The sequence below is a fragment of the Macaca fascicularis genome, chromosome 16 (genome assembly GCF_037993035.2).
Source record: "Macaca fascicularis isolate 582-1 chromosome 16, T2T-MFA8v1.1".
Taxonomy (NCBI): Eukaryota; Metazoa; Chordata; class Mammalia; order Primates; family Cercopithecidae; genus Macaca; species Macaca fascicularis.
This window is the reverse complement of record NC_088390.1, coordinates 80,514,155-80,575,102: the sequence shown is the minus strand read 5'-3', so window position 1 is coordinate 80,575,102 and position 60,948 is coordinate 80,514,155. Positions and strand designations below refer to the sequence as shown.

At 49.9% G+C, this 60,948-nt stretch overlaps 1 protein-coding gene and 2 long non-coding RNA genes across 7 annotated transcripts; 2 read left to right on the top strand and 1 right to left on the bottom strand.

The window, feature by feature from the left end:
* Positions 1-285: 285 nt before the first annotated feature.
* Positions 286-6,369, bottom strand: RPL38 (ribosomal protein L38). Of its 5 annotated transcripts, none has more exons than XM_005584834.3 (5): positions 6,277-6,369; positions 6,090-6,130; positions 5,859-5,919; positions 816-938; positions 286-357 (listed from the first exon to the last, which is right to left on the bottom strand). In XM_005584834.3, the coding sequence occupies exons 2-5, from the start codon at positions 6,090-6,092 to the stop codon at positions 332-334; spliced, it is 213 nt and encodes a 70-aa protein (XP_005584891.1). In that variant the 5' UTR covers positions 6,093-6,130; positions 6,277-6,369; the 3' UTR covers positions 286-331. The 5 variants fall into 5 exon arrangements, with proteins under 5 accessions (XP_005584891.1, XP_005584890.1, XP_005584887.1 ...); XM_005584833.4 differs by having other exon boundaries at positions 6,302-6,369; XM_005584830.4 differs by having other exon boundaries at positions 6,311-6,369.
* On the top strand, positions 4,991-5,230 carry LOC135967763 (uncharacterized). Its single transcript, XR_010581988.1, has 2 exons — positions 4,991-5,104; positions 5,182-5,230. It is a non-coding gene; the product is annotated as an uncharacterized lncRNA (long non-coding RNA).
* Positions 6,370-10,114: 3,745 nt separating the features above from the next.
* On the top strand, positions 10,115-28,632 carry LOC135967762 (uncharacterized). The gene is made up of 3 exons (XR_010581987.2): positions 10,115-10,217; positions 11,124-11,265; positions 25,852-28,632. It is a non-coding gene; the product is annotated as an uncharacterized lncRNA (long non-coding RNA).
* Positions 28,633-60,948: the final 32,316 nt, after the last annotated feature.

The window sequence follows — 60,948 nt, the reverse complement described above, 5'->3', positions numbered from 1 at the left end:
CCTGTCTCTACTAAAAACACAAAAATCAGCCTGGCGTGGTGATGCATGCCTACAATCCCAGCTACTTGGGAGGCTGAGGCAGGAGAATCGCTTGAACCCAGGAGGCGGAGGTGGTAGTGAGCTGAGATCGTGCCACTGTGCTCCAGCCTGGGCGGCAGAGCAAGACTCCGTCTCAAAAAAAGATCAGGATGCAGGGAGGCAGCAACAGGACCCGTGTCCTGTTCCCACCGGAAGCTACTACCAGGTAGCATATTTTCCTTTCCCATCCTCAAAGACGAAAGACACTTAGGATTTTTAGTATTTTAATACACTTCAAATCAGTGTGTCTGGTTCATTTCAGTTCCTTCACTGCCAAACCTAGAGGAAAAGAGACAAAAGTAAGCCATCCAGAAGACACATCTAAGTTGCTGCTCCTTGTCTAGATTTTGTACTTAAGCTAAAGAGAGCACACAAGGTTCAGAAATTAGATCCACCAGGGAAGTTTTGGTTTAGTGTCTGATAAAACGACTTGGTCTATTATATTCAATCTGTTCCCTGTAAAAAATGGGGATTATCGGTACCAGCACCAGCCTCGAAGGACATGAACAGCACTAAATGAGCTCTAACCTCTCTTCTGGCTAAGGAAAGGATTTCTGCTACTGTATATAATCTGAGAATCACAACTATTCCTCACACTCCCAAGAGCAAGAGCAGATTGTTAAGACCATAAAATGGGCTCTGAAATCTGGGAGGGATTCAAAACAAGATACAAGACGGCCACACACAGCAACCTCCCAAACCCCACCCGCCCCTGAAGTGACTTCAGGCTCACTCACCAGGGGGCAGGGACTGCTTCAGTTTCTCTGCCTTCTCTTTGTCAGTGATGACCAGGGTGTAAAGGTATCTGCTGCATCGAACTTTAAACTTCACATTGTCCTTATTTTTCTTGATCTTGACAGCTACCGGAGACCAGAATCAGGAATTAAATTGTATCACAAAAAACAAATGTGACACAGTCCACATGCAAATATACTCAAGCAGTCAGCAGCACGCAAGGGACAGTCAGCACCCACCTCCAGCACTGCCCCTCTGCACAAACAGAAAACACTATTACCCATTCCTGCAACTTCGAACTTTTATTGGGTACACTGAACACAGCATTGTAGAACATCCTCTATCAACCTTACTATCTTTCTTATCTCTACTTTTTTTTTTTTTGAGACAGAGTCTCGCTCTGTTGCCAGGCTGGAGTGCAATGGCGCAATCTGGCTCCCTGCAACTTCCGCCTCCCAGGTTCAAGCAATTCTCCTGCTTCAGCCTCCTGGAGTAGCTGGGATTACAGGGGTGCGCCACCACACCCAGCCAATTTTTTGCATTTTTAGTAGAGATGAGGCTTCACCATGTTGGCCAGGATGGTCTTGATCTCTTGACCTCGTGATCCGCCAGCCTTGGCCTCCCAAAATGCTGGGATTACAGGCATGAGCCACCACGCCCGGCCTATTATCTTTTTTAAAAAGGATGGAAGCATCGATAAAGGAGATGGGCCGTCTGCTGGGACTGAGCGCTTTTCAACACTCCACTCCTGGAAATCACGTCTCCGCATCTGAGATGACGTTCTGGGCCAGGAAGACAGAGCTTGTGCTTCAGGATGCCTCCAGCCACTGCACACAATGCGCACCGAGGCCTTTCCTTGAATTTATGTGGAATCCATTTTCTGGGTTCTTTCCCGCTGCCAAGTTCTATCTCAGGATCACAGCTCAGACCAGAAACAGCTCTAACATGTACCTCAAGTTCAGCTGCGTGGGGTCTGAATTGTGCACCACTCCGGTTATGTACTAGCAGCGTCAATGCATTGCCATCTGGCTGCTGTGAGACAACCCCTTCCAGGGAGTAGTTACCACTCCACGTACTCGCCAAATGCCATGTTCTAACCACTTTAAAAACTGCCCAGACACTCCCAGGAATTGTTGTAATAGCAGTGATGTGCCCATCAAGAAAAAGGTGGCTGAGGGCCGAACACAGGCTCTAACGCACCAATGCAAGGACGTGGACAGATGCAGCACAAGACAATCTTGTCCTCGCAATTCTGCAACTCCATTTCTTTCCTTCTTTTTTTTTTTTTTGAGACGGAGTCTCGCTCTGTCGCTCAGGCTGGAGTGCAGTGGCGTGATCTTGGCTCACCGCAAGCTCCGCCTCCCGGGTTCACACCATTCTCCTGCCTCAGACTCCCGAGAAGCTGGGACTACAGGCGCCCACCACCGCACCTGGCTAATTTTTTTGTATTTTCAGTAGAGATGGGGTTTCACCGTGTTCACCAGGATGGTCTCGATCTCCTGACCTCGTGATCTGCCCGCCTCGGCCTCCCAAAGTGCTGGGATTACAGGTGTGAGACACCGTGCCCAGCTGCAACTCCATTTCTGCCAGTAACTGCTATGGGAATGGGCACATCAGAGGAAGCAGCACTGTGACTCAGAGCCTGCTAAGGCATGAGGTGCCTGGGTTCTTGTTCTTAATACATCCAGGCACCTGGGTATCTATCCAAACTAACCCATTTCAGTGTAACACTGACCCTAGCAACTGAACTAAGCTGAACACCACTTGCACAACATCTGGAGCTCTTCAAAATGGTTACTCAGTTGGGCGCAGCGGCTCACGCCTGTAATCCCAGCACTTTGGGAGGCCGGGGGAGGCAGATCATCTGAGGTCGGGAGTTCGAGACCAGCCTGACCAACACTGTGAAACTCCGTCGTCTCCTAAAAAATAGAAAAATTAGCCGGGTGCCTGTAATCTCAGCTACTGGGGAGGCTGAGGCAGGAGAATCACTTGAACATGGGAGGCAGAGATTGCAGCGAGCCATGATCCCGCCATAGCACTCCAATTCCATTTCTAGATACATACCCTGAAGAACAGACAGCAACCACAGAAGAAATATTTGCACACCCATGTTCAGAGCATTATTCACAATAGCGAAAATGTAGAAGCAACCCAATGTCCATCAATAGACGGATAAACAAACGTGGCCTCCCACAATGGAAAACTCGGTCTGGGTGTGGTGGCTCACGCCTGTAATCCCAGCACTTTGGGAGGCCGAGGCGGGCGGATCATGAGGTCAGGAGATCAAGGCCATCCTGGCTAACTCAGTGAAACCCTGTCTCTACTTAAAAAAAAAAAAAAAAAAAAAAAAAAAAAATTAGCCGGGCATGGTGGTGGGCACCTGTAGTCCCAGCTACTCAGGAGGCGGAGGCAGGAGAATGGTGTTAACCCGGGAGGCGGAGCCTGAGGTGAGCCAAAATTGCACCACTGCACTCCAGCCTGGGCGACAGAGTGAGACTCCACCTCAAAAAAAAGAAAAAGAAGGCAATGCTGACACATGCTAGAGAACTCTGAAGAGAAAGAAGCCACAAAAGGTCAAATATGCAATAGCAGACTCCACTTGTATGGGGTATCCAGAGCAGTCACATTCAGGGATAAACTGGAAGCTGGTTGCCAGGGACTGGGAAGAATTGGGAGCTGGTGTTTAACAGAGGGAGTTTCAGTTTGGGAAGATAAAAGTTCTGGAGATGGGTGGTGATGGTGGCAGCTTCCCAACAATGTGAATTTACTGAATGCCACTGAACTGTACAATTATGCTTTGTGGTCCAGCCAGGAGTGCAGCAGCATAATCACGGCCCACTGCAGCCTCAATCTCCTGGGTTCAAGCAATCGCTACCTCAGCCTCCTGAGTAGCTAAGACCACAGGCACATGCCTGGCTAACTTTTTTCTTTTGTAAAGACAGGGTCTCACTATGATGCCCAGGCTAGTCTCATCCATCTGCCTCAGCCTCCCAAAGTGCTGGGATTACAGATGGGAACCACCATACCCAGTGTAAATGGTGAATTTTATGCTACGCCTATTACACATTAAAAATTAATATAACAATTTCAAAAGTTTTTTCAACAGCTACTGACACTTTACTATCTCCAGGGGACTGTGACCCCTACCTTTAAAGCTGCATCATCTAAAATCCAGGTTCCCAATTTTTTGTGAGAGACAGTCTCGCTCTGTCACCCAGGATGGAGTGCAGTGGGACGATCTCAGCTCACTGCAACCTCCACCTCCCAGGTCCAACTGATTCTCCTGCCTCAGCCTCCTGAGTAGCTGGGACTGCAGGCGTGTGCCACCATGACCGGTTAATTTTTAAATTTTTGGTAGAAATGGGGTTTTGCCATGTTGCCCAGATTGGTCTTGAACTCTTGGTTCAAACGATCTGCCCGCTTTGGCCTCCCAAAGTGCTGGAATTATAGGCATGAGCCATCACGCCTGGACCACCACCGTTTTTAAACACAAGCAAAGGGTGGTGTCATGTTTAACTTGCTCAGAAGGGTAAGTTATCTACTGGTAGAGTTGGGCTTTGAACTAGGCAGCGACCCCATATGGCCTGAAATAAAACTGACCTGATAACCTCATCTCTTTATACGAAACACTGGCAAACAGACATCATTCCCACCAGATGCTATCTGTTCCCACAGGTGGTCACCACCTCAAAGGTGACAGCCTGTTGTTTTGGGTAATGGGGACACAAATATGACTCCCATCCCTGCCTACCCCCAACTCACTGAAAGGCTCTCCCTGTACACCAACCACCATCTGGCACCATCACTGGCACGGAGCATTAGCTGGTGTCTTCGCCCACCTTAACAGGCCTGTCCCATGCAACCCCACTTCCACATGTGACCTGATTCTCTTTCATACAGCTGAAAAAATATGACTCTGGGTTAAAGTAACAACATAACTCAAGACCTATCAAACACAAAAACACAAGCCCCCAAATCTTCAAGTATCACAAAGGGTAACACAACTACCTCTCTCACACTTGGTGTAAAACTGTAAGTGGGTAGCAGAGATTGGCACCTATCCATCGAAAATCTGTTTAAGGATTTTCATGAATCACCTTCTTTCCCCTGTATGTACAAGCTGGGAGACAGACTCACCACAGTCCAACTTAACCTTTGTGACTTTACAATGGTGGGAATGCGATGTGCATTCAGTAGAAGCCCTGCTTCAAACTTTGATCTTGGCTGGGCGCAGTGGCTCACGCCTGTAAGCCCAGCACTCTGGGAGGTGGAGGCAGGTGGATCACCTGAGGTTAGGAGTTTGAGACCAGCCTGGCCAACGTGGTAAGCCCAGCACTCTGGGAGGTGGAGGCAGGTGGATCACCTGAGGTTAGGAGTTCGAGACCAGCCTGGCCAACGTGGTTAAACACCGTCACTACTAAAAACACAAAAATTAGCTAGGCGCGGTGGCGCGTGCCTGTAATCCCAGCTACACTGAGGCAGGGGAATCGCTTGAACGTGGGAGGCGGCAACTGCAGTGAGCCAAGATCGCACCACTGCAATCCAGCCTGGGCCACAGAGCCATATTGTCTCAAAAAAAAAAAAAAAAAAAAAAAAATTTTTTAAATCTTTTTCTGGGCTAGATAAGTATGACACTTTCTGACACTGGCCATCGACCACAGGATCACGATATAAACGACTATATTGCACAGTGTGCCGTGCTCAACACATTACATGCAAATATCCAGCACTTCATTACAAAATGGGTTTTGTGTTAAGATTTTGCACAACTGCAGAAATTTGGTGTATTATACAAAAGAAAACTGAACTCCGGGCAGCCTCTGAGATGCTCGCAATTAGCTAAGATGGTCCTAGAATTCCAGGGCCTCAACGTGCCCCACACAGGTCTTTCTCATGGGAAATACGATGAAACCACTGGTCCCAGAGGGCCAGGCACACGCCCAGACAGCCTAACCCGCCTCCTGCCAGCCATTCCGGGGAAGACGCTACCGGAGCGGTGGCAGGGTAGGCACCGGTCATCTTGAACCTTCGGAGCAACCACTTACATTTGGCATCCTTTCGTCGGGCTGTGAGCAGAAAGTCCTTGATTTCCTCAATTTTCCGAGGCTGCAACACAAAGGAAGCGGGTAAACAGACAGCAAAGAGACACGTCTTCCGGTGACGGTCCAGTCCACCAGCTCCTCCCGGCCTCCGGAGGCCCTGGGGAGGCTCTCTCGCCCTCGCCCCGGATCCCACGAACCCACACCGGGAAGGCGCCAGGCAGGGACCGTACTCACCATGGCGACAAGGCGCGCAGGGAGCTGGCGCGGACCGGGACCTGCAGGAAACAGTCCTTGGCGTTAACACGGCGCGGGGGATGGCAGTCAACCCCGCTTTCCCGCCCTCCCCCGAAATATCGCCCCCATCGCACTCCCTTTTCCTCCCCGACACCCTCCACGTGGACCTGGGGTCCCCAGATTTCACCTGGCCGTGGATTGCCCCAGATTACCCTTCTCACCCGCGTACCACTCTAGAGACACTCACAGCCAGCAGCGACCTAGTAAAAGAACGAAAAAGAACGAGACTTCCGTTTCCGGGCAGTTAAACCCTCCCAACGGAGGAAACTGGATACGGTGCCTGCCGAGGGTCAAGACTCATGTAGGCGTTGGCACTTCCAATTTCAGCAGCCCTGCCCCCTCGTGGTCGAGGTCAACAGTGCAGCTCCAAGAATGGAATGGACCATCCTGGCTGCCGCCCTCCCTCCGACTCCCTCCTCCCACTGCTCCCCATCTCTTCCTTCTATGACCCCCGCCTCTTCCCCATCCACACTTCCTGTCTTCCCTCGCAACCTCCCAACCCTAGCCTGGCTTTGCTGGGTTTTAGTTCAGATTCAGTTCGAAGAGCTAACGCTTATTCTCCACGGCTTTCACTGGACCTGTGCACGGGACATCTGCACAGAGAATTCTTCATTTAATGGCAGAGACCGTCGTGTGCACCTTGTAGAACCTCTTGTTCTGGCGCCTCACGTTTTCTTCTTCCAGTCTCCTTTTTGGGACCTGAACCTGTCATGACCAGGGCCCTGGGATCTTCTTTCCGTAAGAGGGAGCGTTCCTGCCTGCTGCTTCCAGTTCCTTTAGGAATTGGTGTACAATGAAAGCAAGTTAAGGCCGGGCGCGGTGGCTCACGCCTATAACCCCAGCATTAGGGGAGGCCGAGGCCGGTGGATCGCTTGAGGCCAGGAGTTCGAGACCAGCCTGGGCAACCTAGTAAGGCCCCCCCCACACCCATCTCTAGCAAAAATAATAATAATACTTCCAACAGCTGTGGCAGGGCTGCCCCTGGCTAAGTGTCTCACCTCTAGGGCTGATGGTGCAGCAGTGGGAGTTCTCCTGCTGTTGCCAGCTCTCACCACCGCCCCAGAGGGGAGAGGTGGACTCAGGACTTGAACCCCTGCTGGGCAGATTCCCCAGTCCAGGCACCAGCCACTTCTTGGGGAGGCTTGGGCAGTTTGGGGAGGGCAGCCTTCCTTTCTCCCCCATAACATCCTTCAGGTTAGGCTCTTAGCAACGTGTGGTTATCGATTTTATTTTTATCCTCCACTTTTATTTTATTTCCAACCTCTCTACAAATGTCTACATTTTATTATATTTGTTTCCCCCAAATTTAATAACCACATGGCAGAATGTAATTGCTTCGTGCTTATTATTACAGAGCAGCCCTCCTGAAGAGAAAGAGCACTTTGCCGCGAGCTTTACTTAGAACTTATTTAACTTACGTTCCTTTCTTCCTCCCTCCTGCCCTTCCATTAACAAGCTCAGGCTGAGCACCTTCCTGGGGGTGCTGGAGATATAGGAACCAATAGACCTTGCTGCAGAGAGATCACAAAATACTGTAATAGCACTGAAGAGTCTTTTAAAGAAACTGAACGTTGTCTCTGCAACTGTAAATGTGTCAGGATTCCAGCAGTGGGAAAAGTTAATTGGCAAAAGCCTAATTTTAGATGCCTAAAGGTTGGATCCCATCTGAGAATCATGAGTGCTTCAGCTCTGACCTGAGGACTTTCCTGTACCTTAGAGCCTGGCTTTGCCAGCCCCTCCCATCTTAGGCGATGCCTTTCTGGTCTTTTCTACCCCACTGCTCCTCCACAAGCAACCACCCATTCAGCCAAGCCGAGGGGCCTCTTCATGTGCGGGGCACTTTCCGCCCTCCAGGTATTCGCTCTGGTGTCCACTCTGATGCCAAATGCTACTGGTCCTTCCGAGCTCAGCTCCCGCCTCCCCTTTTTCAGGCAGGATCCTTCACCCCTGACTTATGTCGCTTGCCACTCATACAGTGGTTCCTCGCAATCACTTCTCCGTAGGCTACATGGAGGTGTTTCACTTTTCATACATGTGTACCACTCTTTTTATTTTTATTTTTTATTTATTTTTTTTTTTTTGAGACAGAGCCTTGCTCTGTCGCCCAGGCTGGAGTGCAGTGGCCGGATCTCAGCTCACTGCAAGCTCCGCCTCTCGGGTTCTCGCCATTCTCCTGCCTCAGCCTCCCGAGTAGCTGGGACTACAGGCGCCCGCCACCTCGCCCAGCTAGTTTTTTGTATTTTTTAGTAGAGACGGGGTTTCACCGTGTTAGCCAGGATGGTCTCTATCTCCTGACCTCGTGATCCGCCCATCTCAGCCTCCCAAAGTGCTGGGATTACAGGCTAGAGCCACCGCACCCGGCCTATTTTTAATTTTTTAAAACTTTTTTAGAGACACGGTCTCCCTAGGTTGCCCAGGCTGGCCTTTAACTCTTGGGCTCAAGGGATCCTCCTGCCTCGAGCTCCCAAAGTGCTAGGATGACAGGTGTGAGCCACTATGCCCCACCTTACCACTTTTCCTTGAAGGCAAGGACAGTGCTCAGTATTCTGTCGATAACTCTCTAAGTGCAGTCCCCATCTGTACAGTAAGAGCTGAATGCTAACACTGCAGGATGATCCGGCTGGATGCGGCATCTGAGATCACTCACTATATGGAGGGGTGGATGGAGGGAGGAATTCAGGGAGAGCTAGAAGGAGGCATTGATGTGCCCGAAGCAGTGCCTGGCATGTAGTAGGTCCAAAAACTATTTGTTGAATGAATGACTGGTGCTTCTCACCTCACTGCAGGCCCGACAGGACAAGGACAGGGATAGAAGGAGGAGCTGCACCTCCCTTTTGGCGGCGATCCCAGGGAGACAGATGTTCGCCCTCTTGAGTTGTATAATTTAAGGGACCATAGATGTGTAGTAGCAAAACACAATGGCACATTTGTTCAAGTACCAAAGACCTCCAGCTCCCCAAGGGGGACAAATAGCAAAATAAGCCACAGCCACTAAAAGTGAGGCAAGGCGCCAAGAGGGCACACTTCCCTGCTGCATGGGAGGATGAGCCTCAAATGTCCTGGAGTGGTCGGGGACTGTCAGAGACCAAGGCTGGCAGAGCCCTGGCCCTGAGCGCCACAGCCTGAGACCCTGAGAGGATGCTGCCCCGGACATGAGCCTCCCTGGTGAATGCCATACACACACGAAATGAAACTCTCCAAGGCCCAGGGGGGATCCTGCAGGAGAGGAAAGCCCCGGACTCGAGGACAGGAGGGTCAGGCTGCCTGTTATGGTCGTTCTGGCCATTGGTGGGCTGGAATGTCCAACGCTGGCGGCTGCAGGACGGTGAGGGCTATTCCCATTGTCAAGAGGTGGAAGGGAGGGTCTGAAGCAGGGTGCTGCAGCGTGATTGGAAGCTGGAGAGGCACGGAGGGCATGTCTGGAGCTGCAGGGTACAGTCTAACACTTTCCCCTCCTTCTCTTCCCTCACTCTGCTGGCTCTGGGTAGAGAGGGCCTCAGAAGGCACATGGCCTCCCCTCCTCCCTCCAGCAGCCCCGCCCCGGCCACTCCTGAAGGCCGAATGGTTTAGAGTTTTCTCTTCAGTTTTCAGGGACACATTGGAAAGAGGACCAGGATCGGTCAAAAAAACCCCAATGCCCCAGCTTGCAGGTGGGCGGAGGGCTGGCATGGCACATGGCTGAGAAAACCTCCCAGCCTCCAGGATTTTCTCCCATTCAGTCCATTCTGTTCACGTGGTGAACATCGATTGAGCTCCTACTCTAAGGCAGCCACTGGGCTGGGCCTGGGAATAAGCAGAATGCGGTTCCAGCTCCAAACACTCATGACTGCTGGGATCCCATAACAAGCTGTGGAGGATGCCCAGAGGCTAGGGGTCTAATTCCTCCTGAGGGAGTCCTGGAAGGCTTCGTGGAGGAGGGGACACAGTGTGCTGCCTCCGGGAGGGGTGCGCAGCAGCTTGCCATTAGAAGGACTTGCAGACAGAAGGAGGGAGGGAGCTGACGTCAGCCCAGGGTCGGGAGAATGCGAGGTGTTTATGAGAATTGGTGGGAAATTCAGTGTGGCAGAGGTAAGGAGGGTCTGGGGCCGGGGGTCGGGAAGAAGAGGCTGGAGGGGGTGTTGGGCTGGAGTCCAGGGACTTCAAGAGTTCCCCTTAAAGCCTCACGGATGCCCGCTGTGGTCATCGTCACCGAAGGGCCCATCCCTGGGGTCCATAGCACCTCCTTCAATGCCTAGCGGTGATCTTCCGAGCCTTGGTTTCCTGGTTTCTAATGCTCTGTGTGTGTGCGTGCACGTGTGTGCATGTGTTGGGGGTAGGGGGTGTGCTGTCGCCTCTCTCCCGCCTCTCAGGGTTGCAGCGAAGCTTCCAACCCGCACCTCTCAGGCAAGGCCCGCCCTGGGTGCTGTGTCCACCGGCGGCCGCACGGGGGCGCTGAGGCCGCGGCTGGAAACGGAGTAGTCCCTTCCGTGCGACTCCTGGGAGCTCAGGCGGAGAGAAATGTACATAAATTACCGGGAATATTTATATGCGATTTCATACCTGGTGGAGGGCTTTCATATCCACCATCTCATTTAATCTCCAGGAGGCCCCCAAGAGGCCCCTGCCTTTGGCTGCCAGCAGGGCTGGCCTTTAAACCATCTCGGAAGGGAGTTATTAAACCTTAAAGGTTGTCAGCAGGCGGGGACTCTGGTCCCTGGCACTGAACTCATTTCCCTGGGAAAGGATGGGGAGGTGGTGGAAGGTGAGTTGGTGCTTTATTTATTTATTTATTTATTTATTTATTTATTTATTTTTGAGACAGAGTCCTGCTCTCTTGCCCAGGCTGGAGTGCAGAGGTGCAATCGCTGCTCATGGTAGCCTCAACCTCTCAGGCTCAAGTGGTCCTCCCGCCTCAGCCTCCCAAGCAGCTGGGACCACAGGCATGTGGTTATATTCTTTTTTTCTTTTCTTTCTTTCTTTTCTTTTCTTTTGTAGAAATGGGGTCTCCCTATGTTGCCCAGGCTAGTCTCAAACTCCTGGCCTCCAACGATCCTCCTGCCTTGGCCTCCAAAGTACTGGGATTACAGGTGTGCACTACTGTACCCGGCCCACTGCTGTTTTTTGGAAAGTGAAGATGGTGAGTTTAAAGGGATGCTGGTTACTTACTGTCCCCCTGGACCCCAAAGAGTCCGTGAGTCCCTGAGAGGTAGACAGGTTTAACATTCTCCCCACTGCTGAGCTAGAAGCCACCAGGCAAGGCGGGGCGGACTGGAACAGGGGTTCTCATGCCCCACGTGGTTGACCTTTGTAGATGGAGTTACTTTCACTTTCTGTTTAGGGGCTGGGACTGTTCTGAGCTTTGCAAGCATCCCAGGCTGGTACTCGGTTAATGCTAGAACCTCACAACTGTGAGAAACAAAAATGTCTCTAGACATTGCCAAATGTCCCCGGGGGAAAGCAGGGCAGTGCCCCTTGTGCTTGAGAGCCGCTTGACTAGGAGGCCAAAACCACGAGGACATTCTTTGTCATAATGGGTATCTGTCTTCTGTACCTATGGCCAGGTAACTCATGGGCTCAGGCTACTGTCTTATTTGCACCTAGCCTAGGGTTTCAAAGCTTTTCTGTGGATGCTGTAAGGAGGACCGCCCTGGGTGCTGCCTCTGCCTGGGCTCTACGGGGGGCAAGGTGGGGTGCAGTCGGCTCTAGTTACCAGGAGCATCGTGGCAGCCCCATTGGCCAGGACCCTCGTCCCCACTCTGGGAGGCACAGCACTGATGTCAGCCCAGAGCGGGTGGGAACACCTTTTCCAGTGGGAAGCCTCGGGATGGGGTGGGGAGCTGGGGTGGGAGAAGGAAGGAGAGGCATGGGGCCTGTCTTTAAGGTACCTCTAGGTTCCTAAGTGGTAAAGATGCAGAAATAAGATCCTGCCCCTGTTCCCACCTCAAGGGACACACAGACTAGTAAGGGACCCAGTGACGAGGTTGGGCCCTAGGTGTAGGAAGTGTTTGGAATTGTGGGACCAGATGGAGGCCATGGGGGTCTGATATAGGCTGGGGAAGGGCTGGGCCAGGAAAGTCCTCTAGGAGTAACATTGATGGTGATTCACAGAGAGGAGCAGAATATTGCTTTGTCCTGAAAACCCACCCAACACAACCAGAGGAGCCTGCTAGAGCGTGCAAACCCTCGTAGCAAGTAAGTTCCAGGGTGACAAGAATGAAAGAACCATCAGATTGAGTGGCATCAAATCAGGTGGTCTTCCTGGAGGAGGCAGTGTGATGGGGTAGGAGGAAAACTGTTCCTGGAGGCAGGCAGTCTTAGATTCAAAATCAGTGTCTGGCTGGGAGAATGTCAATGAGTCTCCTGAGAGCTCTGAGCCTCAGTTTCTGTTGAGTATTAATTCCTGCTGGGATTCAGGCCGCTGTGGCCAGTTGTGTGCAGCTTGCACAACTGTCTGCGGCTGCCCTGCTTATGAGAAAACAGAAGGCACCAAGAACAGAAAAATGCTTAGCCCAGCACCCGGCTCTGTGGCTGCTAATTGAATGTAAGTCCTAGGCAAGAGTTGCCAATGGATTTGGAGGAAAAAACCTGCAACCTGCAACCTAGAGGAGGTGTGGGCTGGAGTGGCGAGCAGCCCCGCTTGCCCAGACCTGTGAGGCAGGGTAGGGCCACTCCGAAAGCCCCGCACCATCTCCTGCATGGGGGGCAGAGTCAGTTTTGACAGAAGACACCTCCGCCCCACTTTTCCCCACTGGCCCCTTTCACTTCAAGAGCTGCTTCCTGCGTGTCCAGTCTGCTAGCGCAGAAAGGACAGATGAGGCCGTATTCACCAACAGTGAGGAGAATAACACCGAGGCAGAGGAGAATGCGTTTTCAGTGTGAGGGACAAGCACCCCTCCTATAGATCAACATGTGCCAGGGTGAGGGGACATCAGAGTGAGAAAAAAGGGCACAGACCCTTCAAAGAGGGCCGGCCTATCAGCTCGTATATATCTTGCATTATGCGGAGGGAGAGAGGAAATCAATAGAGCTGTCAGCTGCTTCATGCATTCAGCCTCACAGACGTCCCCTCCTCAGGATGCTCCAGACGGATGCTTCAAATTAAAAACCGGGGGGGGGGGGTGCGCTGGGGGTGCTGGGAGACAAACACCCTGACAGGCCAGAGGAAAAGGAGGGAAGCCATTGAAGATCTGGGGAAATTAAAGTCCATAAATCACGAGCGTCCCGGGCGTGAATGACATGAGCGTCTTAGCAGTAGTGCTGGACGGGTTGTAGGTCCTTCTGCCAGGCAGAGTCCCCCAGGGGGAGGCTGGTGACCCAGTGGGCGGGCTTCTCTCCTCCAGGCTTGGACTCCCTGCAGGAGGGAGGGGAGGGCGGGGCAGACCTCTGGCCTTGCTGGTGTTAGTGCCGGGATGGAGGGCGTGGGTGTGGGCTGGACTGGGGCATGGCATGGCGGCATAGGGTGAAATGGAGGTGATCTCATAACCGGATTGTGTGGGGGGAGTGTCCTTTGGGTGGGCGTACGTGGATGGGTTGCAGCATCTCGACGGAAGCACAACGCTTTGCTCCCTGGTAACTGCTCCTGGGAAGCTCTGGCATCTGAAGGCTGAAGCTGCGTCCATGACTGTTTCCCTGGGCCGCAGGAGTCGACCCCATGGAGAGCGCCGCAGCCTGCACTTTGTCAGCCCTGCCTGCCTCTCCTCTGCACCCCCGCTGCTTCCTGTCTGTCTGCTCCTTCCGCTCTCCCTGTCTGTGAGCCCGTCCTGCCTGCTGGGCACCTGCTCTTCCCTCTGCCACAGAGGCTCCTGCCCTCTGTCCCTCTCATTTTGCAGTGGAGCCCGCAGGTGCTGCTTTGTTCCCTTATTTCTCTTTTCTTTTCTTTTCTTTCTTTCTTTCCTTTTTTTTTTTTTTTTTGAGCTGAAGTTTCAGTCTCATTGCCCAGGCTGGAGTGCAATGGCGTGATCTCGGTCACTGCAACCGCTGCCTCCCGGGTTCAAGCGATTCTCCTGCCACAGCCTCCTAATTAGCTGGGATTAGAGGCACACACCACCACACCCAGATAATTTTGTATTTTTAATAGAGATGGGGTTTTGCCACGTTGGCCAGGCTGGTCTGGAACTCTTGACCTCGGGTGATCTGTCCCCCTCAGCTTTTCAAAGTGCTGGGATTACAGGCATGAGCCAATGCGCCTGACTCCTACTTTGCTCCCTCTTTCCAGCCGTGGGCCAGCGGCCCTTGTGAGGAGGCCTGAGTGGTCGTGGGTCCCCTCTGTGTCCTGCCCAGGGATGGCCAGCCTGGCTTGGGGTGTGAGAGAGCTGGTGCAGAGGCTCGGGAGAGAAATGTTCGAGGGGTAGAAGGACTGAGTAACTGTCCCTGACCCCCTGAGATAACTTTGTGTCACCCTCACCCTGGGCTCATCTGTCCATGGGGGCCCAACAGAGAAGAAAACCAGAGAAGAAACAACCGGGAGAGAAGGGGCTGCCTTCCCCAAATGCTGTTTGCCCCCCACTTGAGGGATCCTTTGAGGTCTTAACAGGAAGCAGAGGCACAGTCAGACTGTGTGCTTTGAGGGTAATTTTCATAAAAGGTCTGTTTGCAAGCGTGGGCAGGTGCAGGACACCAGAGAGGAGAGTGTGGAGCTCCAGCGAGTGTCAACGGGGACTGTTACTACCATGGGGGAGGGGAGGGGTCACCAGACCCAAGACAGCTCTGCTGCGAGGAGGGACCTGCCTGATGGGGCTGGGGCTTTCAGCCGAGCAACGCCCTCAGCCCGTGGCCGCCTCTCAGGGGAATGAAGCATCGAGCTCACAATCTTCCCTTCCTTCTCTCAGTGTCCTGCCTGGGCACCCCATTGGCTGAGCCCAACAGGTTCAAGGCGGTCTTCCTTGGGCACAGAGCAAGATATCCAACCCACCCCCTCCCCAGCACAGTGCAAGGAGCCCATCAAAGGTGGCGTCGGGATGGCTTTGTGAGAGATCTTCTCTCCCCTTTCTGGTCACAAGGCAGAGAAGTCCCCCAGGTCTTGGGCTGGCACTCTTCCATCCTGTCCCACTAGCTCTCAGGAGCCCTTCTCTCCCTCATCCCCTAAATCCTGGCCATGCCTTTAGCTGAGATTGGAGGCACACTCTAGCTAGCCTGCACAACACACAGATGAGCCCAGACACACCTCTCCAGTGCACAGTCCAGACACACCTCTCCAGTGCACAGCTGAGCCCAGACACTCCTCTCCAGTGCACAGCTGAGCCCAGACACTCCTCTCCAGTGCACAGCTGAGCCCAGACACTCCTCTCCAGTGCACAGCTGAGCCCAGACACACCTCTCCAGTGCACAGCTGAGCCCAGATACACCTCTCCAGTGCACAGCTGAGCCCAGACACTCCTCTCCAGTGCACAGCTGAGCCCAGACACTCCTCTCCAGTGCACAGCTGAGCCCAGACACACCTCTCCAGTGCACAGCTGAGCCCAGACACACCTCTCCAGTGCACAGCTGAGCCCAGACATACTTTCCAGTGCACAGGTGAGCTCGCATGCACGCACAGTTACATGCCCGCCAAGGCATCTGGAGAAACAGATAGGCCTGAGGTTGCTTGGTGGTGTTACACTGCCTAGGACAAGTTCTACCAATTCAACTGGTGACCATGTTTCCAAAAGCAATTACCAGAGTGCTGCAATGCCTCCCCAGGTGAGGAGATTAAAGACACGGCTCCTGGCTAGAAGCAGGGACTCGAGGGGTCCGTGTGCTGCATACATCAGAGACAAGCCTGCGGGTACCTGCCTGTGAGCACACACGTGCTTAGAGCAGCCAGACCCGGGAGGGATGTGGGGGAAGGAGACACACCAGGAACGCACCAGCAGAGGCCAGCAGCCCCTCAGCACAGGTGGGGCCTAGGTCACTGTGTTCCGTCTTTCTTCTGTTTTCTTCTCTGGTGTGTGCAAGCAACAATAACAAAACAATCTGTGCGAATCTAGACTCGATGCTAGGGGATGGGGAGGAGATGTACCTGCTTGTTAAAAAGGGAGGAAGTGGCTGCCATTGGCCTAAGTGGTAAGAAACCACCTCTTCCTGAAAGCTCACCAGCAGCTGCGTGTTCCCATGTCACAGGAATCGCAACATCTTTGGAAAAAGAGGGATGGAGGTAGAAGTGACCCTAACCCCTAACCAGTCTCCTGCCTGGCTGAGTCTTGGGGAGGAAGGGTTTCTGCAGAGGGCATGGCTGCTCTCCACAGTCTGGGCCTCCAAGCCATGGCTCTATCCCTAACTCCCACCTGCTGTCAGGAGCACTTTGGAGGGGGGCCTGGGCTGTTCCCGTCACTCAGTCATCTTTCCCCTTCCCTGTAGCCTGTGGCTTCTGGAAATACAGCCTCAGGGGTGGAGGGAGGAGAAGGGGTGGAGGTGGAAGGGCAGGCCGGACGCCACTGCATCATGCGCCTGGTCCTATCCACCTCTTTCTTTTTTTTCTGAGATGGAGTCTCGGTCTGTCACCCAGGCTGGAGTGCAGTGGCACAATCTCAGCTCACTGCAACATCCACTTCCCGGGTTCCTTCTGCCTCAGCCTCCTGAGTAGCTGGGATGACAGGCACCTGCCACCATGCCTGGCTAATTTTTGTATTTTTAGTAGGGACATGGTTTCACCATGTGGACCAGGCTGGTCTCTAACTCCTGACCTCAAGTGATCTGCCTGCCTTGACCTCCCAAAGTGTTGAGATTACAGGCATGAGTCACCGCGCCCGGCCCACTTCCTTCTTACCTTTCTGTTCACAACCTCCCTGTCAGCCCTTGCCTGACAGGCTGATCTGCTATTAATGGAGCAAGACAGCTGCAGTTGGCTTGTTAATTACAGCAGCTGAAGTCCTCAGCCCAGGCTGCTTTGGAGGGCAGAGGAGGCGTGGCTGCAGTTGGTTGTCAACATGGCCTTCCCCTCGCATTTAATGCCCTGAGAACAGAGGTCTGGCTGGGTTGGCAGAGGGTCAGTGTGTGTGGCTGGCTGGAGTCACATCCGATCTGGGGAGGAAGCCTGCTGGTGGAGCAGAGAGGAACCCTGTCCCGTGGTTTCAGCATAGAACAGGGAACAATAACTTCTGCTGTGTCAAGTGTCTACTATGAGCCAGGAGCCACACCAGCTGCTCCATGAAGATCATCTATAATCCTCACCATGGCTCTAAGTTAGGCAAAATTGCAACCCTTACTTTATAGATGAGGGCTCTGAGGCACAGAGAGGTTAAGTGACTCACCCAAGGTCACACAGCTAGTAACTGGAGGGCAAGGAAGCCTCATGACTCAAGTGTGCAGCGTTACCTTATTGAATGCCTCAAAGCCTTTGCCTCCTTCTCCAGGGATGAGCTGGGTCACGTGCTGCTCGGAGTAGGACCCAAACTGTGAGGTGACTCATTTATTCTACAAGTATTTACTAAGCACCTTCTCTTCACTAGGAGATGATCTTCTCTTAGAGATGAAGAAACATGTTCCCTGTCCTGGTGGAGTTTGCCCTCCAGCCTGGGAGATGGGCTGTTTTCCCAGCTCCGCGCCTTGCCTGATGGCCTCCGATGATTTGACTATCCTGGGACAATCCTGGGGTTGGGACTGAGACTCAGAGACTCTCTGGTTTGTGGTTGATTGGCCTGAGATTTCATGTGAACCAGGGGCAAAGGGCGCTTATTTGGGGGAAGCCACAATGGGTGTTGTAGGCAGAATCCAGAGAGTAGGTGACCCTAGAAAAAGAGCAGCTGTGGCCGGGTGCAGTGGCTCACGCCTGTAATCCCAGCACTTTGGGAGGCCGAGGTGGGAGGATCACCTGAGGCCAGGAGTTCAAGACCAGCCTGGCCAATGTGGCGAAACCCTGTCTCTACTAAAAATACAAAAATTAGCCGGGCGTGGAGGTGTGTGCCTGTAATCCCAGCTACTTGGGAAGCTGAGGCAGGAGAATCGCTTGAACCCAGCCTGAGCGACAGAGTGAGACTCTGTCTCAATAATAATAATAATAATAATAATAATAATAATAATAGCAGCTGCTTGAGTGCAGGGTCTGTGCCATTCTCTCCATTCTTCTTTGTCCCTGTGAGACCAGGTGTACTTTCTGCCCCTGGGTATTGTGAACTTTCCTGCCCCCTAACTTCCCTTTCCACATATTTCTGCTTTTTCCTTTAGCTCCCTTTCCAGGCATGGTGGTGCTCACCTGTGGTCCCCAAAATTGAAAGTGAATGAGAAGTCCTGGTTAAGGTGGAAGAGAAGACAGGAAGTCCTGCCTAGGACATAAGACCCCTTTCACTGTGGGAACACCAAATGGGGAGCTAGACGCCTCCCTGGGGCCTGAACAAATGACTGGGCTTTCACCAGGCAGGGAAGAGGGACTGGGAAGGCATTCCAGGAAGGAGTGGAACTTGGCAGAGGGAAGAGCGTTAACGGTTGAGGGGGCTATGCAAGGGCATGACGTGCTCAGAGGCCTGCAGACGGGTGTGCTGGCACATGTCTAAAATCCAGATTTCTTTCTTTTTCTTTTTTTGTGACGGAGTCTCGTTCTTGTCGCCCAGGCTGGAGTGCAGTGGTGCGAATTTGGCTCACAGCAACTTCCGCCTCCTGGGTTCAAGCAATTCTCCTGCCTCAGTCTCCTGAGTAGCTGGGATTACAGGTACCTGCCACCATGCCTGGCTAAGTTTTTGTACTTTTAGTAGAGACGGGGTTTCTCCATGTTGGCCAGGCTGGTCTGGAACTCCTGACCTCAAGTGATCCACCCGCCTAGGCCTCCCAAAGTGCAGGTGTGAGCCACTGTGCGTGGCCTAAAATCCAGATTTCTGACCGCCCCCTCCCCCCCCAAAAAGCCAGAAAACCTTAACTGGTGGCATTTGCTGATTCCTGTGGTGTAAATACTCTCACCATGGCAGATTTCAAGCTGCCAATTGCCTTGCAAAACTTTTGAGTATGTAAAAAGCAGCTCTCACGAGCTGGATGCTGGTATGAGCCAGTTCTGGCATGCCACAGCATCAGGTCATCCGTCATTGCCAAAATGCAGAGGCAGGTGGAGAGGATAGGAGAAGAGGCTGGAGAGGTGGACTGAGAGAGGATTGGGAAGGGCTTGAACGTCACATTTGGGAGTTTGAGCTTTAATATGAAGCAGCAAATGCCTAAACCCTGATTGGGTGGCTATGGGTATATGTGTGAGCCAACAGCTGTCCTGCTGTTTGTTTTTCTATTGTGCCCTGGCTGTCCTTTAAGCTGGTCCTCTGAATAACCCCAAGGGGCCTGTGTGGGCTTGGTAGTAGACCTGGAGAGGGGTGCACAGAATGTGACGCGCATTGTTTTCTAATAGGGAGGTAGAAGGAGAGTTCTTGCTCACCCCAGCCAGCTGCATTGTGAGGCCATCCCTCATCTTAATGGGCTCATCCAAATCTCGTTTGCTAATGAGGAATTTAATGGTCACAGACTGACAAGCGAGGAGAAACGGGAAGGTCGTTATGAAAATGAAGTCTGTAGCTAAATACCACCTCACTTCCATCCCACCAGCCCACCCCTGTGTGCCAGCCTAGATTGGGTAGGTTGGTGGGAGAAACGGACTGGCTTGATCTCAGCTTGAAACCGGGCTCCAGGCTGGGCCTGTGGGTCAGCACCACGGACAGGGCCAGCACTGTTCTTCAAAGTCCTGTGGGTTGGAATGCCTTTTCCTCTCTGCTCCCAGCCAGTTTGTTTGACCAGGACTCAGATGGGGTGTCACCTCCCCCTGCAAACCTTGCACACAGCCCCAGGTGGGTGAGGGCCACAGTGTTTGCATGACTTCTGCACATTATCATAGTGCCTATGCCATAGTGCTAAAATGATACATTCCCTTGGCTGTTTTCCCTGCTAGCTTCTGAGTAACTTGAGTGCAGGGTCTGTGTCATTCTCTCCATAACTGGAATGCTGACCAGATACTGTGAAAGACAGAGGAAGAGAATTTCTGAGACTAAATGAATGAACTAGTGAACAAATGAGTAGGTAGAGTAGTGAAGGAAAGAATGCATGAATAATGGGTTTAATGTAACAATTAATAGCAATGGAACCATAGACCAGGCTATCAAAAGGGAGGGTAAGGATCTGGATTCAAAAGAAACATCCCATCCCTTAGATTGCATACACAAGCCAGGCAGAGGGAAGTTAGAACAGAGATTTCCAGAAATTTCCACATCCACTCCTCCATCCTCCCATCGCACAGGGCTGTTCATAATAAAACTACATATCCCAGCACTCTTTGCAGTCATTTGTGACCATGTGACTAACTTATGACCAATGGGGTGTAAGAAGATGTGTAAAGGGAGCTGGCATCTGTTCTCTGTTGCTATAAAGGAATATCTGAAACTGGGTAATTTGTAAAGAAAACAAATTTATTTCTTACAGTTCTGGAGGCTGAAAGGTCCAAGGCCAAGGGATTGCATCTGGTGAGGGCCTTCTTGCTCATTTGGATTCTATGTAGAGTCCCGAGGCAGCACAGGGCATCACAGGGTGAGAGGACAAGAACACACCAAACTAACTTTTGTAACAGCCCTCTTGTGATAACTAACCCATTCCCAGGATAACTCAATAACCCATGAATTTATCCCTCGTGACTCAATCACCTCTTAAAGACCCCACCTCTTAATACTGTTCCACAGGGGATTAAGTTTTAACATGAGTTTTGGCATGAGTTTCAGAGGGGACAAACATTCAAACCATAGCACATGTCCTTCTCTGTCCCTTTCTCCTTCCTGTTGGCTGGATGGTGGGAGTGATGGCTGGAGCTGAAGCAGCTGTCTTAGATTTGGAAGCCAGGCAACAACATGATAAAAGTGTGGGTCCTTTGAGGACAGTGGGCTCCTCCCCTCATCCACACTGGAAGAGCTCAGTTGCATCTCACCTTGTGCTCTGTATCCTGAGAAGAAGAAAGGTAACAGGTCAAGGCTGCTGGGTCAGGGCAGCCAGGAATCCTGGCTAGTGTTTGGGACACAGAAGAGCCAGTAGACCAGTGGGAGCAAACCTGGTCTGCAGGGAAGAGCCCTGGACAGAAAGTCAGAGGATTATGTCATATTCTTGGTTGTTTTCTTCATTTCTTCTCCCATTTGGGAAGACTCTCAATCAAGGCTGGCTGCTGGATTGTTTACTGGGGTCAGTTCAGCAAGCTGGGACTGTGGAGGCCTGTCGGGGTGAGGATGGCTCAGGAAGGGATGTCTTTTCAAGGCCTCGCTCTGGGAATCTGGGAAGAAGAAGCTGGAGAGAGAGAGCTCTGATGGAGGGTGAGTTAGGCAGAATTGTAAGATGAGCCCCAAGGGCTTACACACCGTTGTATGATTCCCTCCCCTTGTGTGTGGGTGAGACATGTAACTTGCTTCTAGTTAATAGAATATGGCAAAGATGACTGGGCACAGTGGCTCATGCCTGTAATCCCAGCACTTTGAGAGGCTGAGGCAGGAGGATTGCTTGAGTCCAGGAGTTTGAAACAAGCCTGGGCAACATAGTGAAACCTTGTCTCTACTAAAAACAAAAGAAAATTAGCCAGGCATGATGTCACACACACCTGTGGTTCCAGCTACTCAGGAGGCTGAGGTGGCAGGATTGCTTGAGCCTGGGAGGTCGAAGTGGAGGCTGCACGACAGAATAAGACCTCATCTCTAAAAAGAATATGGCAAAGTTGAAGAGGTTTTGCAGATGTCATTAAGGTCTCTAAACAGTTAACTTTAAGTTGATCAAAAGGGAGATTATCTTGGATGGGCCTGGACTAATCAGGTGAGCATTTTATTTTATTTTATTATTCGAGACAGAGTCTCTCTCTGTTGCTCAAGCTGGAGTGCAGTGGTGTGATCTCAGCTCACTACCACCTCCACCTCCCAGGTTCAAGCGATTCTTATACCTCAGCCTCCCAAGTAGCTGGGATCACAGACGTGTACCACCATGCCTGGCTAATTTTGTACTTTTAATAGAGATGCAGTTTTGCCATGTTGGCCAGGCTGGTCTGGAACTCCTGACCTCAAGTGATCCGCCCTCCTTGGCCTCCCAAACTGCTGGGATTACAGACGTGCACCACTGCCCCCAGCCCATGAGCCACTGCACCCAGCTCAGCAAGCACTTTTAAAGAAGACCTGGACATCAGAGCCTCTCTCCTCCTGGTTTTGAAGAAGCAAGCTGCCGCGAGTCTACAGCTGTAAGGAAATGAATTCTGCCAGCGACTCCATGTGCTTGAAAGAGGACCCCGAACGTCAGATGAGACCCAGTCCCAGGAGACACATTGAGTGCTGCCTTTCAGGACCCTGAACAGAGGACCCAGTTGAACCATCACCAGGCTCCTGACCCACAGAAACTGTGAGACAATAAACGTGTGTTGTCTTAAGCTCCTAAGTGCGTGGTCATTTGTTACACCGCAATAAAAGGTGTGAAAGAAGGTCAGATGTGCCCTGACTGCGGCGCTTTGGTTCAGCCCTACCGCCTGCCTCTCTGAAGCGGGGAGGTGGGGCTGGGATCACAGCTCAGGGTGATGTGACAATGAGAAAGAAAATTAAAATCCAAGATGGAGCGATTCAAAACTGTAATCTCGGCAAACAGTGGCACTTAGATTTCCCATTATTGATCCCCTCCGCGGATATTCTCCAATCTCGTAATTACAGGAGGACTTTTTCCATTTAGGCTGAAATGCTTCCCCTCCCCCCATGCCCCTCCTTTATTTCTTTAAACTTGCAATAACACGCAATAGATTGTACGCAGCTGTGGAGCCTAAATAAACAGAGCTAATCATTTTAATTGAAATCCGATCTCAGCAACAGGAAGGCCCTTCTGTTGTGATATTCTCCCCCTTATCTCTCTGGAGCAGGGAGCAAGTCCTGCTCCTGGCTTGGGCCACTCAGGGGCACACACACACACACACACACACACACACACATGCACGCACACACACGCATGCACACACTTTTCTCCACCTCTGCCTTCGCATCTGTTCATCCTCCAGGGCTTGGTTCAGACATCGCCTCCCTGTCTCTCCTCTTTGCTCCCAGTCCTAGGGCTGACCACCTGCAACCTCCTAGGTCCCCACTGGTGGCTGGGAGATGCTGCCCAGTGCTGGAGCTGGGGGTCAGGCAGGCCCTCCCAAACACAACCTCTTCATCCCCCTGCCTCCAGGCACAGGGTAGGCCAGTCTCTGCCAGGATCCTCCTGACAGCTCACATACGTCATTTATTCACCAAGTTGTTGGCCACTGGTAGTTCTCTTCAGCTAATCTGGGGTTCTCAGACAGAGAAGGGCAATTTGTCCCCCTCCCCAGGAACATTGGGAGACATTTTTAGTTGTTACAACTTGGGAGGAGAATTTCCACTAGCATCTAGTGGGTAGAGGCTGGGGTGCTGCCAAATGTCCTACAGTGCAGAGGAAAGCCCCATAACAAAGAACAATCTGGCCTGAAATGTCAATAGTGTGGAGACTGAGAAACCTCAAGCTAACCTACATTCTTCTTCTTCTTTCTCTCCTCCTCCTCCTCCTCCTTCTTTTTTGAGATGGAGTTTTGCTCTTGTCGCCCAGGCTAGAGTGCAATGGCACGATCTCGGCTCACTGCAACCTCCACCTCCAGGGCTCAAGCAATTCTCCTGCCTCAGCCTCCCGAGTAGCTTGGATTACAGGTGCTGGTCACCAGCTAATTTTTGTAGTTTTTAGTAGAGACTGGGTTTCACCATGTTGGTCAGGATGATCTCAACCTCCTGACCTCAGGTTTTCCGCCCGCCTCAGCCTCCCAAAGTGCTGGGATTACAGGTGGGAGCCACAGTGCCTGGCCCCTGAGTTCTTCTTGAACTCATTTAATTTCGTAGAATGGAAAGATTAATAGCCACAGGTGGAAGGAACCAATAAACTAGGATGATGACACGCACGGCACACACATGCGTGCACACACACATGCACACACGCGCACACATATGCACACGCATGTGCACACATGCACACATATGCACGTGCACGCACATACTCACACGCACACACACGTATGCACACATACACACATGCACACGCACACACACCCCTTTCTCCACCTCTGCCTTCACGTCTGTTCATCCTCCAGGACTTGGTTCAGACATCACCTCCTCCTGGAGTCTTCTCCAAGCTGTGGGTTGTGTGACATGTCCGTCCTCTGTGCCCTCTGAGTCCCCCATGCATGTGATTCCCTCAGCATTGACCATCCCCTGTGATATTACCGAGTTTTCCTGCAAAACTGACATGATGACAAAGGTCAGGGCAGTGGTCACCTTGGGGGTGGGGAGTGGCTGGGAAGGACTTTTGGGCTTCTTGGGGGCTGTTCTGTTCTATTTCTTGCTCTGGGAACTGGTTTGCTGTAAGGTTCAGTTTGTGAAAATTTGCCTTGCTAAATAAACACTATCATCTGTGCATTTTAGGTACGTGTTTTATAATTCAATAAAAACTTTAAAATTTTTTTCTTGTAACCTCATCCAGGTAGAGACCCAATAATGACCCAATAATTAAACCTGAAGCACTGACACACGACACACATTCCTGCCTTGGCTACCCTGAACCCAGGCACCCCCGGGCCGCTGTCCTCCTGGCTTGGGCCAGGTGTGGGCTCACCTGTGTCTCTTCCTTCTTCCTCCCTCGGCTTCCTCCAAGAGATGCCCTTGGCCACAGCTTCCAGAGCTGGTCCCTCTGTTCAGAGCCCCTCCCTACCTCCTGGCCAGGAGCATGCTAAAGAGAGATCGTCCCATTGAAGTAATTACCGCCGCAGGCACCAGGGAGACATTTACCACTCACTAAAAAACATTTTCCGTAGCACACCCATTAAACCCTGGCATTTACCCAGGAACTACAAATCTCAGCCCAAGGGAGACGCTGCCACTTCGTAACCCAGGAACCAGGGGAGCCACCAGCCTTACACAGCTTTTGCTTCTCATCACTTTCATTTTTTTGAAATGGAGTCTCGCTCTGTCGCCCAGGCTGGATTGCGGTGGCACAATCTTGGCTCACTGCAACCTCTGCCTCCCAGGTTCAAGCAATTCTCATTCCTCGGCCTCCCAAGTAGCTGGGATTACGGACGTGCACCTCTGCGCCTGGTTACTTTTTGTATTTTTAGTAGAGATAGGGTTTCGCCATGTTGGCCAGGCTGGTCTTGAACACCTGACCTCAGGTGATCCACCCGCCTTGGCCTCCCAAAGTGCTGGGATTACAGGCATGAGCCACTGCACCTGGCCTTTCTCATCACTTTTTTTTTTTCGAGTTTTTAGCAGGAAAAGATGACTCCTTGGCTGACTGCCTCTGGCCAGTGACAAGGCCAAGATTCTTTAGTTTCTAGGAAATCCTATTGCCTGTTGTTATGGGGACATTGAGGCTTGCATTCATTCATTCATTCATTCATTCATTCATTCATTCATTCATTCATTCAGCCAACACTCATGGAGTACTCACTAGGCTGGGTGCTGGGGTACCAAAATGAAAAACTCAGTTCTAGTATGTGGAGTCCCGAGAAGTAAGCAACAAGGAAGAATGGGTCTGGGGTGGTGGGGCGGGGATGTGGGGATGGGGTGGAGGGGTGGGGAGAACAATTGTTCTAATAACAGACAACCTGCTGACACGACTACCTCACTCTGCACGTAGCCCCAGAAACACGACCCTATGAAACTGCCCTGCAGCCCCTGCCCCTTTGCAGACAGCCCCTTCTCTGCTGTGCTGCCCATTGGACCCTTGCAATGTTTCTTAATGTATCTTTGCACCTTCTCTAATAAATCTGCCTTTCTTTACCTAGGACTGTCTTGTTACATTCTTTTACTGCCTGCAAGGCCAGCCCTAGCCGGTCATACCCACAACGTAGCAGACAGCCTGCAAGACTCCAAGGTACCGGATCCACCTGTGTCCCCATGTGAAGTGAGAGGCCACAGGAACCCCGCTTCTCTTGTCTGGTACTCTCCACGACTCGGAAAACTTGGCCTTGACTGTTGGAACCCAGGATCAACATCCGAGCCTAAAGCAAGCATGTAGAAGGACATGAGAAGGCCATCTTCTTGGGACGTAGGGATGATGAGATTGCTCGGTGGGGGTGGTCCACCTGGTGCTAGAGAAAGTGGCCATGGTATTGGTGTCCAAGGAGCACGACCAGACCGCAGGACTGCAGAGGACCACTTGGGTCCTGAGGGAGGGGACCTGTTGCTCTGGCCCTCCCCAGCGCTGTTTACTTCCTTGTTTCTTCCCATCCCTGTGTTTTTCCCATAGGCCCCTCCCTGGGACTGAAGTTTCTAGACAGAGTGATTGCGAGTCCTTGTTTGCCCAGGACAGCTCTGGTTTATGCCTGGTGTCCTGGCATAATCATTAACAGCTCCCTCTTTCACTCTAAAAAATGTCCTGGCTTGGACTTTAAATTACATAGTCACTCTATGACACAGTCGCCCTGTGTCTTGGATGCTTCTCTTCTAGGAAGAGCCTCTGCCCTAAAGGAGGCTCTAACAGTGGAGGAGAGAGACGCCAATCAGATCGTTACCAAGCAAACAGGGGAGTAAACGGTTGAGCTTTGTAACTGGGAGGCCTTTGAGGAGGCACCTAATCCAGATCCGGGGTCTTAAGAGGGCTTCCTAGAGGGGGTGATTCGGCTGCCAACTGGAAATAAGAGGGATTAGGCTGGACGTGGTGGCTCAAGCCTGTAATCCCAGCACTTTGGGAGGCTGAGGTGGGTAGATCGCTTGAGCTCAGGAGTTCAAGACCACTCTGGGCAATACGGTGAAACCCCGTCTCTACTAAAATACAAAAAATTAGCTGGACGTGGTGGCGCGCACCTGTAGTCCCAGCTACTCTGGAGGCTGAGGCAGGAGAATCGCTTGAGACCCGGAGGCAGAGGTTGCAGTGAGCCGAGATTGCGCCACTGCACTGCAGCTTGGGCGACAGAGTGAGACTTCATCTCAAAAAAAAAAAAAAAAAAAAAAAAGAGGGATTGATCAGTCCAAGGTGGGGCAGGAAGGGAGTCCTGGGGACAGAATGGGCACACAGTGTGGCTGGTGTGAAATGAGGCTGGAGAGGCCGGTGTTGGGTGGGGCTTGCACCCCACACCAAGGGGCTGCCCTTCATGCTGGAGGCAGTGGAGAGGATGCAGATGGTCCAGGCTGCTCAAAGCATGGCCCAAGGGCTGGTGCCAGTCTAAGAACTGTGTGTTACGCATCATTGACCAAGCAAGTTTAGAAACTGAGAGGAAATAGAAATGGTCATAGCAATTTGACAAGGTAATTTTACGCCCGTTGATTTAATAATAAAAATTAGCCTTGCGTTTTGTATGTTATTTCGAATTTTATTTTTTCTAATAATTAATATTCATCTTATTTTTGCAAACACAGTGATGGTAACACCACTTTGGCAGTTCCTTAAACAGTTAAACCTGGAATCCTACTCCCAGGGGTATACTCAAGAGAATTGAAAACGTATGATCACACCAAAACTTGTACGTAAATATTTGTTATAACATCACTAACAATTGCCAAAAAGTGGAAACAGCTCAAATGTACATCAACTGATGAATGGATAAACAAAATGTGGTATATCTTGGCTGGGCACAGTGGCTCACACCTGGAATCCCAGCACTTTGGGATTTGAGGCCAGGAGCTCAAGACCAGCCTGGCCAACATGGTGAAACCCCGTCTATACTAAAAATACAAAAATTGGCCGGGCGTAGTGGCACACACCTGTAATCCCAGCTACTCAGGAGGCCGAGGCAGGAGAATCACTTGAAACTGGGAGGTGGAGGTTGCAGTGAGCTGAGATTGTACCACTGCACTCCAGCCTGGGTGACAGAGCGAAACTCCATCTCAAAACAACAACAAAAACAACACAAACCATCCCCCCGCCCCCTAGAAAAATTCCAAAGTGGTATATCTATAGGACGGATTTGTTTGTTTGTTTGTTTTTGAGACAGAGTTTCACTCTTGTTGCCCAGGTTAGAGTACGGCGTGCGATCTTGGCTCACTGCAACCTCTGCCTCTGGGGTTCAAGCAATTATCCTGCCTCAGCCTCCTGAGTAGCTGGGATTATAGGTGTGCACCACCACATCCAGCTAATTTTTTGTATTTTTAGTAGAGATGGGGTTTCATCAGGCTGGTCTCCAACTCCTGACCTCAGGAGTTCCTCCGCATGCCTCGGCCTCCCAAAGTGCTGGGATTACAGGTGTGAACCACCATGCCCGGCTTATAGGATGGAATATTAATCAACTACAAAACGGAATGAAGTTCTGATCCATGCTATGACATGGATGAAGCTTGAAAACATTATGCCAAGTGAAAGAAGCCACGTATTGCATGTTTCCATTTATATGAAATGTATAGAATAGGCAAATCCACAGAAACAGAAAATAGATTAGTGATTGCCAGGGCCAGGGGAAGGAGGAAATGAGGAGTAAGTATTAAGGGGTATGGATTTCTTTCTGGGCTGATGAAAATGTTGCGGAATTAGGTGGTGGTGATGGCTGTGCAATGTTCTGAAATACATTGAAAACCACGGAACTGCACATCTTAAAAGAGTGAACTTTATAGTATGTGAATTACATCTTAATAAAAATATTTTAACGTATTGATCTGTCACAGACTGGTGATTAAAAAAACCCCACAGGTCCCGCACCTCGGGTAGCTGTAGAAGGACTGAATTAGCTCATCTGTTCTGTGCAAAGCTGTGTGCCAGCCAAGGGGAGGAGTGACCAGGCTCCCTGGGTGAGAAAGTCAGGCGGCCCAGGGCTCAGGTCCTGATTCCTGAGCTAGGGAAATAACCAGCACTAGGGAAATCAGCCAAGTGTCTGTTATGTTCTGAGATGGAGCGGTTCTAGGCAGAGGTCAGCTCATGAGAAACAGGCATTGGGGGAATGTTGTGATGATTCTAGAAGTCTGTATCTCAAAATAAAGCTTTTGTTGTTGTTGTTGTTGAGGTGGAGTTTCGCTCTGTTGCCCAGGCTGCAGCGCAGTGGTGCGATCTCGGCTCACTGCAACCTCTGCCTCCCAGGTTCAAGCGATTTTCCTGCCTCAGCTGGAACTACAGGCATGTACCACCATGCCCAGATAATGTTTGTATTTTTAATAGAGATGGGGTTTCATCATGATGGCCAGGCTGGTCTCCAACTCCTGGCCTCAGGTGATCCACCCGCCTTGGTGTCCCAAAGTGATGGGATTACAGGTGTAAGTCGCCACACCGGGCTATCAAAATAAAACTTCTTCAAGGCTTTTTCTGGGAGGAGGTGGGAGTAGACTGGCTTTCCTAACCTTGTCTCCCCATCCACTTCAGCTGGGAGTTGGCCACTCCAGAGACCAGGCCTCCTTTGTCAGTCAGCGGCCAGTCTGCTGGGATCCAGGGGGCCAGGAGCTGGCCTGTCTCTGCCAGAAGCAGCGGAGACCAGGGGTTTGTTTTCTTACCCTGTGGAAGATCCATTATTTTCCTGACAAAATCCAAAGAAGTCTTCAGCCAGGAGAAGGTGTGGGGAGCGCCTGTAGCCAGCTGCCTGCCTCACATCTGCAGAGGGGCAGCCAATGTACTGGAGAGGGAGTTGGTAGGGGTCGGGGGGGAAGGGACCAGGTCCCGGGGATCTGCTGGGAGCAAAATGAAAACAGCCTGGAGCTGGGCTACATAATGACAAACCATGACAGTGGTCATCCCTAGATTTAATAGGTGCCTGCTCTGTGATTGGCTCTGTGCTAGGCTCTGTGCTAAGAGCTTCACAAACACTGTTGTTACTAAATAGCCCAGGCCTCTCAGGTGAATGTCATTATTGTCTCTCAGTCACTGCTCGGAAACGGAGTCTGAGAGAAGCCGAGTAGCAGTGCCCTCATGGTGGAGACGTAATGCAGGTCTGCTGGCCTCCGCAGCACACACGCCGTGCTCTCGTGGGTGCCGTGCTCTCGTGGGTGCCGTGCTCTCGTGGGTGCCACACACAGCGTGGAGAGGTGGCAAGCAGGGAGGAGGAAGGGCGGCCAGAACATGGCAGGGTCCCCACACCTAGGCAGGGTCACTCACATTTTCCCCATCACTGCCGGCCACGGGACGAGGGGAGGGAAGCTGGTGCCGGTGCTGAACAACTGACCCAGGGCCCTGGAGTTCCTTGCTCGAGCTGGGAGGGAAGCAGGGGGATGGATCAGGCGACCTGTAGTCCTTCCAGACTCATGATTCCATGGCCGTGTGGCAGAAACTGGGAACGTTCCGGGAGAATCGGAGGCTTCAGGCACTCTCATTTCCAAGCTTGGAGTTTGGCCAAGCATGTTGGGTGGGACCTGGGGGTCGTGATCCAAATGTGTGGAACCGGGAAGGCCTTCCAGCCCTTTTTGGGGGTTGCAGGGAAATAGGAGGGCCTGCTGAGGCCCTATACAAGAGGCCTCCCAATGTAGGAGGACCCACGAATGAGCAGACTGAGGCCTTTGAGGCCATGCGGAACAGTTGCATGGAGGAAACTTCTGGAAGGCAGAGCTTTCGGGCAGGGTCTGGAAGAGAAGGGAGGGAAGCCTGCAGGAGGAGGGAGGCAGAGGCTGGGGGCCAGAGGGCATTTCGGGACATCACCATCATTATTTAACTTTCATTTCGCAACTCCACCGTCACTCACTCCGAATGCAGATCATAAAAATTACAATTGATGTTTCAATTAGTTATAATTTACAGAGCGATTACATTTAATTTCTCTTTTATTGTATTTTAATGGCTTCAAATTTCGTGTTGATGAGATTCAGCCCCATGCTCTGAAGCTACAGGCCCAGGGTGGAGAGGGGGCTGGGGATTTTAAGGGGGCAGGTAGGCCGGTGGAGCTCTGGGGCCTCTTGCTGCCTCGGTCTCCCCCAGCCACCCAGCAGCCTCTCACCAGTCTTCCCTGCCTGGGGTTGGGAGTGGGAAGCAGGTAGAAGGAAAAGCTGCAGGGCCTGGGGAGGGGGAGGCTTCGGGCCCTGCCCCGCAGCCACCTGTTTAAATGATGCTGCTAATGGAGAAGGAACATTTGCCTCTTCTTAACTAAGGATCCAGGGGAATGAGGCGGAGACAAGGGGAGGGGCCGGTGAGGAGCCCAGGAGAGAATCAATGATCTGTGCTCCTTTGCCAGGCTGGAGGAGACGGAGACAGCCTGGGCAGGGAGCTCAGCAGCTCAGAGCCTAGAGTGCAGAGGAGAGAAGCTGGGGAGAACAGAAGTTGAGCCTTTGCACAACTTCTGTTTTCTTCTCGTGCCTAGCTCAGTGTGAGACAGCACAGGGGCTAGGATGTGCTGGTGCTTAGTAAATGTAAGACCAGTTGTTCATGTTTGTTCATGGGAACTCTTCCAGTGCAGTTCTTTGGAAGTGCGGTGTCCTTTGGAAGAAGTTCCTTGCAGACTCCCCTCCCTTCTCCTGCTCCTGGGTAACGGTGGACCTTTGCTGCTGGCTGCAGAGGAAGGGCCCACCAAGGGCACCAACAGGGTGACGGTGGGCTTGGTAATTAGACGTGGTCCAGGCTGCGGGGCCTTTCTGCAGCTTGGCAGCTGCTCACAACACAGTTGGCTTTGAAGAGGCTTCAAAGTGTCTCCCAGGAAGGTCCCTAAATCACCTGAAAAATAGCTTGGAGTCTGTCAACTCCAGGAGTGGGAGAGAGGCAACAGCTTTGCTGGGCTTCCCAGGTGGGAGGCAGGAGTCAGTACGTCAAAGTCTCAGAAGCTGGGGACCTGGGGGGAGACCAGAGGTCCTGAATCAGGCTGTGGAACCCCCTGCTGCCTGGAGAAGCTGCCTGGGCTGGGCTCTGGATTTCTATGTGGAGGGGCCAGGGAGGGTTGCAATCTTACTGGAATGGGAGGAGTCAGGAGCTGGGCTCTCCATGTTCTGGGTATACTCCCGGGCCTGGGGGCTGATGGAGAAGCTGCAGGAGAGGCCTGATCTCAGCACGTCTCTCCCAGCCCCGTGCCTACGGGCAGCAGCCAACATCCTGTCCCAGCCCAGGTCTCCTGGCAGGGGCAGAACCGGAGGCAGCCTGGCAGTGAGGCTGCAGTGAGCAGTGGTGAGTGTGTGCACAGACAGCTTGCCAGCGAGGTGGAGGCCCTGCAAACTGTATCAAGGAAAGGAGAATGTTTCAAGGAATGAAATCTCAGCCTGGAAAAGAAGAAACTAGAAAGCTACTGCACTTTCTGACTTCCAAACAATTAAAGTAGTCAAGGAGCGTGAAGGCTCAGTGAGGGGTTGAACGTCCTCTTGACCCTGTCAAAATCTTAGGCCAAAAAAGTGCCTGCTTCATCTCCAGCGCTTTGCCCGTTGCTCAGAAGCGTTTAGCTTCCTGACGATTCCAGTGTTCTCAGCAGTGACTATCAAACACTCCAGCTTTTACTAATTAATCCGATTTTTTAACAAAGAAGAAAGAGGTCATGTATCAATTTTACTGAAGAATTCTTCCCTTTATTCAGAAATTCTTCTAACTATCTGAAGGGGACAGGCTGTTTAGCTTCTTTGGGCCTCAGTTTACTCATAAGTGGTTGATGGTGGTGGGAGGGTCCTAAAATCTCTGGACCCTTTAGCATCTGCCGTGTCACACATGTGTGCAGGCTCTAGACAGACAGTTTAGGGAGGAGTGGTCCTGAGCCGAGTCTCCTCAGCAGAGTGGCAGCTGGTGGGCATGGCTCTGGGAAGTGAGCTGGCACCTCCACCAGGTGCTTTCCAGTCCCCCAAAACATCCGCCACCCCAGAACATGGCACAGTGGACGTCTTTTGGTCTTGGCCTCCTGGGTTCTCTTCTTAGAGCTGCCATCACAAATGATCACACACTTGTTGGCCTAAAACAACAGAAACTGATACTCTCCCAGTTCTTCAGGACAGAAGTCTGAAATCCGGGTGTCGGAAGGGCTGTGCTCCCTCTGAGGCTCTAGGGCAGGGTTCCTTTTTGTCTATCCCAGTTGCTGGCGGGGCTTCTGGTGTCCCTTGGCTTGTGGTCACGTCACTCAAGTCTCTGCCTCCATCCTCATGTGACCCCCTTCCTGTGTCTGTGTGTTTCCTTTTCTGTCTCTTAAAAGGACACACATGCTCACTGGATTCAGGACCCACCCTAATCCAAGATAATCTCTTTTTTTTTTTTGTTTTTTGAGACAGAGTCTCACTCTGTTGCTCAGGCTGGAGTGCAGTGGTGCAGTCTCAGCTCACTGCAAACTCTGCCTTCCAGGTTCAAGCGATTCTCCTGCTTCAGTCTCCCAAGTAGCTGGTATTACAGCCACCATGTGTGCCACCACGCCTGGCTAATTTTTGTATTTTTTGTAGAGATTGGGTTTGGCCATGTTGGCCAGGCTGGTCTTGAACTCCTGACCTCAGGTGATCTGCCCACCTCAGCCTCTCAAAGTGTTGGTATTACAGGCGTCAGCCACCACGGCTGGACCTCCAAAACACCCTTCAAAGAGATTATAAGGAGGATAATCTCTTCTTGATCCTTACCCTAACTACATCTGCAAAGACCCTATTTCCAAACTAGGTCACATCCTGAGGATCAGATGGAAGTGAATTTTTTGGGGGACACTGTTGAAACACTGCACTTTCTCAGCATGTCTCCTTCCCTCTTCCTGGTAAGATACCCTTCCTCATTTGGGAGATTCTTCTGTCCTACTCCCCATTGTACATGATTCTGATGGGCAGGCAATGACCGTGTCCTTTCCCCTCCTCTTGACCACAGGGGCAGACATGTGCCCCCTGGGACACTGTACCTGTCTCTCAGGCCTTAAGAATGCACAGGAGGTTGGGCAGTGGGGACTCAGGGATCGGAGCTGGTTCAGACAGAGTCATTCCTGAGATTTAGATATTCCTCAAGATATGGCCGGGTGCAGTGGCTCACACCTATAATCCCAGCACTTTGGGAGGCCAAGGCGGGTGGATCTTCTGAGGTCGGGAGTTCAAGACCAGCCTGGCCAACATGGCGAAACCCCATCTCCACTAAAAAAGTATAAAATTAGCTGGGCGTGGTGGCACGTGCCTGTAATCCCAGCTACCTCGGTACTTGGGAGGTTGAGGCAGGAGAATTGCTTGAACCCAGGAGGTGGAGGGTACAGTGAGCTGAGACTGCACCATTGCACTCTAGCCTGGGCAACAGGAGCAAAACTCTGTCTCAAAAAAAAAAAAACCCAAAAAACAAAAAAAACCCCAAAACCAGATATGTTCAACAGGAGAGGGAGAGGGAGCCTCTGGGATCCTGCGCTAGGATCATGCAAGCCTGGAGGAGCCTGTGGCCATCTCCCTTCCTCGGGCTGCATGAAGGCAGCTGTTACGCAGAAGGACAGGCCGGGGCCAGCAACAAACAGAGGCAGAACCTGGAGATGGGGATATGGGTGTGGCAGGGGGCTAAGGAAAACAGAATAAAAGGATGGGAAAACCAGATGTGGTCATTCAGGCCTGCCAGCACCTGACTCCGTTCTCTTTCTTACCCTCAATCCGTGCCTGCCAGCACCCGACTCTGCCCTCTCTCCCTGTGCAGCTCCCTTCTCTGCTCCAGTGAATCTGAGTGGCTGTTCTGTCCCTTGCCACAGAACCCTGATGGACACAACAGCGTATGGAATAACCGATGGCCCTTGAGGGGGCTGGGAGAGCAGCCATCGGTGACGTTATCAGAAGAGATTCCCGCTTTGGCAGGCGCTGGACTGGATTAATGACTTCAATAAGCACATATGAGGTCCCTCCTGTGTGCTAGCTACTGGGGATGCAGACATGCAAGCCAGTGGTAAAACTGTCTTTAACATATGCAGAGTGGGTTAACTGGAGGGTAGGAGTGTGGGGTAGACTACTTTCAGGTAGCCGTCAGGTGCTAGGGTTGGGATGAGCCCTTGGTGGCTTGGGAGCAGCTCTCTCTGGTGCACAGCAGGTGTTGGGAAGTATTTGTTGAATAAATGAATTTAGATTATTTTATGGTTCACTTGCTTACGTCTGCCAGTGACTCATGCTGTGTGCCTCTTCTTTCCTCTGCACACATCTCTCCCCGTGCTCGCCCATGCGCGCGCACACGCAGGCACACACACTGTCAACAGCCTGATATGACGCTGAGCACCTGGGAGTGCTGACTAAGCGTCTGGCGGGGGGGGTCACATGATGGAGCGGCTGGCCGATGGATGATTGGCAGCCGCCGTGGTAGGAAGCTGTCCTATTCGTCTGCCCCTCCCTGCATTGGGCAGGGAGGGTGGGGCCCCGCGTGGCTCCTGGAATTTGGGCTTGTGCTCAGCTCCTAATGACTCACTTTGTGGACTGGCCATGGGGTGTTTCATCCACAGGTTCTCTCACCTCCTCGTCTCCAGGGAGTGTCCGGGTGGTCTTCAGCAAGGACTGGGCAATATGGCCATTTCAACACTGGTTCTTTACTCCCATGTTGTTTGGGGGTCTTGGAGGGGTTCCTCGGAGGGAGAGGGAGGGACGCTGCAGAGGGCACCATGGAATACGGGGCTCCCTGTTTCTATATAAGGCTGCCAGAGGCTTCTGCATCTGTGGGCCCTGTCCTTGGAAGCCGGGTCTGCACTGCAGGTCCCCCATGCAACCACTAGATGTCAGTGTTTCTTAATGGATGGAAGGGGGAGCCTGGGAAGGGCTGACGGAGAGGGATGGTCTAGATGGTCCTAGAGTGTAACAGGGCCTGGGCTACGCCCATCTTATAGATGGGAAAAGTGAGTCCTGGGAACTTAGCTAAGGCACAGGTAAGCTTCTCTGGACACTGCAGTGAATCTGATGAAAGCCCCAGGGTTCCGGCTTCCACTTCCTCATTCAGCGTCTTTATTTGGGATGTGTCTCACCTGTGCTGTCCAAGAAGGGCGTTGTAGACCGGTAAGTGGGGAGGGGCCGGAGGGGATGAGAGTGATTCTGGAGAATCCAGCTTGGGAGGAGTGGGGCCTGACAATGAGAGAGGGGATGAGAGGGAGGACTTGGGGGATCAGCAGCTGGAAAAGCTCTGTTCATCCCATTCCAGCATTCCTCCTTCCTTCCTGCCTCTCATCCTCCTTTCTGTTTCAGTTTGTTAACTCAGAAGGCAGCACGCGTGAGAGAGACACACACACACAGAAAGAGAAGAGGAGAATCAACCAGGTGAGGAGGCTCCACTTTTTTTTTTTTTAAGAGTATCACTCTTATTGCCCAGGCTAGAGTGCCATGGTGCTATCTTGGCTCACTGCAACCTCTGCCTCCGGGTTCAAGTGATTCTCCTGCCTCAGCCTCCCGAGTAGCTGGGATTACAGGTGCCCACCAACATATCCAGCTAATATTTTTTAAAAAAATTTTTTAGTAGAGACAGGGTTTCACCATGTTGGCCAGGCTGGTCTCAAACTCCTGACCTCAGGTGATCCACCAACCTCAGTCTCCCAAAGTGCTGGGATTACAGGTGTGAGCCACTGTGCCCGGCCTGACGCTCCACTATTCAAGGGAGAATCCATCCCGCGCTGAACTGAAGTGCAGGTGTGGGACTTCTGTGCTATTTCCTGTCCTTGCCCCCTGCTCCCTGGCCCTTACTCCTGGTGCGGGGCCAGGTGTGCAGGAGGCCCTCGGTAAGTGTGTTTGGGTGGAGGTGGGGGCAGAGCGTGGCCAAGGACAGGAGATGGAGCTCCCTCAGTACAGCTCCTTCTGACTTCCCATGGGGAAGACCTGGGGATTCCAAAACATGGGGCAAAGTTTGACTCCTGAGCCCCCAGTGCAGTCCCAGCAATGTCAACACTACTCAGGGAAGTCACAGTTAAACACCGGGGGCCACGGCCTCTGCTCACCCCCATTGGAGGGGAGGAGTAGGGGTCGGGATGGAGGGCAGATCAAGAGAGATGCTAATGTGGTTTAAGCAGAGATAAGAAAGGCTGTCTGGTGCCTGCAATGCTTCCCTGTGAGCCCGGGATTCTATCATTAGAGACTGATTTATTTAGGTCAAGCCATGACTCCCCCTAGGAGTTTTCCATAGTTTCTTGCATGTAATAGACTATTCAGTAAATATTTGTCAACCCAGTCTCCTTAAAATGAAAATACCCCGAGGAGGGATAAACCATTTTCATTTGCTAACACTTCACCGTGAATTAGTTTATCACACTAACTAGTGCCCTAACAAGGTTTCTGAGGGGGAAACTCAGTACAGGTGTGTTCTGAGGAGGCGCCTGCCTGGGAAGAGGGGGAGATTTGGAGTTTGGGCAAGTGCTGGGGATGATGTGACTTGGCTGAGAGCAATGCTCAAGGTGGGCACAAGGACATTGGGTGTCTGCTGCCGGCCATACAGTCATGCCTTTTCCCTGCTGAAACTCTCGAAGATCTTCACAGTCCCTGGGAAAATGTCCCAACTCTTCACTAAGGTTGCAGAGGTCCTTTCTGATCTGATTACCTCTCTCCTCCCCAGCCTCCCATCTTGATACTGGCAATGCTCCAGCCGGACTCTTCCTTGAACTTAATGAGGCCTTATTACCTCCTTCCCTTTGTACTTGTTATTTATTCCCCATGCCTGGCTCACTATCCCACACTCTTTGCCTAGTTAATTTCAATGAGTTTCTCAAATTATGTTTAGATGTCACTTCCTCCAGGAAGTCTTCCATGACCAACCCGGTGTAGAGGAGGCTCTTCTTCTTCTTCTTTTTTTTTTTGAGACGGAGTCTTGATCTGTTGCCCAGGCTGGAGCGCAGTGGCACAATGTCGGCCCACTGTAAGCTCCGCCTCCCGGGTTCACGCCATTCTCCTGCCTCAGCCTCCCGAGTAGCTGAGACTACAGGCACCTGCCACCACACCTGGCTGATTTTTTTAAATATATTTTTTAGTAGAGATGGGGTTTCACTGTGTTAGCGGGGATGGTCTCAATCTCCTCACCCCATGATCTGCCTGCCTTGGCCTCCCAAAGTGCTGGGATTACAGACGTGAGCCACCGTGCCAGGCTGAGGAGGTTCTTCTTCTAAATGGCCTGGCACTACTCTGTAACTGCACTCTCCTTGCAGTTACATTGAAGAATTGGAAAAGAGTAACAAAAAGTAGTATACGTGCAGAATTTAAACGAATTCCAATTGTATAGGAGGCCTATAATAAAACGTTACAGTTGCCTGCTCGTATCAGTCAGAGTTCAGTCAGGAAAATAGAAACCACACCAGTTACCTTAACAGAGAGAATTTAATATAGAGAATTGGCTAAACAGGTATTGGAGGACTGAAAAAGCCCAAAGAGAACATTGAAGTAGCACGGTTAAAGGAACTATAGAAAGAAGCCATCATCCCTAGGACGGACAGAACAAAAGGGAGATGTCGTGGTTATCTGACTCTACAAGCTTGAAGAAGAGGCCCCATGAAGCTGGGTTTAGACCTCAGGCGCTGCAGCCTGGCTGACTGGTGCTGCTATCTCTGAAGGAGCATGATGAGATTGTGCAGTAGAAAACTGGCTATTGGAATGCACTGCTGCTGCTTGGGGAGATCTGTTGCTAGAGAGACAGGGACAAGAAGAATAAACTAGCAGAAAGAGCATGCATCTTTTCTCTCCTCCAGCCTTTGGTTTCTCTCTAGTCCTCCTACAGGCAGAACCCAACAAGGAGCCAGTTGACAAAGGAGAGATGTTATGTGCAGAGCCCTAATCTTAGCACCAAAAAGTAGAGTTTAGAAGGGTGAGCTCAGGCTGGGTGTGGTGGCTCATGCCTGTAATCCCAGCATTTTGGGAGGCTGAGGCAGGCAGATCACCTGAGGTCAGGAGTTTGAAACCAGCCTGGTCGACATGGCAACACCCCACCTCTACTAAAAATACAAAAATTAGCCAGGTATGGTGGCGGGCACCTGTGGTCCCTGGTACTCTGGAGGCTGAGGCAGGAGAATCACTTGAACCCAGGAGGCAGAGGTTGCAGTGTCTGAGATTGTGCCACTGCACTCCAGCCTGGGTGACAGAGCGAGACTCCATCTTGATACAAAAAAATAAATAAAATTAAATGAATGAATGAATAAATAAATAGAAGGGTGAGCTTGGAGTTGAGAGATGATAGCTTGATAACTGAACACAGTCCTCCACCCCTTTGGCTACTCAGCATCCACTTACATGTATTGAACACCACCTAAGATGACAACAAACATACAGCTTTACCTTATAACCTGCAATTATTTTTTGTACAAAGACACTCACATTGTTCTCAAAGAGAGAAGACATAAAATCCCAAGAGCTATTATCCTCCTCTGAGTGACAGACATGGTATTCGTTTCTGGATGATGTTGATCACCCCCAAAAGTTAGTCATGGTCCCGTCTGAATATTTTGTTACTTACAGATGAAACTGTGAAGTTAACCACTGCTAATAATCTTTACATAAAATAAAAATGGCAAAGGAGAGAGAAGATACATTAGTTAATATGTGCCAGTGCAAACATGTACACATATACAACAGGCAAGGGAGAACATATTCCTGCTTTCTATGTTCTTTTTTTTTTTTTTTTTTTTGAGACGGAGTCTCGCTCTGTTGCCCAGGCTGGAGTGCAGTGGCCAGATCTCAGCTCACTGCAAGCTCCGCCTCCTGGGTTTACACCATTTCCTGCCTCAGCTTCCTGAGTAGCTGGTACTACAGGCGCCCGCCACCTCGCCCGGCTAGTTTTTTTTTGTATTTTTTAGTTGAGACAGGGTTTCACCGTGTTCGTCAGTCTGGTCTCGATCTCCTGACCTCATGATCCGCCCGACTTGGCCTCCCAAAGTGCTGGGATTACAGGCTTGAGCCACCGTGCCGGCCTATGTTCTTGTTTTTATGAGGTCATGCTGGTATTAACTTCCTTCTCTCATTGCCCGTTCCACATCCATTATTCTTCCCTTAGACAAGGAAGTACTACACGAGCTACCTAGTTTCTCTTTGGTAACCAGGAAAGTAATTATATTCTCTGCCTATTTATTCAGCAGCCTAAAGTGCCTATAAAATGTCCAGGTGTCAGCCTTGATGTCCAGTTCAGTGGAACCATCACTGGGTCTCTGGTGGAAACATTCCTCCCTTGATTCCTAAAACCTCCAAACCAGTAGAGTTCAAAGTTAAAGAGGGGATAGGAAACAAACATTCTGTGGGAGTTGTTAGGTGTGACAGTGAGAGGTGGCCAGGTGTGGTGGCTCAGGCCTGTAATCCCAGCACTTTGAGAGGCTGAGGCAGGAGAATCACTTGAGGCCGGGAGTTTGAGACCAGCCTGGGCAACATAGTGAGATTCCTTCTCTACGAGAAGTATTTTTTAAAAAATAGGAAGAGGAGTCACTTCCACTTCTACTCCTTGTTTCCCTGGCCTGTGTATTCTGGTCTGGGAAAAACATGGCTGTAGATTGGACATCAATTCACAACATATGCTACATCCTGTAAAACAGACCAATCTTTTGGAATGTTATTGTCCAGCTGGCAAACTGAGTTTTCAGGAGGTCATTTGCTTGTTCTGTCAGACCAGCTGCTTTTAGGTGATGGGGTACGTGGGAGCACTATTGATTTCCAGGGGCATGAGCCCATTGCTCTACTTTTTAATTTTTATTCTTTTGAGATAGGGCCCTTGCTCTGCTGCCCAGGCTGGGATGCAGTGGCACGATCATGGCTCACTGCAACCTTGACCTCTCTGGGCTCAAGCAACCCTCCTAATTCAGCCTCCTGAGTAGCTGGGACTACAGGTGCATATGCCACCAAACCTGGCTAATTTTTGTTTGTATTTTTTTTGTAGAGGTGGGGTCTCACTATGTTGCCCAGGCTGGTCTCAAATCCCTGGGCTCAAGAGACCTTCCCGCCTTGGTCTCCCAAAGTGCTGGGATTGCAGGCATGAGCCACCTCCCCCAGCCCCACTTTACTTCTACAAAGTGAGTTTCTTGATCAGAAACATTGTCATGTGGGTGTATTAGTCCGTTTTCACACTGCTGATAAAGACATACCTGAGACTTGGAAGAAAAAAAGGCTTAATGGACTTACAGTTCCATGTGTTGGGGATGCCTCACAATCATGGTGGAAGGTGAAAGGCATGTCTTACATGGCGGCAGACAAGAGAAGAGAGCTCGTGCAGGGAAACTCCCCTTTTTACAACCATCAGATCTCATAAGACTTATTCACAATCACGAGAACAGCATGGGAAAGACCTGCCCCCATGATCCAATTACCTCCCACCAGGTCTCTCCCACAACACATGGGAATTCAAGATGAGATTCGGGCAGGGACACAGCCAAACCATATCCATGGACTATCATGATGGTGGATATCCTTATCCTCACAGGATAAGGCATCCTATGAGGTCATGGATGGTAGTACTGGCAGAAACTTGGTCAGCAGGGAAGGTACATCTATATCCTGAATACACATTATTCTAGGGAGGGCAAATTGCTGCACCTTTCCATATAATCAACCTGTTACCACATGTCTGGCTAATCCCCCTGCAGAATGATACTAGAGACCAGCTCAGCATTGGTCTCTGCTGTTGTCAGTTTGGGCATTCAGCAGAGGTGGTAGCCAGGTGGATTTTGTGAGAGGAGTTCTTATTACTAAGCCCACACATAGACTCTGCTGTTGCCACTGTGACTGTTTTGTATACGTTCCTATTGCACAACCATCAAGGGGCCTGGGGAAAAATGCAAATGGATAGCCACAAAATGTGTCATCTTTCTGAAAACCTCCTCTACTGTGGTTAGACTTTGGTGAGTATTCAGATGGCACACAGACATATTTGTCCTCTGTGCCTACTCCAAGAAGTCCATCCACCTTCCTCCTTCCCAGAGCTCCTTGTCTTCATCTTCCAATCTTGTTATTTCCAAGTCCCTGAGTATCTAGTCCAGCCATTAACCACAGCCCATGAGTTAGTGTGGATCCATACTTTTGGTCATCTTTCCGTTCAGCCCAAGTAGACAACCAAAGATAACGCTTGAACTTCTGTCTAGTGGGAGGATTTCCCTTAACCACTGCCTTTAAGAAATGCTCTCGATTGCAGTGGTGATGTATTAATAGCAGTCTTCTTCTGGTTGATGCCAATATACCATGCAGAACCATCTGTAAATTAGATCTGATTTATTTCCTTTTCAGTCAGCTGATCATAAAGAACTCCCCACAATTCCATAGGTGTCGTTCTGTCCTTCAGAGGCAACCACTGTCGTGTGTGTGTGTGTGTGCGTGTGCACGTGCATGTATGTGTGGTCTTTGGTGGCCTTTAATATTGTTAAACTTCCATTTCTTGATTTGTTAACTTTAGGCCCATATTGGTTCCCTACTGTGAGATATGAAGACTTTGCTTACTTCCCTCATCTATGTCCTGTTTTGGTAATTATTTCTTCTACTGGTTACCTTATCAATTTTAATTAATATATTCGAAATATCCAATTCTGTTGGTGGCTCACATCTGTAATCCCAGCAATTTGAGAGCACGAGGTGGGACGATCGTTTGAGCCCAGGAGTTGAGACTAGCCTGGCCAACACAGCAAGACCCCATCTCTACAAAAAGCAAAAAATTAGGTGTGTGGTGGCAAGTGCCTGTAGTCCCAGCTGCTCAGGAGGTTGAGGCAGGAGGATCACTTATGCTCAGGAGGTCAAGGTTGCAGTGAACCATGATCACACCACTGTACTCCAGCCTGGGCAACAGAGTGAAACCTGGTCTCAAAAAAAAGTCCAATTCTTTTTCTTTTCTTTTTTTTTTTTTTTTTCCGAGATGGAGTCTATATCTGTCACCTAGGATAGAGGGCAGTGATACGATCTCAGCTCACTGCAACCTCCACCTCTTAGGTTCAAGCAATTCTCCTGTCTCAGCCTCCTAAGTAGCTGGGATTATAGGCACCTGCCACCATGCCCTGCTAATTTTTGTATTTTTAGTAGAGATGGGAGTTTCACCAAATTGGTCAGGCTGGTCTCAAACTCCTGACCTCAGGTGATCCACCCGCCTCAGCCTCCCAAAATGCTGGGATTACAGACGTGAGCAACCATGTCCGGCCTAAAAAGTCCAATTCTTACTCCCTTAATGTGAGCCAGTAATTCTGTGTGCCCACTCTGTAACATGAGGACATGATTACATCTCCTGTTCTCCTTTCTCCTCTTCTCCCCACCCCTGGTAACTTTCCAGCTTCTGCATCCTTATCTTTCACATTGTCAAAATTGGCGACATTGAAAGTCTGTTTTTTAACCACATTTATGTCATTCATGTTTTATCTATACAATGATTTTAAAAGTTGAAATCCAGTCAACAGCCTTTACATTTTGTGATGATATAAGTATTGTTTTCTGCAATGAACCAGTAGTATGGTGTAAAGAGATTACGTTTTTTTCCTCTCTCAATCTCATATCATAACCCTTATACAAAATCAAATATTTTTGTATTCTCCATCACTTGTTCAAAATCATGCCACATTTTAATTTGCTTCATGATTCAGATTGTGATTGTTTGGTACAAATTTTTCATGGCATTTTAAAGTGTGTGTATATATATATTTATTTATTTATTATTTTTATTGTATATATTTATTTATTATTATTATTTTTGAGACAGAGTCTCACTCTGTTGCCTAGGCTGGAGTGCAGTGGCACACTCTCGGCTCACTGCAACTTCTGCCTCCCAGGTTTAAGCGATTCTCCTCCCTCAGCCTCCCAAGTAGCTGGGATGATAGGCGCGTGCCACCATGCTGAGTAATTTTTTGTATTTTTAGTAGAGACAGGGTTTCACCATGTTGGCCAGGCTGGTCTGGAACTCCTGACCTCAGGTGATCCGCCTGCCTCGGCCTCCCAAAGTGCTGGAATTACAGGCGTGAGTCACTGCGCCTGGCTTTAAGTGTATATTTTTATTCTTTTTGGAGGAAGCAAAATTATCTTACTCATCATTTCACAAATATCTTCCAATTTCTTATTAAGTCTACCTATCATTCAGAATTTATTTAGTTATTTATTTAATTTTTTGTTTCTTTATTTTGAGACAGAGTATCTGGAGTGTAGTGGTGCGATCTTAGCTATCTTGCAACCTCCACCTCCTAGGTTCAAGCGATTCTCTTGCCTAATCTTCCCAAGTAGGTGGGATTACAGGCATGCGCCACCATGCCTGGCTAATTTTTGTATTTTTAGTAGAGATGGGGTTTCACCATGTTGGCTGGGCTGGTCTCGAACCCCTGGCCTTGAGTGATCTGCCCACATCAGCCTCCCCAAGTGCTGGGAGTACAGGCATGAGCCACCGCGCCTGGCCTCATTTGAAATTTATTGTGCTCTTCTTGAAGACCTTGTCTTTAGAGTACACTGACATTTGGTTCCAACCAGCCATTATCCTGGGATTTCCTTTTTAGTGAGAGTTCTGCTTTTTCTTGAATCCAACTTTTTCTCTTTCTTGGTATCTTGTTCATATTGTTAGAGTACGTTTTCCGGTAATTTCTTTGGAAATGATGCAGAGGAGGTAGTTTTTCTGCGTTTTTGGATGTCTGAGACTTTATTTTTCCTTCATTGTTAGTTTGGGTAGGCATAGATTTCTAGTTTCAAAACAAATTTTCCCTGGGAATGTTGAAGGCCTCATTTTACTTTTGGATCCAGTACTGCTGATGAGCAACCACAGGTGGTGTCTAATTCCTTTGTAGGTAACTTCTTCCCCTCCCTGCAGACTTTCAGGGTCTTTTTGTTTGATGAACTAATGTTTCCCAATATTATATTCCGAAAGCTTCTTTCTTCCTTAAATAATAGGAAACTTTCTTCTGCTTTTATTTTGTAGTTTATTTATATCCGTTTTTTCTCTGCTCTCTTTCTATAGGGTCTATTAGTCAGATGTTGGACCTCCTGGATTGATGTGCTATGTCTCTTATCTTTTCTTTCTTTCTGCATATGTAGGTTTTCTCTTTCTTATGACATTTTGGAAATTCTCTCAACTTTACCTTCTAACCTTTCTAATGTATTTATATTTCAACAACTATATTGTTTCTTGTTTTAAAACCACTTTATTGGGGTATGATTGACATACAAAAGTTGTACCTATTTAATGTATACAACTTGATTGGTTTGGGGATTAGTATATACCAGTGAAACTATTCCCACTATCAAGGTCATAGATATATCCATCACGTCTCCAAATTTCCTCTTATTGACTTTATTTATTTGGTTTTTGTGTGTGTGCGTGTGTGTGTGTCGGGGGTACAAACACTTAACATAATATTTACCTCCTTTGTTGTTCTGAACAAATTTTTAGGATTGTTTTTTCTATTTCTTTGAAAAATGACATTGAAACTTTGATGGGGATTGCATTGAATCTGAAATACCTTTGGGTATTATAGACATTTTAACAATATTAATTCAACCCACGAACATGAGATATCTTTCCATTTATTTGTGTTATCTTCAATTTCTTTCACTAATGTTTTATTGTTTTCAGCATGGTTCAATTAACTCCCATGTTTTTTTGATGCTATTAAAAATGGGGTTGTTTTCTTAATTTCTTTTGCAGATAGTTTGTTAGCAGTGTATATAAATGCTATTGATTTTTGTAAGTTGATTTTGTATCCTGCAACTTTACTGACTTCCTTTATCAGTTCTAACAGTTTTTTGATGGAGTCTTTAGGATTTTCTATTTATAAGACTATGCTGTCAGCAAACAGAGACAATTTCACTTCTTTCTTTCTATTTGGATGTATTTTATTTCGTTTTCTTGCCTAATTGCTCTGGTTAGGGCTCCTAGTACTCTGTTGAATAGAAGTGGTGAAACTGGGCATCCTTGTCTCATTCTGGATCTTAGAGGAAAGAGCTTTCAACTTTCTGCAATTGAGTATGATGTTAGCTGTGGGCTTGCCGTATGTGGCCTTTATGGTGACAACCATATGATTTAAATTCTAAGAACTTTTTCTTGTTCTCTGATAATTCCTTTTTTCATTGCAATCTGTTCTGTTTTTTGGACGTAATCGGCTTCCACATTTCTTTGATGATACATTTGGATTGCTGTTCATTTTCTTTTTTAATCTTAGAGTTTCTCTTTCATTTGTCACATGTCTAGTGAATCTCATTTGTCTGTTTCTATTTAAGAATGAAGGATGGGGGTAATTATTCTAGGAGGTTGGCGTGGGTTTCCTGAATTTTTTTTTTTTTTTTTTTTGAGACGGAGTCTCGCTCTGTAGCGCAGGCTGGAGTACAGCGGCGCGACCTCGGCTCACTGCAAACTCCGCCTCCCGGGTTCATGCCATTCTCCTGCCTCAGCCTCCTGAGTAGCTGCGACTACAGGCGCCCGCCACCGCGCCCGGCTAATTTTTTTGTATTTTTGGTACAGACGAGGTTTCACTATGGTCTCAATCTCCTGACCTCGTGATCCACCCGCCTCTGCCTCCCAAAGTGCTGGGATTACAGGCGTGAGCCACCGCGCCCAGCTCCTGATTTTTATGTGTGGTTTTACTTTCCCATTGAGTACCTTCCCTACGTGGAGATGCTGCCTCGGACCTCTGGGCTCATGTGCAAGGCTTACTTTACTATCTGGCTTTGCTTTATGAGGACTGGCCAGGGAGGTGGCTGTGAAGCTAGGTTGTGGGGACGCAAAAATGGCAGAACGAGATGAACTTTACTACGGAACACCAGCAGCCATAACAGCTGCTGTATTCTCTCTCTCTCTTATTTTGAGACAGGGTTTCGCTCTGCCACCCAGGTTGGAGTGCAGTAGAACAATCATAGCTCACTGCGGGCTTGAACTCCAGGGCTCCAGTCATCCTCCAGCCTCAGCCTCCTGAGTAGCTGATACTACAGGCACACATCACCATGCCCAGCTAATTTTTAAAATTTTTGGTATAGAGGGAGTCTCCCTTTGTTACTGAGGCTGGTCTTAGACTACTGAGCTCAAGTGATCCTTCCGTCTTGGCCTCTCAAAGGGCCGGGATTACAGGCATGAGCCACTGCGCTGGCCTCCCATTCTCTACTAGCAGTTTCATTGATTTAGCCAGGAGTCCTTTCTGGTTTTTGCTGCGTTTCCTATTGCTCTGTTAGGTGGGAGTGGGGTTGGAGGGTGGTGAATGACAAATTTGTTCCACAGAGTTTCAATTAACCCCTGTGTTTTTAGCACCACCTCTCCGTTTTCCCTCCCACCACAGGTTGTATTTGACAACTGCAAGCCCCAGTGTCTCTAGCGTTCTTTATGCAAATTCAGTGGCTGACTCAACCCAGCCTCCCCGGAGCATATTCCGAAGGCAGCTTCCTCCATCCTCCATCGCACACTTCCATCACTTTTCCCTTTCCAGATATTTGTTGCATTTCTTCATTCACAAGTGACCCTTTTTTTTTTTTAAATAATGTTTGATTTATTACCCTTTTTGCCCCTTTACTATTTATACTTTTCTTCTATTTTGTTAAGTGCTAACTATGTGACAGGCACTGTTTTGGGCATAGGGGACGGAAGAATAAATGAGGTCCTTACTCTCATGGAGATTCTATTTTGGTGAATGATAGACCATAAAGAAATAAATACGTTAGAAAAGGACAGATGCATAAACCAATAAATAAATTTGAAAAATACTGATTTCTTTCTTTTCTTTTTTTTTTTTTGAGAGGGTGCCTCATTTTGTTGCCCAGGCTAGAGTGCAGTGGCCTGATCTCAGCTCACTGCAACTTCTGCCTCCTGGGTTCAAATGATTCTCCTGCCACAGCCTCCCAAGTAGCTGGGACTACAGGCACCTGTCACCACGGCTGGCTAATTTTTGTATTTTTAGTAGAGACAGGGTTTCACTGTGTTAGCCAGGATGGTCTCGATCTCCTGACCTAGTGATCTGCCTGCCTCGGCCTCCCAAAGTGTTGGGATTACAGGTGTGAGCCTGGCTGAAAAGTGATTTTTATGCAGAGAAATCAATAGGTGATGAATACAGATCCACTAAGCAGCTTCCTTTTGTTTTCTTTTTGTTGAGATAGGGTCTTGCTCTGTCACCCAGGCTGGAGTGCAGTGGTGCAATTCCGGCTTACCGCAACCTCAACCTCCAGGACTCAAGCAATCCTCTCACTTCTCCCAAGTTGCTGGAAGTACGCAGGCGTTTGCCACCACACCCAGATTATTAAGAAAACCTTTTTTTTTTTTTTTTTTTTTTAAGTGATGGGGTCTCATTGTGTTGCCAGCTGGTTTTAAACTCCCGGGCTCAAGCAATCCTCCTGCCTTGGCCTTCCAAAGTGTTGGGATTATAGGCATGAGCGGCAATGCCCAGCCCTGAGTGGTTTCTTTAGATAGACCAATCAGGGAAGGCCCACTGGAGGGAGTGACTTTTCAGTTAAGAGCTGGAAGATTAGAGGAGCTAGTCACATGAAGATGGGACTTTAGCGTTTGGTGAAAGGTGTGGACGGGGAGAAGCTGTCTAGGCAGAGTGGGTGGGTGCGAAGGCGGGAATAAGCTTGGAGTGTTAGAGAAACAGAAGCTGTCCAGCAAGCCTGAAGCAGAATGTGGGAGGGGGGATGGTGTGCATAGCACCTGGGAGGGTGGGGGGCAGCGGCAGATCCTAAGGAGTCAGCGTGCTGTTCTGAGTGTTAAAGAAAGGAATTTAAGCGAGGACATGACATAATTGGGCTTACTCATTTGAAATCATTGCTTTGGTGTTTGAACAGAGAATGGATTGTAGGGGACAGCAGAGAAAGTGAGGAAACCAGTTAGGAGACTACTGGGGTAGTGCAGGCAAGAGGTGATGGCCGCTTGATAGCAGTGGAGATGGCTGGAGAGAAGTGGATGAATTCAGCCTGTGACAGATGAGCAGAGACTGCAGGACTTGCTGATGGATTGGGGGTAGGGGGTTAGGGAAAGAGAGGAAGCTAGGACAACTCCTATGCCACTGAATGCTATTTCAATGGCATGGGAAAGGCAGGGTGGATGGGGCTCAACTCACTCTGCTGAGTTTACAACACCCATGTGAAGACAGCATGAGATGCAGGCAGTTGGATAGAGGTGTTTGGAGATTTGGGGAGAAGTGAGGGCTGGAATGGAGACGTGAAGGTCATTGGCCATAGATGACAAAGTCATGGAAGTGGATGAGACTCTTGGAGAGATACCGGCTAGAGAAGCAGGGGGCCAAGGGCTGAGCCTCAGGGCATGCCAGCACAGAGAAATATAGGCCAGTGGAGGCGGAGGAAAACTGGGAGGAGGATCCCAACGACCAAGAGAAGGACGCACTTCAGGAAGGACAGAGTGGGCAATCATGCTGAATGCTGCTGAGAAATAACACAGGAGAAGAACAGAAAAGTTACCTCCGACTTTGGTGATCAGTAGGAGGATGGGAACTTGGGAACTTGGATGAGTGTGACCACAGAGATGTGGTTTTAGTCCACGTGGAGCGGTAAGCAGGGAAGGAGAGATAAGGAAGTGAAGACTGTGGCCCTGGGCAGCTCTAAGGAAGTTTTGCTGGAGGAGGAGATAAATACACTGCAGGGGTCAGCTTACAGTCGCGGGAACCATTTATGGCAGCTGTTGCTGTGGGCACTTCACCAACATGATCCCATTTCAAGGACTACGTTTTTGTGGTATTCCCTATTTGTCAACTGCCCAGCCACAGCCCCCCTTGCTTTTCTGGGAAGGATGTCTCTCCTTCACCCAACACCCACACCCACACCCACACACACTCACACATACACTCACACACACTCTCACACTCACACACACACACACACTCACACATACACTCACACACACTCTCACACTCACACACACACACACACTCACACATACACTCACACACACTCTCACACTCACACACACACACTCTCACACATACACTCACACACACTCTCACACACACACACACACTCACACATACACTCACACACACTCTCACACTCACACACACACACACACTCACACATACACTCACACACACTCTCACACTCACACACACAGTCACACAGTCACACACACTCATACACTCTCACACTCACACACTCACACAGTCACACACACTCATACACAGTCACACTCACACACTCACACAGTCACACACACTCATACACTCTCACACTCACACACCCACACACACTCACACACACTCACACACTCTCACACTCACACACACACACTCACACATACACTCACACACACTCTCACACTCACACACACTCTCACACTCACACACACCCACACACACTCACACATACACTCACACACACTCTCACACTCACACACACACACACCCACACATACACTCACACACACTCTCACACTCACACACACTCTCACACTCACACACACTCTCACACCCACACACACTCACACATACACTCACACACACTCTCACACTCACACACACTCGCACACTCACACACACCCACACACACTCACACATACACTCACACACACTCTCACACTCACACACACAGTCACACAGTCACACACACTCATACACTCTCACACACCCACACACACTCACACATACACTCACACACACACTCTCACACTCACACACAGTCACACAGTCACACACACTCATACACTCACACACCCACACACACTCACACATACACTCACACACACTCTCACACTCACACACACAGTCACACACACTCATACACTCTCACACTCACACACACAGTCACACAGTCACACACACTCATACACTCACACTCACACACACTCACACACACTCACACACACTCTCACACTCACACACACAGTCACACAGTCACACACACTCATACACTCTCACACTCACACAGTCACACACACTCATACACTCTCACACTCACACACTCACACAGTCACACACACTCATACACTCTCACACTCACACACCCACACACTCACACACACTCACACACTCTCACACTCACACACCCACACACACTCACACTCACACACACACACAGTCACACACACTCATACACTCTCACACACCCACACACTCTCACACTCACACACTCACACAGTCACACACACTCATACACTCTCACACTCACACAGTCACACACACTCATACACTCTCACACTCACACACCCACACACACTCACACATACACTCACACACACTCTCACACTCACACACACAGTCACACAGTCACACACACAGTCACACAGTCACACACACTCATACACAGTCACACTCACACACTCACACACACTCACACACTCTCACACTCACACACCCACACACACTCACACTCACACACTCTCACACTCACACACAGTCACACACACTCATACACTCTCACACACCCACACACACTCTCACACTCACACACTCACACAGTCACACACACTCATACACTCTCACACTCACACAGTCACACAGTCACACACACTCATACACTCTCACACTCACACACCCACACACACTCACACATACACTCACACACACTCTCACACTCACACACACAGTCACACAGTCACACACACTCATACACTCTCACACTCACACACTCACACAGTCACACACACTCATACACAGTCACACTCACACACTCACACAGTCACACACACTCATACACTCTCACACTCACACACTCACACAGTCACACACACTCATACACTCTCACACTCACACACTCACACTCACACACACTCACACACACACTCACACACTCTCACACTCACACAGTCACACTCATACACTCTCACACACCCACACACACACTCTCACACTCACACACTCACACAGTCACACACACTCACACACTCACACAGTCACACACACTCATACACTCTCACACTCACACACTCACACAGTCACACACACTCATACACTCTCACACTCACACACCCACACACACTCACACACACTCACACTCACACTCACACACACAGTCACACACACTCATACACTCTCACACACCCACACACACACTCTCACACTCACACACACAGTCACACACACTCATACACTCTCACACACCCGCACACACACACTCTCACACTCACACACTCACACAGTCACACACACTCATACACTCTCACACCCACACACTCACACACACTCTCACACTCACACACTAACACAGTCACACACACTCATACACTCTCACACTCTCACACACCCACACACTCTCACACACACACACACTCTCACACACTCACACAGTCACACACACTCATACACTCTCACACACCCACACACACTCACACACACTCACACACACTCATACACACTCACACTCACACAGTCACACACACTCATACACTCTCACACTCTCTCTCTCACACACACACATATACATACAGGTTCCAGGGTGGGGTTCTGACAGTCGAGTTGGCACATCACAACCTCGCCCATGACTATGGGTGCTTGGTCCAGGCTAATCTAAGTCACTCAGACTTCTCTCCCTAGATTATGGTGCCTTAGCACAGCTGATTGGCCCGCACGTGTCTCTTGACCCACTGGGCCAGATACTACTAGGAATTTGGAATTGGGACAGAAGACAGACAGACAGACACACGCACGCACGCACGCACACATACACACACAGACTGATGTCTCTCAAAATAAGCCAACTCTTTTTGTTTGTTTTGTTTTTGTTTTTTTGTTTATTTGAGACAGAGTTCTGCTCTTGTTGCCTGTGGAGTGCAATGGCACGGTCTTGGCTCACTGCAACCTCCGCCTCTCAGGTTCCAGTGATTTTCCTGCTTCAGCCTCCCAAGTATCTGAGACTACAGGTGCACACCACTACGTACGGCTAATGTTTGTATTTTTAGTGGAGATGGGGTTTCACCATGTTGGCCAGGCTGATCTCAAACTCCTGACCAGGTGATCCGCCTGCCTCGGCCTCCTGAAGTGTTGGGATTACAGGTGTGAGCCACTGCACCTGGCTTGTTTGTTTGTTTTTGAGACAGTCTTGCTCTGTTGTTGCCCAGGCTGGAATACAGTGGCACCATCCTGGCTCACTGCAACCTCTGCGTCCCAGGTTCAAGCAATTCTTCTGCCTCAGCTTCCCGAGTAGCTGGGACTACAGGCATGCACCACCATGCCTGGCTAATTTTTTTGTATATTTGGTAGAGATGAGGTTTTGCCATTTTGGCCAGGTTTGTCTCGAACTCCTGACCTCAGGTGATCTGCCTGCCTTGGCCTCCCAAAGTGCTGGAATTATAGGTGTGAGCCACGGTGCCTGGCCAGGAAGCCAAATCTTAACATCTAAACCCAGGCTTTTTTTTTTTTTTTGAAATAGGGTCTCCCTCTGGAGTGCGTTGGTGCAATCATGGCTCACTGCAGCCTGGAACTCCAGGGTTCAAGCATTCCACTCCTCTCAGTCTCCCAAGTAGCTGGGACTACAGGTGCACACCACCATGCTCGGCTGATTTTTTTCATTTTTATGTTTTGTAGATACGAGGTCTCACTCTGTTGCCCAGGTTGTAACTCAGGCTTTCTTTCAGTTGTCTGGCTTTCCCCACCCTGGCTGGGAAGTAGAAGATGCCGGCTGGAGAGACAATGAGAGGAGGAGAAACAAGCGCCTGTCTTGTTCTCTCTGGAAGACTCCTGGTGTTCTATGAGAGCAAGTTCCCCTCCTCATTTTAAGGTAGTTCGTGTGTGTTTCCCATTACTTGTGACCGAGAGTCCTAATGAATTCTGTATCATCGCGCCATTTTTCTAAAGAGTGGAGTTGAATTTTGGAGAGGTTAAGTCACTTGCCCATGGCCATTTGGCGAGCGGTGGTGGATGTTGGAGAGAAGCCAGGTGTGTTGGCTGCAAAGCTCAATGCCTCCCACTGCCCATCCCTGAATTCTTCCCCTCATCCTGGGGACAGCGATTTCTTCTTTGTCTGACCCCTGCCATTTGGATTCACCATGCAGTCACGGCAAACGTACATCTCAGAACTCTCACGACAGCTCCAATTTCAAACATTGCCCCAACACTCCTGCGGGTGCACCAAGATTTCTGAGACCTCTGTCCTGGATGGGCTCGGAAAATATGGTCCCCACTACGATACTCCCCTGCTTTATTGCCTCACTCTTCATGGTGTCCTTAATGGGACGTGAGGGCTGGAGAGGTCCAGGGAGCGGCCCCAGAAGTGAGTGGGTGCAAGGAGTGGGAGAGGGTCAGGTAGGCATGGAAGGTAGAGAGAATGAAAGGTGGAGGAGAGCCAGGTTAGGAAAGAAAAAAGGGAGGATGTAAGACACGCAGAGACTAGATGGAACGAACACAAGCAGCTGCCGTTTTCAAAGCCGTATTGAGCACTGTGAATTCTCTTGATTCAACCCTTTGATGACTTCCGGCTGCCCTTGGAGGAAGTCCCAGCTCTCTGGCCTTGTTCAGAAGGTCCTTCAAGGGCTGATGCCTGTTCCCTCCCTACCCTCAGGCCACTCTGGCTGCCCCTTCTTTATTCCCCATACACATGAGCCCCTGGGACCCCTTGGATATCTGCTCCCACTCATCCCGGCTGCCTGGTGTGGTCTTCCTTCCTCTCCTCTCAGCCTCTGCAGCTCAGTCCAGCCGTCACTTGCTCAAGGAGGCCTCTGCCTCAGCCTTGGTTCCCCTGAGATGAGGGCTTACTGGCATGTTGTTTATTTGGGAATATGATTCTTGGAAGTGGGAGCAAGGAAGAAGGGAGTAAAGCAGGGAAGGAGGGAAAAGCAATATTGGAGGCAGCTGCAGCCACAGGCACTGGCGCTCCACCCCATGGGGTTGTATAGTGTGCATCTCAGTCCTCCCCCCGAGGATGAAAGGGAAAAGCATCTAGGGATGGGCTCCTGTTCCCATCGGTCCATTGGTCAGCGGTGCCTCCAAGGACAGGAAGTCGCCCACTCTCCGGGATTGCACAGGAGCGAGAGCCCTCGGGTGTTTCCTTCCACAGTGACAGAGGGCCTCGGAGTCACCGTGTAGGCTGAGGCCAGGCGCTGCCCTATGGCACCTGCGAGAGGCTGGTCTGTGCGGGACTGGGAGCTGCAGCAGATGATGGGGTAGGAGGTGAGGCCGGAGTGGCATGGCAGGTGCTGGAAACACCTTCCCTGACCGCCTGTCTCCAGGCCGTCCCTGTGAGTTTCATTAGCTCAGCACCTCACTTGTCGCCCACATAATGCCTAACACAATTTGTGTTTAGTTTATGTTTGTTCACCTATTTTACATTTGCCTTCCACTTACATTGGCTTGCCATCTTGTCTCACTGCAGCCTTGACCCCGTCCCCCGCCCAGGCTCAAGTGATCCACGCCCCTCAGTACCCCAAGTAGCTGGGACTACAGGTATGCACCAACATGCCAGGCTAATTTTTGTATTTTTGGTAGATATGAGGTTTTGCCATGTTGCCCAGGCTGGTCTCAAACTCCTGGGCTCAAGTGATTATCCTGCCTCAGCCTCTCACAGTGTTGGGATTACAGGCATGAGCCTCCGCACCTGGTGACATTGGGTTTTTAAAGGTCGCTTTTACTGCTGTGTGGAGAACAGACTCCAGGTGGGAAGAGTGGGATGGGGAGACCAGCCAGGGGTCTCTAGGGGTCCAGGAGAGAGGTGATGGGACAGGGGTCATCTGTGGTGGAGAGGGAGTCAGATTCAGCATGATTTTGGAGTGAAGTGGACGGGACTTACTCATGAATTAGATGTGGGCAGTTAGGAAGAGAGGGATCAAGGAAGACATGAGGTTTGGCTTGAGAAACGGTGGACATGGGATTTGCTTGGTTGCTGGTGTCCTCTGATGGACAAGAGCTCACAAGATCAGGGCTGAATCTGCTGTGTTCCCTGGGTTGCCCCATATTCTGCCATATGAGAGCACAGTCAGTATTTGTTAAATGAATGAATACATGGAAAAAGACAGCAAGAGGGAGAGGGAGAAGGAGTGAGCAAGAGAGAGTAAAGAAGAGGCCCACCAGGGAGGAACTGGGCCCTGGGCAGCTCTGCCCTGTGGACATCCTGCCCCTGGGCTGAGGCTCACACCTTGACATTAGGCATGGTGGTCTTTTGTGCTCTTTGCCCTCTGTGCATGTGAAGGATTACACTGGCCCGCCTCTTTTAAAGTTGGCAATCACTATGCTACTCACTCTAATCAAGAAAATATGAACACATATGTTTCACTTCTGGGCAGCAACTTTCAGAGTGGTGCCTGGTCTGTGACACATCTTTCCCACTGCTGTGTGCAGGGGGAGTGCTGTAGGCAGGGGAAGCACATGTTGAAATAATGCCCTTGCCAGCTTGGCTTCCTGAGAGATTGTGACAAGCTGAGCCCCTTGCTGATCTGTGATGCCTATGTAGTCTAAGAGACAAACTCGTATCTGTGCTAAAGGACTAGGGTATTGGGGATATTTGTTATTGCAGCTTATCCTATTCTATCCTGACTAGCACACTGGAGAAGCTGTCCGGCCAATGGTTCCACTAACATTATGCGGAAAAGTCCTCCTTTAATTCTAGTGCCTGCTATTCCATTCTTCTCCTGATGAAGCACTCCTTATTCTATTTCTCATCTACAGCGGCATCTTCCCTCCCTGGATGTGAGATTCCTTCCAGCTGAAGGAAGGAGGCTGTAGATCAGTTGTCAGCTTTGCTTGGGCCTTCAAAAATCCTGTTGGGTTCTTAGCTGTGAGTCTGTGTGTGTGTGTGTGTGTGTGTGTGTGTGTGTGTCAGAGAGAGAGAGAGAGAGAGAGAGAGAGAGAGGGAGAGAGAGAGACTCCCTCCAGCTGACCAGGATAAATCAGTGTAGACAGCTCCTGTAAACATCTCTACAGTCTAGAGGAGTTGAGATGTTTACTAGGGCTGGTGCTGAGATCTCACACCCAGCTTTGCATTCTGGTGGAGGCTGCTTTAGGAAGAGCTAAGACCTGATCCCTTAAAGAATAGTTGAGTGCCTTTGGGTAAAGCTACTTGAGCCCCTCAGTCATGACCACTTGATCAATCATCAAACATAAACTTAGGGGCTCCCAGAGCCTAGTACCAGGTACTGTGGTCCCAAAAAAGACCCCGTCTTCTAGGTTCTTATGGCCCAAATAGAGCTATGATGCCCGTCCATGGACCTAAGGCTAAGGACCAGAAGCAGTTTGTCAACCAGCACAGGCCTAGCGATGCATGAGGACTGTGGGGTTCAGCGTAAGAGGAGGGATCATCTGTGTGGGTGGCATAACCAAGAGAGCCTTCTGGAGGCAGTGCTTTGGGGGAAGCTCTCTTCTCTTGCTTATACGGGTTCAGCTTCCACTGGTGATGGGGCCCTTGCCACAGGGACAAGGAATCTGTCATGGTTAGAAAATACCAAGTGCAGTTGGTTGTGGACATTATACATGAGGTGTAATCAAAATAAAATGGGATCATATTCAGAGGGGAGCAAACAGGATGACAGGTCTGAAAATCAGGGCTTTGAAGGAATCAGGGAGGTTCACGAGGAAGAAGATTAAAAGTGGGCTTCGGACCTGTGGGAGGTTGTCTAGTATATCACGTGGAAGAACGGGGATACAGAAAACTTGGCTTAACATCATGTGTTAGAGGGCTCCCCAGAGGGACAGAACTAATGGGATCTATGTTTATATGAAAGGGAGTTCACCAGGGTGAACTAGCTCACATGATCACAAGGTGAAGTCCCACGATAGGCCGTCTGCAAGCTGGGGAAGAAAGAAGCTGGTATTGGTTCAGTCCGAGTCCCAAAGCCTCAAAGGCACAAAAGCAGGGACGCCAACAGTGCAGCCTTCAGTCTGTGGTCGAAGGCCTGAGAGTCCTTGGCAAGCTACTGGTGTAAGTCCTAGAGTCCAAAGGCGGAAGAAGTTGGATTCTGGGGTCCAAAGGCAGGAGGAGCAGAAGGAAGCATCCAGCATGGGAGAAAGATGAAAACTGGAAGATTCAGCAAGCAAGGTGATCCCACTTCCTTCTGCCTGCTGGATTGGATGGTGCCCACCCACATTGAGGGTGGATCTTCCTCTCCCAGTCCACTGACTCAAATGTCAATCTCCTCTGGCAATACCCTTACAGACACACCCAGAAATAATACTTTACCAGTTATCTAGGTGTCCTTCAATACAATCATGTTGACGCCTAATATATGTTGGTGCAAAAGGAATTGGGGTCTTTGCCATCACTTTTGATGATGCACCAACCTATATTAACTGTCACACATAGACAGGCAGATTCCAGCTCAAAATCAGGACAGAGGAAACCTCTTACTGGTTATGTTATCATTCCTGAGTCTTCATGCATTCCTTTCATCACGTGATCTTGTGTGGTATATTTCCCTACCCCACTGGTGTTACTCTTGGCCGTGTGACTTGTGGTGGAATTCTGTTAGATGTGATGTGAGCAGAGGCCTCCAATGTGCGTGTGGTTTGGTTTGTCCTCCTGAGAGCCTGTGATCTGTCAGAAGAGTGCTCAGGTGGATTCTGGTCTCCAGAGAATGTGTAGACACATGGAGCAGACTTGAACCCAATTGGAACCAAGCCCTCAGCTTGAAGGAGAAACACCCGAGCCACCCACAGACCTATGAGCGAGAAAATAAACTACTTGTTATTTTAAGCCACTGAGTTTTGGGATGGTTTGTTACACAGCATTATAATTGCAACAGCTAACTAATACATTGTCACCAAGGGTGATTAGCCCAGGCTTAAGATCATCTGGTAAGGCATTACAAAGGGCATCCAGCATTGGGTAAGAGTTAAGGCTAGGGCATCTTTAAGGTGATTTTCAGCCTCTGGACCCTGTGGTTTATGTTCCAAAGAGAGTTGTGGTTAACTCTGCTTGTTGGAGACTGGTACTTGGAATTCTAGGAGGCAGGATCAATATAAGATTAAAATTTTAAGGTCCACACAGACCAGCTTTGCACCTCCCACCTCATCTAGGTATTTCATGTACCAGTCAAGGTCCAATCAGGATTACATACACCACTCTAAATTTTTAAAGCAGAGGGAATTTTTTGTAGGAATTTGGTTACACAGATAATGGAAAAACTGAGAAACCAAACAAGGAATGATGAAGAAACCTAGAGGTTAGCAAAGTCATGAAGTTTAACTATGTGTGGATGGAGGAACAAGGAAGAGAGGTGGGTCCTTAACCTCAGGGGCTGGGGAGACCCAGTGGGAGCCACAGCCAGGGGAGCTGCCTCCTGGGAGCTGGAGCCTCAGAGGAGATAACCCCTGCTTCCTGGACTCTGCTTGAAGCAGAGAGGGAGGGAGATGGCCCAACTCTTCTCCTCCTGCCCTTCAATCCCCTGCCAGTGTCTCCCACTGGCTGCACCCAGCTGATACAGGAGCCTGGGAAATGCTGAGGTCAGCACCCCCCCGAGACACAGAGAAGGGCAAGGGCAGCATAAGGGATGGATTTGGCAGCAAACAGGTTGTGGACCAGCACTTCTTTCCTGTACATGCCTTTAGCAACCTTGTCCTCCTTGGCAGATGGCCTCCCTGTCCACCCAGCTGCTCAGCCAGACCCCGGGAGCATCTGCTCCATCCTCTCTACATCCTCACACCTCCGTTATCACTAATCCAGCTTGTGGGCTCTTCCCCAAAATGCAAATGGATAAATAGCCTTCTTGCCATTTCCTATCACCTCCCAGGTCCCTGCAGCAGCCTCTGCTGGTTGCCCCACCCCCATGTTCTCCATGTTGTCCGTTGCCCATCCATTCGTTTCTTTTTTTTGAGACAGACAATGTTGCATTATTCCTGAGTCTTCGTGCATTCCTTTTGTCATGTGATCTTGTGTGGTATATTTCCCTACCCCATTGGCGTTACTCTTGGCCGTGTGACTTGCGGTGGACTTCCGTTAGATGTGATATGAGCAGAGGCCTCCGATGTGCATGTGGTTTGGCTTGTCCTCCTGAGAGGATGCAACAGTCTTGCTCTTTGCCCAGGCTGGAGTGCAGTGGCACGATCTTGGCTCACTGCAACCTCCACCTCCTGGGCTCAAGCGATCCTCCTGCCTCAGCCTCCCAAAGTGCTGGAATTACAGGCGTGAGCCACCACGCCCGGCCTGCCCATCCATTCTTTACCTGGCAACTGGAATGATATTTTCCAAATACAAATCATATCATTTCATCCCTTTGGTTAAAACCTATCAATGGACTTCATATCCAAACTCCTTTGTGTCAGTTGGCATCTCTTCTGCTGCCGTTTCACACTCAGCTTGTGCAATTCTCCTCCATTCTCACTGTGTTCTGGGCACTCACTAGCTTTTACGTAGCACTTAGGGCCCAACAAGATGTTTCTTGCCCCATGGCCTTTGCATCTGCTGCCTCCTCACCTTTGACCATAAGGAACCACTCGTCCTCACCTTCAGGTTTCAGCAGGCATGTCACCTCTTCAGAGACGCCTTCACTGACCACCCTAACATGTCCTTGTGTGCTGCTATCCACCCCATCACCTGTATGTCTTGTCTTTTCTTTCTTTCCTTCCTTTCTTTCTTTCTTTCTTTCTTTTTTTCTTTCTTTCTTTCTTTCTTTCTTTCTTTCTTCCTTTCTTCCTTTCTTTCCTTTCTTCCTTCCTTTCTTTCTTTCTTTCTTTCTTTCTTTCTTTCTTTCTTTCTTTCTTTCTTTCTTTCTTTCTTTCTTTCTTTCTTTCTTTCTTTCTTTCTTTCTTTCTCTTTCTTTCTTTCTTTCTTTCTTTCTTTCTTTCTTTCTTTCTTTCTTTCTCTCTCTCTCTTTCTTTCTTTCTCTCTCTCTCTTTCCTTCCTTCCTTCCTTCCTTCCTTCCTTCCTTCCTTCCTTCCTTCCTTCCTTCTTTCTTTTTTTTTGAGACAGAATCTTGCTCTGTCACCTAGGCTGGAGCACAATGTCACAATCTTGGCTCACTGCAACCTTCACCTCCCGGGTTCAAGTGAGTCTCCTGCTTGTCCCTCCTGAGTAGCTGGGACTACAGGCACCTGCCATCATGCCCAGCCAAGTTTTGTATTTTTGTAGAGACAGGGTTTCACCATGTTGGTCAGGCTGGTCTTGAACTCCTGACCTCAGGTTATCCACCCGCCTCGGCCTCCCAAAGTGCTGGGATTACAGGCATGAGCCACTGTACCCGGCCCCTTTAAGTTTTTTTCATAGTTCTGGCAATGTGCTACAGTTCTTGTACTCACAGGTTGCCCTGTGTACTCTTTATCTCCCAGACTGGAATGTAATCCCCATGAGGGCAGGGCCTTGCCTGGCTTGTTTACTGTTGTGTTGCTTGCTCCTCTCTCCATGGCTGCTATAGAGGTGACACTCCACAAATG

Coding starts and splice junctions, on each gene's coding strand:
- RPL38 (XM_005584834.3), bottom strand. Junction 939..5,858: donor CCGACGAAAGGATGCCAAAT/GTAAGTGGTTGC, acceptor GGTCTCCGGTAG/CTGTCAAGATCAAGAAAAAT. Junction 358..815: donor GAAGCAGTCCCTGCCCCCTG/GTGAGTGAGCCT, acceptor CTTTTCCTCTAG/GTTTGGCAGTGAAGGAACTG.